Genomic DNA, 72,089 nt, shown 5'->3' on the forward strand with positions numbered 1-72,089 from the left:
GATGGACTTGACATTCTTGGGCCTGCTGCAAATTCTCCTGGGTTAAGTGCATGAGGGTGTGGAGTTTGGCATACAGGTCGATAACGTACTGAATTTCATTTTTAATTGTTGAAGGTCCCTCCTCCCAATTTTCACGCAGCACATCTAGAATGCCACATGGCTTACGCCCGTATAATAATTTGAATGGGGACAACCCCGTGGAGGCTTGTGGGACCTCTTGCACTGTGAATAACAGGGGCTCGAGCCATTTATCCCAGTTGCATGCGTCCTCGCTTACAAATTTTTTAATTATGTTTTTGAGGGTGTGATTGAACTGTTCGACTAAGCCATCCGTTTGTGGGTGATAAACGCTGGTGCAGATAGGCTTAATTCCCAGTAACCCATACAGTTCGCACAGTGTCCGTGACATAAATGTAGTACCTTGATCAGTCAGAATCTCTTTGAGGATTCCGACTTGGGAGATGATGCGGAAGAGCACTTCTGCAATACTACGTGCTGAGATATTGCAAAGAGGCACTGCTTCCGGATATTGCGTTGCATAGGCCACCAGAACTAAAATAAAGCAATATCCTCGTGTTGACCAATCTAATGGCCTGACGAGATCCATCCCAATTCTTTCGAACGGGGTCTCGATTAATGGCAGAGGGCACAAAGGCGCTTTTGGAATGGCCGCTGGATTTACTAACTGGCATTCGCGGCATGCCGTACACCACCTACGGACATCACCGCGAATCCCTGGCCAATAGAATCGGGCCATTATTCAGTCTAGTGTTTTATCCTGCCCCAAGTGTCCGGCCATGGGATTAAAGTGAGCCACCTGGAATACAAGTTCCCGGCGGGTCTTTGGGATTAAAAGCTGGGTTATCAGTTCTTTCGTCTGAGTGTCCTGTGTCACTCGGTATAACCTATCCTTCATAATGGAGAAATAGGGGAAGGACGGGGTGGCATTTGGCTGGAGCATTTGACCATCAATTACTCTCACTTGGTCAAACGCATGCCACAGAGTCTCGTCTTGCGACTGCTCTAATGGGAAATCCATGAGGGATTCCCCGAGACAGGGAGGAGGAGCCTGTTGCTCCTCACTCTGACGTGGTGATGACATAGACGGCTCTGTGACAGCTGCTCCCACCAATGCCACTCTGGGACCTCCCCCCGCTAAACTATGGTAGGCCCCACTCTTCACTTAATGAGTCATTAATTCCCCAAATCCCGGCCAATCAGTCCCCAAAATTATCGAGTGAGTAAGGCGAGGATTAACTGCCGCCTGTACTCTAAATTTCTCCCCTCAAAATAGAATGTGGACTGACACTAAAGGGTAGTTGTGAACATCCCCATGCACACACAACACCTTCACCAATTGTGATCTCCCCAATGCCTCATCTTGCACCAGGCTTTGGTGGATTGAGGTCTGATTACAGCCGGAGTCCACCAAAGCCTGATACGTATCCCCTTGGATACTCACCAATATGTGATATGCTCCGGCCCGATCGAGGGCGGTCTCTGGCACGTCGGGGATCCGGACCACCGCGCCCACCTCCATTGCTGAGCACTGATTCTGGAGGTGCCCCTGCTCCCCGCAGCGCCAGCATACCAACCCAGGCTCTCCGTCTGCACCGGTGTTCCGGAGTTCACTCACCTGAGGGGGGAAAGACACAGACACGGAAGTAGGAAACAGTAGGGCACCGCAGGGGCAGCGGGCCAGCTGGGGTGGAGCCAGCCCCTGCCTCCGTGGTGGGGGAACGGGGCAAGGACGAGGAACAGGGAGAGAGGGAAAGAGAGAAGAGAGGGGAGAAGAGGGGACATGCCATCCTGCTGTCGGAACAGCCACCATATGGTCCTCCACCAGCTCAATGGCCCGATCCAGCGACGCTGGGCGATGGCACTGGACCCACTCCGCAGTTCCTCCCGGAAGTCAAGCGACGAATTGTTCCAGCGCCACCAAGTCAATGATTCCCTCGGAGTCGTGGTTGTTGGCCCTCAGCCGCCGCTGGCAGGTGTCCCGGAGCTGCTGGCCAAATGTGAACGGCCGGCCGACCTCCTTCAAGTGCAGCGCGCGGAAGCACTGCTGCTGCTGTTCTGGTGTGCGCCACACATGTTGGAGGACGGCCCTGCGGAGGTGGGCGTAGACCAGCTGGCTGTTGGCGGGGAGCTGTAGCATGGCCATCTGCGCCTCGCCCGTTAGCAGGGAGAGGAGGCAAGCCACACGCTGCTCCACCAGCCAACCCCACACCGCTGATGCCTGCTCAAAAAGAGCAAGGAAGGCTTTGGGGTTGTCCTGCGGACCCATCTTCATTAGGGTGAGGTGGGGAGGGTCCACGCCGTGGTGACGGTGGACCCTGCCGACACGAGCAGGTGCCGGAAAGCCTGGTGATCTTCCTGCTGCGCCAGCACCAGGACTTCGAACCGTTGTTCTTGCTCCTTCCGGAGGGCGACCAGTGCCTAGTGCTGGCTCTGTTGGGCCATGGCGAGGGCATGGACCAGGTCCTTGAAGGGGGAGGACTCCATGGGGCTGTTCTCTTCCATACTCCGAGTCCCGGGTTTCGGCACCACTGTAGCAAGAGTTCTAGGTGGGTGGAGCACAGAAGCACGGCAGGCCAGAACTGAGTTCTCAAAAACTCTTTTATTTAGCTTTTCAGCTTTTATATTCACTCTCACACACGCACACACACAAACGTCCAGGTTGGGGGAGAGCTCCTTTCCTCTGCTCTCCCTCTCCTTTATAGGGCACGGTCACTGGGGAAGACACACAAACACAGGTTAATTCCCATCAGGTGAAGTGATTCTGCCACTTACCTTCCCTAACTCTGCCCACCATTCACAGACTGACGCTTGACCACGCCCCCGCTGCCACAATATTTTACCTCTGGTTGATATTATTCATAAACATTGTATTAGTTTCCACTGTTATGCTGATGACACACAGGTGTATGTTTCTGTAAAACCTGATGAGAGACACCAGCTTAATAGAATTGAGGAATGTGTAAAGGACATTAGACACTGGATGCTTATTAACTTCCTTCTGCTTCGCTCTGACAAGACTGAAGTACTTGTATTTGGACCACATGCAGATAGAAGTAAGTTTTCTGATTACATAGTGACTCTGGATGGCTTTTCTGTTTCTTCACGTGCAGCAGTAAAAGACCTCGGAGTGATTATTGACTCCAGTCTTTCATTCAAAACTCACATTGATAATGTTACCCAGATAGCTTTATTTCATCTCAGAAATATTGCTAAGATAAGAAATTTAATGTCACTACATGACGCGGAAAAACTAGTTCATGCTTTCGTTACCTCCAGGTTGGATTACTGTAATGCCTTACTGTCTGGATGTTCCAATAAATGCATAAACAAGCTCCAGTTAGTTCAAAATGCAGCAGCAAGACTCCTTACTAGAACTAGAAAATATGACGACATCACCCCTGTCTTATCCACACTGCACTGGCTCCCAATCAAATTTCGTATTGATTATAAAATACTACTATTGACCTTTAAAGCACTGAATGGTCTCATGCCACAGTACCTGAGTGAACTTCTGGTCATCTATGACCCACCACATCTACTTAGATCAAAAGGTGCAGGCTATCTGCTGGTACTTTGTATAGTGAAGGCTACATCAGGGGGCAGAGTCTTTTCTTATACTGTAAAGCCCCACAGTTATGGAGTTACATGTCAGCCCTGGGATTGAGATGCTGGCCTCTTCTGCTCCTCAGACCTGCCTGGTCCATCCTCGTGCCCTGTGTCTGGTTGGAGTCTCATCGCATTGCTCCTGTGGAGGGCGGCCCCATGTGGACAGTTGGGGGTCGCACCTGGAGGACGCTCTGGACTCTTGCAGTGGTGTTTTTGTGGCTGGGGACTGCAGTTGACTTGCTGACTTTGGGACTGCGGTCGCCGTGAATGGTTTTGCACTTGGGTTTCCGTTGGTGGGGGGTTTATAGCATTAACGAAGCTGACTTTGTTAGGACTGTTAATGTTATAGTCATGTTGTCTGTTGTTGCCTGGATGGGGATGGGTTCCCGTTTGAGTCTGGTTCCTCTCGAGGTTTCTTCCTCGTGTCGTCTGAGGGAGTTTTTCCTTGCCACCGTCGCCACAGGCGTGCTCATTGGGGATAGGTTGGGGATAAAATTAGCTCATATTTTAAGCCTTTCAAATTCTGTAAAGCTGCTTTGGGACAATGTTTATCGTTAAAAGCACTATACAAATAAACTTGACTTGACATATCCTCATACAAAAAAAAAAGTTAATCAAACTCATTTTAATTCTGAACTGGTTTCCCATTTTGACAAAGTGTATCTAGACAGCAGGAAAACACTGGGAGTGATGGCATCAGAGTGAAATATTGGGAAATATGTCATTCAGATCTGCGATATATTTCATATGTAAAATGAAAGTTTTTCAACATGAGAAGAAACTTCATATCTTCAAGACAACGAATGCTTTTCCTTTTATTATATAGACACATTCACAAACAAAAAGTACATAACTTTTTCAAAACAATTCATCAATTTCCTCACAAGTGACATATAGAGATTTATTTCAGGGTTTTGGTTCTCTATGTCCCGGCTGTAGCTCATATGAAAAATACGAGTATTTCACAGTAAAACGCTCCATCCATTATCTGTAGCCACTTATCCTGTGCAGGGTCACAAGCAAGCTGAAGCCTTTCCCAGCTGACTATGGGCAGGAGGTGGGGTACACCCTGGACAAGTTGCCAGGTCATCGCAGGGCTAACATATAGAGACAAACAACCATTCACACTCACACCTACAGTCAATTTAGAGCCACCAATTAGCCTAACCTGCATGTCTTTGGACTGTGGGAGAAACCAGAGCACCCAGAGGAAACCCACGCCGACACGGGGAGAACATGCAAACTCCACACAGAAAGGCCCCTGTCAGCTGCTGGGCTCAAACCCCGGACCTTCTTGCTGTGAGGTGACATTGCAAGCCACTACACCACTGTGTTGCCAGTAAAAACACTCATACCCATATAATATATGCAGATGTAGACAAATTTGTTGGTACCCTTTCATGAAAAAAAGAACCCACAATTGTCTCTGAAATAACTTGAAACTGAAAAGTTAATGGCATCCATCATTGTTTGTTCCAGGTTTAACACAAATTAGGCTTTGCTTTTGATTTTTGATTCAACTGAATATTTTACATCACAAAACAAATGAAAATGGCATGGACAAAAATGGTGGTACCCTTAACTTAATATTTTGTTGCATAACATTGAACACCAATCACTGATAGCAAGTGATCTCTGGAGCTCTCAGTGAGATTTCTGCAGCTGCCAACAGGTTTTTTGGCCCATTCTTCCTGAGCAAACTGCTCCAGCTGTCTCAGGTTTGAAGGGTGCCTTCTCCACACTGCATGTTTCAGCTCTTTTCAGAGATGTTCGATAGGATTCAGATCAAGGCTCATAGAAGGCCACTTCAGAATAATACAATGTTTTGTTCTTCACCATCCTTGGGTGCGCTTAGCTGGGTGTTTTGGGTCTTTATCCTGTTGGAGGACCCATGATCTGCGACTGAGACTGAGCTTTCTGACATGTTTTGCTCCAGAATGCCTTGATATCTTGAGATTTCATTGTACTCTGCACAGATTCGAGGCACCCCATGCCAAGTGCACCAAAGCAACCTTGAATCATAACTAAGTCTCCTCCATGGTTCAAAATGGTGGTGTGGTGTAGCACACGGCCTCTCCAGATGCAAAATGGTGCTTTTTTTGTGTCATTTTGTTCCTCTGCTTGACCCTGTATAGGACATGGACATTGGATCAACTGGTGTTCATGTCTACCATCACCAGACACTCCTTCAGTACAGATACCATGCAGAAAACATTATAAAAGATGATCTGCTGGAGAAGCTATGTGACCTTGGCCATCTATGAGGAGCAGGCCTCGAGTCCTCGGCCTCGTCTGAGGCCAGTGACACAGGGAGGAGTCATCAGAAGTGGTGTGAGAGGAGGCAGAAATGCGGCAAGTGTGGGGGTGTCTGTGCTAGGCTAACAGCTAACCTTGGCCAGCTGGCTCTCCCATCCATTCTATTCTCCAACATTTGCTCCCTGGAAAATAAACTAGACTGTATCTGACTCCAGTGGATGACCCAGCATGAGTTTAGAGACTGCTGCATCCTTGTTTTCATGAAGACGTGGCTCAACGACTGAGTTCCAGACACTGCCATTTAGCTGGATGGGCTAGCTTTGTTCTGAGCTAACAGAGATGCAGCTCTGTATGGTAAGACTGGCGGAGGTGGTTTGTGTATTTTCATCAACACATAATGGAATTTGGTGCTCGTCTCTGGTTATTGCGCATCATGAGTGGAGTGACTTAAATGTAGACCATTTTATTTATCATGGGAATTCACGTCTGCATTCATAATCAGAGTTTACATTCCCCCTGGTGCTAATGCTAGGAAGTGCTCTGTGTACTGTACAGCATTCTCAGCGAACTGTGGAATGCACACACAGATGGAATGTTTATTGTCTCCAGAGATTTCAACCATGCGACTCTCAGGTCAATGCTCCCTAAATATTATCAGTATGTAGACCTTGCAATGAGAGGGGTGAACACACAGATCTTGTTTACACAAACATTCCTGGCCTGTACTGGGTGGAGCCCCATGCCCACCTCCGATACTCAGACCACATCCCTGTTATGCTGATTCCAGCATACAGACTGCACATCAGATGCTCCAGACCAGTTCTAAAGCAGGTGAAAACTTGGCCAGAAGGAGCCATCTCTGCTCTCCAAGACTGTTTTGAGAGAACTGACTGGGACATGTTGAGGGTGGCTGCAAACAATGGTGACTGCACTAACTTCAAGGAGTACACAGCATCAGTGATGAGCTACATCAACAAGTGCATTGATGATGTTTCTGTCTCTAAGACCATCACCACTTGCCCCAACCAGAAGATGTGGATTACTGCAGAGGTGCGTGCAATACTGAAGATCTGAGATGCTGCTTTCAGAGCAGGTGACAGGGCGGCCCTAAGAGTAGCAAGGGCCAAACTGTCTTGGGCCATCAGGGCATCAAAGCATGCACATGCCCAGAGAATCCATAGCTACTTCCAGGACAGTGGTGCATGTGGCAGGGCATCCAGGCCATCACAGACTACAGGACAACACCACATGCCTGTGACAATGATGCCTCCCTTCCAGATGCACTGAACAGCTTCTAGGCACAGTTTGAGGTGCAGAACAGCATGGCAGCAAAGAAGACCATCCCTCCTCCCAACAACCAGGTGCTATGTCTGACCACAGCTGATGTGAGGAAAACTCCACACAGAGTCGACCCAAGGAAAGCTGCTGGTCCAGACAACATCCCCAGTAAAGTGCTTAGAGGATGTGGAGACCAGCTGGCAGATGTCCTCACTGACATCTTTAACATCTACCTGAGCAATGTCATCGTTCCAACATGCTTCAAGACCACTACTATCATCCCCATGCTGAAGAAGTCTTCAGTGTCCTGCCTCAATGATGACCATCCTTTTGCATGCACACCCATCATTATGAAGTGCTTTGAGAGGCTCATCATGAGGCACATAAAGACCCTCCTGCCTCCCTCACAGGACCCCCTGCAGTTCGCTTATCGCCATAACCAGTCAACAGATGACCCCATAGCCACCACCCTTCATCTGGCCCTTAGCCACCTGGACAAGAAGGACACATGCATACAAATGCTGTTCATATACTTCAGTTCAGCATTCAACACAATCATCCCTTGGCAGCTAATTGGAAAACTGAGCCTGCTGGGCCTGAACACCTCCCTCTGCAACTGGATCCTGGATTTCCTGACTGAGAGAACTCAGTCAGTTCAGATTGGGAGCAGAACCTCCAGCACCACCATAGTGAGCACTGGGGCCCCCCAGGGCTGTGTGCTCAGTCCACTGCTGTTCACTTTGCTGACTCATGACTGTGCAGCAACTCACGGCTCAAACCACATCAAGTTTGCTGATGATATGACTGTGGTGGGTCTCATCAGTAAGAACGATGAGTCAGGATACAGAGATGAGGTGCAATGGCTATGGGACTGGTGTAGAATCAACAATCTGTCTCTGAACATGGAGAAAACAAAAAAAGGATAGTTGTTGACTTCAGAAGAACCTTGAGTGACCAATCTCCACTGTACATCAATGGCTCACTCATGGAGAACGTCAAGAGCACCAAATTCCTTGGTGATCATCTGGCAGAAAACCTCACCTGGTCCCTCAACACCAGTTCCATAGCCAAGAAAGCCCAGCAGTGTCTCTATTTCTTATGGAGGCTGAGGAAAACCCATCTCCCATCTCCCATCACCCATCCTCACAACATTCTACATAGGAACTATTGAGAGCATTCTGAGCAGCTGGATCATGGACTGGTTTGGGAATTGTACTATCTTGGATTGCAAGACCCTATAGCAGATAGTGAGGACAGCTGAGATCATCATTGGAGTCTCTCTTCCCTCAATCACAGAGATTTACACCAAGTGCTGCATCCAGAAAGCCACCAGCATTGTGGCTGACCCCATACACCCCTCACACAATGTCTTCATCCTCCTGTTGTCTGGAAAAAAGTGCCGAAGCATTTGGGCCTTCATAGCCAGACTCTAACACTTTCTTTTCACATGCCATCAGACTCCTCAACTCTGAGGGACTGGATTGATTCTCATGGACTGTTGATTCTCATGGACTTATACTGCAGTCTTTGCACAGTGGACAATAATGCACTATTGCTTACAATGTTTACAATGTCTCTCACACACAAGATTTACATTTATTTATTCCCTTTTCATATACTACAATATGCACACTCAACTCTGCACTTTATATCGTTGTGCCATTTATTGTCTGTAGTGTTGCACTCATTGCACTCTTGCACTTTGTTGTATTGTAGATTGTAATCCTGTGATGCTTAATGTCGCACCATGGTCCTGGAGAAACATTGTTTCATTTTAACTGTGTACTGTACCAACTGTATATGGTTGAAATGATAAAAGAACCTTCACCATGTTTCACAGTAGGTATGGTGTTCTTTTCTTTGAAAGCTTCATCTTTTCTTCTGTGGACATGGAGCTGATGTGAGTTGCAATCAGCTTGAGTTTTGTCTCAGCTGTCCAAAGGACATGTTCCCAGAAGCATTGTGGTTTGTCAGTATGCATTTTAGTAAATTCCAGTCTGGCTTTTTTAAAATTTTCTTTCAACAATGCAGTCCTTCCATTGAGCCTGCTGTCACTTAAAATCTGACAGATAGTACAAACAGAAATGAATGTACCCTGACCTTGGAGTTCAACTTGTATCTCTTTAGATGTTGTCTTTGGCTTTTTTTTCTACCATTGGCACTATCCTTCACTATCCTTCTGTCCTGTGATGGATTTTCCTCTTGCAATCATGTCCAGGAAGGATGGCAACAGTCACATGGAACTTAAGCTCCTCGATAATATTTGCAACTGTAATCACAGGAACATCAAGGTGCTTGGAGATGATCTTATAGTCTTTGCCTTTAATGTATTTGTCTATAATTTTCTTTCTGATCCCCTCAAACAACTCTTTCTTTTGCTTTCTCTGGCCCATGTTCAACATGGTGCACATGATGATACTAAACGGCAGAGTGGTGACTTTTTTCTAGACTGAATGACTGATTACAAGATTGAAGATACCTGTGATACTAATTAAAGTTAAGCAATTAGTTTGAAATATCACTATAATCCAATTATTTATAATCTTTTCTGTAGGTACCAACAAATCTGTCAAGTCAAGTTTATTTTTATGGTGCTTTTAATAGACTGTTAGGACTGGGACTGTTTTGGCCTCTAGAGGCCGCTGTTATTTCCTTTTCTTGTCATGTTTGTTTTGGCCTCTAGAGGCCGCCACTGTTTCTGTGTTTTATGTTTGTTGTTTTCCATGTGTCTTGTGCCCTGCCTAGTCCTCATTAGTGTCACCTGTGTCCTATTTTAGTTTGTGTATTTATACCCCTGAGTTCAGTCCTCTTGTCACGGAGTCTTTGTGCTGTTATGTTTAGCTCCAGTTACCTCTGTTCTGTGTTCTTTGTCTTTTTGGTTTTGCACTTTGCTTTTCTTTTTGGACTTTGTATTTACTGTTTTATGGATCTTCTGAGCTTTGGTATTTTGCCTTTTCTTTTCTAATTTTTTGGCTTTTGTTTTTGACTTTGACCTTTTGGATATTTTATTTTTCCCTTCATCTTCTGAGCATTTTTTGGATTATATTTTTTTACTGTAAATATTGTAAATAAACCTTTTGATACTTTTTGTACTTCTGCCTCACGTCTCTGCATTTGAGTCATCCCCCTGGTGGCCTAGTGGGGGTTTGCTGGATTATCACACCAGCGAGCCAGGTTTGAATCCCAGCAAAACCCTAACAGAAGTCATTTTGATTATAGTCGACAGATTCTTGAAGGCCTGCTGCTTCATACCACTGTGCAAACTCCCTTCTGCTCTTGAAACAGCCAAACTTATTTTTAATCATGTCTTCCGAGTCTTTGGTCTCCCACAGGACATCGTCTCAGACTGAGGGCCCCAGTTCTCCTCCCGAGTGTGGCAAGGGTTCTGCAAGGTCATCGGAGCCACTGCCAGCCTCTCCTCTGGGTTTCACCCACAGTCCAATGGCCAGACGGAGAGGCTCAACCAGGACCTGGAAACCACCTTGCAAGGCCTGGCTATGGATAACCCGACATCGTGGAGCACCTGGCTGCCATGGGCAGAGTATGCCCACAACACCCTGCAGTCATCAGCCACCAAGCTGTCGCCATTCCAGTGCCAATTCGGGTTCCAGCCACCTCTGTTCCCGGACCAGGAGGAGGACGCGGGGGTGCCCTCGGTCAACCAATATGTGAGACGGTGTCGCAAGACCTGGAGCAAGGTCAGGAAGACCCTCATCCAGACCTCCAGAACCAACCAGACTCAGGCCAACCGCCATAGAAGACCTGCCCATGCTTTCCGCCCTGGGCAGTGGGTTTGGCTGTCCACTAAGGACCTTCCGCTGCGGGTGGAGAACCACAAGCTTGCTCCTCGCTACATTGGCCCCTTCAAGGTGGTGCGCAGGGTGAACCCTGTCTCCTACCGGCTCCAGTTGCCCTGGACTCTGAGGATCAACCCCACATTCCATGTTTCCCTGTTGCGGCCCGTACTGATGTCCACGTATGCCCCTGCCCCTAGGAAACCCCCCGCATCTTCCAGGGTCAGACTGTGTTCACCATGCATCGCCTGCTTGGCTCACGCCGGGTCCGCGGCAGGCTGCAATATCTAGTGGACTGGGAGGGCTATGGTCCTGAGGAGCGCTGCTGGGTTCCCGCTCGGGACGTCTTAGATAAAAAACTGTCGGGACTTCCATTCGGCCCATCCGGATTGCCCTGGGAATGTCAGGAGATGCTCCTGGGGGGGGGGTCCTGTTAGGACTGGGACTGTTTTGGCCTCTAGAGGCCGCTGTTATTTCCTTTTCTTGTCATGTTTGTTTTGGCCTCTAGAGGCCACCACTGTTTCTGTGTTTTATGTTTGTTGTTTTCCATGTGTCTTGTGCCCTGCCTAGTCCTCATTAGTGTCACCTGTGTCCTATTTTAGTTTGTGTATTTATACCCCTGAGTTCAGTCCTCTTGTCACGGAGTCTTTGTGCTGTTATGTTTAGCTCCAGTTACCTCTGTTCCGTGTTCTTTTGTCTTTTTGGTTTTGCACTTAACTTTTCTTTTTGGACTTTGTATTTACTGTTTTTTGGATCTTCTGAGCTTTGGTATTTTGCCTTTTCTTTTCTAATTTTTTGGCTTTTGTTTTTGACTTTTTTACCTTTTTGGATATTTTATTTTTCCCTTCATCTTCTGAGTTTTTTTGGATTATATTTTTTTGACTGTAAATATTGTAAATAAACCTTTTGATACTTTTTTCTACTTCCGCCTCACGCCTCTGCATTTGAGTCATCCCCCTGGTGGGGGTTTGCTGGATTAGCACACCAGCAAATCAGGTTCGAATCCCAGCAAAACCCTAACATAGACATTGTCGCAAAGCAGCTTTACAGACTTTTAATGACTTTAAACATGAGCTAATTTGATCCCTACTCTATCCCCAATGAGCAAGCCTGTGGCGACAGTGGCAAGGAAAAACTCCCTCAGACGATATGAGGAAGAAACCTCGAGAGAAACCAGACTCAAAAGGGAACCCATCCTCATTTGGGTGATAACAATGTGATTATAACATTTTTAATGTTAAGTTTGTTTTGTTGAAGTTATAAATTCTTCATTGATGGAAACTTGAGTGCAAAACTATTCATAACAACTGCAGTCCAAAAGTTAGCAAGTCAACTCTAGTCCTCAGCCATAAAAGCATTACTGTAAGTATCCAGAGCATCTTCCAAGTATGACTTTCAACTGTCCATATGGGGCAATCCTCCACGAGTGATGTGATGAGACTCCAGCCAGACATAGGGCATCAGGATGTATCAGGCAGGTCTGAGGAGCAGAAGCGGTCAGTATCTTGATCCCAGGACTGACATGTAACTCAGAGGGACAGACGGGGGGGAAGAGAGAGAAAACACAAGTTTTTAAGTATGCCCAATGTCACCTGATGAGGAGGAACAGTATACATTTTGCACTGGGCGCAAGCAGGGACACCGGCAAAGCTAACTATGACAGCATAACTAAAAGGGGAGAGCCAGAACATAACACAGACATGAGGGCACCCCGAGACATAAAGCAGCCAGCCACTACACCGTCAACAAACTCGAGTGAGCAAGTGAGTGCGGGACTGACAGCATCCATACATCCCAGCTTACCAAAACAATCTATGCCTGAGGACCCTCCAGATCTACTCTGTTATCTCAAATACTATTAAAAGGCTTGACTAAACAGATATATGTTTTCAGCCTAGACTTAAATGCTGTGTCTGATTCCTGAACACTACTTGGAAGGCTGTTCTATAACTGTGGGTCTTTGTAAGAAAAGGCTCTGCCCCCTGATGCAGCCTTCACAATATGAGGTACCAGCAGATATCCTGCCCCTTTTGATCTAAGTAGGTGTGGAGGGTCATAAAGGACCAGCATTTCGCTCAGGGACTGTGGCGTGAGACCATTCAGTGCTTTAAAGGTCAATAGTCATATTTTATAAACAATACAAAATTTGATTGGGAGCCAATGCAATGTGGATAAGATAGGGGTGATGTGGTCATATTTTTTAGTTCTAGTAAGGACTCTTGCTGCTGCATTTTGAACTAACTGGAGCTTGTTTATGCACTTACTGGAACATTCAGACAGTAAGGCATTACAATAATCCAACCTGGAGGTAACAAAAGCATGAACTAGTTTTTCTGCATTGTGTAGTGACATTAAATTTCTTATCTTAGCAATATTTCTGAGATGAAAGAAGGCTATGCGGGTAATATTATTGATATGAGTTTCAGATGAAAGACTGGGGTCAATAATCACCCCAAGGTCTTTTACTGCTGCATGTGAGGAAACAGAAAGGCCATCCAGAGTTACTATGTAATCAGAAAATCTACTTCTAGCTGCATGTGGTCCTAGTACAAGTACTTCAGTCTTGTCAGAGTTAAGCAGAAGGAAGTTAATAAGCATCCAGTGTCTAATGTCCTTTACACATTCCTCACTTCTATTAAGCTGGTGTCTCATCAGGTTTTGCAGAAACATACAACTGTGTGTCATCAGCATAACAGTGGAAACTAATACAATGTTTACGAATAATATCACCCAGAGGTTACATATATAAAGAAAAAAGCAGTGGGCCTATGTCAGAACCTTGTGGAACACCAACATTTACTTCAATATGTCTAGAAAATCACCATTTACATCAACATGCTGATAGCGATCAGTTAAATAAGAGCTGAGCCAGGAGAGGGCCATTCCCTTAGCTCCCACAACATTTTCCAGTCTATCCAAAAGAATGGAATGATCAGTGGTATCAAATGCTGCACTATGATCAAGCAACACAAGCAGTGAGACACAGCCCTGATCAGACACCAACAGTAGGTCATTTATTACTTTCACCAGTGCTGTCTCTATGCTATGATGAGGTCTAAATCCTGACTGATACATTTCATGGATGTTATTCCTATGTAAATATGAGCATAACTGCTGTGCCACAGCTTTCTCTAGGATCTTGGAAATAAAGGGGAGGTTTGATATTCTGTCCAGACAATTTTAGAATATTTTTGTAAAATAAAACCTTTATTTTCACACTTTTTTTTGCATTCTTCTATGACATATCAAAGGCATGCATGTATACATGAGGACATTGCTTTTAATGTCATTATTTTTCAGGAAGAATGGAGCATTGTTTCAATGAGTTTTAAGGGTACCAACAAATGCTCCTATTTACTTGAACAGGGAGAAATTCAAACAAGAACTGAATGAATAGTTTGGCATTTAAAACAGAACATTTGAAATAATATACTGGTTTGACAATAATTGTGTCAATAATTTGTGGTCTTTGTTTGGATTAACATCCAGAACAATTTTCTCCATAACAAGCAAGTCAAAGGCTTGAAAATGCCAATAGGAGTTTCTATGATCATGATGCTCAGCAGCCCAGAGAATAACCTGAATACTTACCAAATTACTACTTCCTACCTCCGGGATATGCACTAACCATCACTCTAGGGCAAAACAATGGTTTCTCACCCTATATAGTGCACTATGTTGTATTAAACATAAAGAGATTATTTAGCATTTGTCCTTGAGCTCAGCTCATTAGCTAGCTCCCTGGAAGCTGAGCTAATCTGGATTTTATGGTTTATTTCCATTGAAGCTGAAGTAAAAGATGCTATTAATGATCCATTCACATTATGTAAGCCATGGAGTGTGAAGAAATTGCAAGAAGGGCATGGGTAAGATGGAAAATACAAAAAAGTTAAAATAAATAATGTATAATGACTGTAGCCAGATGGGCGGCATGGTGGTGTAGTGGTTAGCGCTGTCACCTCACAGCAAGAAGGTCCGGGTTCGAGCCCCGTGGCCGGCGAGGGCCTTTCTGTGTGGAGTTTGCATGTTGTCTGTGTGGGTTTCCTCTGGGTGCTCCGGTTTCCCCCACAGTCCAAAGACATGCAGGTTAGGTTAACTGGTGACTCTAAATTGACCATAGGTGTGAATGGTTGTCTGTGTCTATGTGTCAGCTCTGTGATGACCTGGCGACTTGTCCAGGGTGTACCTCGCCTTTTGCCCGTAGTCAGCTGGGATAGGCTCCAGCTTGCCTGCGACCCTGTAGAACAGGATAAAGTGGCTAGAGATAATGAGAATGAGATGAGACTGTAGCCAGTGTTGGGGAGTAATGAGATACATGTAATGGCGTTATGTAATTTAATTACAAAATAAATGTAACAGTAATACATTACAGTTACTGGAGAAAAATGTGTAATTCAATTACAGTTACTTATGAAAATATTCAGAATTACAATTTGAATTACATCTGAATATTGTCAGTAAAACCTTGACAAAATATTAAATAATAATATTTTTACTGTTTCACACATTTTCCTTATAAACATCCTTCTTTGCCATTTCCCTCCACAGCTGATATTTTGATAGCCATTCTGGACCTTCTGATAGGCTCTCCTATCATGTCTACATTTGCAGCGCCATCATTTCTGTTACTTGCCTGTGCATGCAGCGACCTGAATTTCAGTTGCCAAACTACCAGAAATGTCACATAAAAATACATTCCACTGCTGGAAATTTAGAAAAGATTTCCGATATGTCACGGAAAAGGGCATAAAATTAACTGTGTAATGTAATGCTTGTTTGCCGGCTGTCAAGATGTTGTCCACATCGAAAATGTCCATGTTGAACCTCAAGAAACATCTAGAGGTAAGTGCTGCTTACTATAACTGCAAACAAAATATCAAATTAAGCAGGGAATTGCCAAGACTACCTTTACAGAGCCATACAGAGACTGTTCTGTATCTTAACTGTTCCACATGCTGATAGTGTGTCCAAATGAAAATGTATGCCTATTTTAGATCCATATTTTCATTTCACAACATTACGCTAGCTACTCTAGATAGCTATCCATAGCTGAGGAGATCTTTGAGCCATATATGCCACACTTCCCCTCCCATTTGCATTAAAATCTAATGTACTATTCTCATGCAATAGGCTACATATCGATATATTGTTAGTTAATTCATGTTGGGTCTGATGTTAGCACTCCTGACTTGCTATACAGTAGCTGTATGTCATTGAGAGTTTGCTAGCTAACAAACCCCTGAGCAATGCTAATAAACCCCCCTGGGTGCCTTGCCACTCTGCTAACCCCATGCTTTATATTGGCTTGAAGGCATGGTTTTAGGCTACTTCATAATTTGTGATTGAAAATTGACTTTAGCAGAGTAAGTGATGACATAATCAAATGAAATATCATATCCTAACGAAGAATAGACAGAAAATAAAATGTAACCACATATTTTCCCGAGTGTAAAGTGTAAATTCAATCGTGATCCGCCACCTAGTGGTCAAATGTCTGCTCCTTAATTTTGTGTAAATTATGACCACGATTTATTACTGCTGCTGCTGCTACTCCTAGGCTACTATTACTACTGCTACTACTACTACTACTACTACTACTACTAAATAATAATAGCATTAGTGTTAATATTAATGTTATGACTTGTTGTTTAAATTATTCTGTCCTGTTTTGTAATTAAGTGGAAGACAAGATTTCATGATGTAATACATTTTAATTAAATATTTATTTCTTCTTTTCAGAGGAGACATCCAAGCATTCTGCTGATGCACGATACATCGCATCAGTCTGATGTACAAGAAGATGAACTGGCAACCTCTACCCAAGTGACTTCTCAACCCCCTTTGAAGAAAGCAAGGATAGTGACAGGGTTCAGCGTGTCACAGGAATGTGTGAACAAACTGGTATTTGATTTTGTGGTTGATGATGTACAGTGCTTTTCAGTAGTGGAGCAGCCATCGTTCAGAAAGCTGGTTGAGGGTCTTAGTGGCAGGAGAAAACCAATGTGTCGAAAGACCCTGATGCAGCAGATTGATAGGGAGTTTGCAATTATGAAAGAATCTGTAATCTCCAAGCTTATTGATGTGGACACTGTCTGCACCACAGCAGACATTTGGTCAGCACAAAACCGTAGCTTCTTCGGAGTGACATGTCACTGGATTGACAAGGACAAGCTAGAGAGACATTCTGCAGCTTTGGCATGCACCCGCCTTAAAGGTCGACACACCTATGATACAGTTGCAACAAAACTAAACAAAATTCATGCGGAATACAAGAGTCAAACCAAAGTCAGAGGCACTGTGACTGACAACAGAAGCAACTTCGTAAAGGCATTCCATGAATTCAGTGTTAGTGAAGAAGGGACAGATGATTACAGTGATGGTGTGACATTTTCTGATGTCAGTAGTCTTCTTCAGGAAGAGGAAGATGAGCATTTTTTTCTTCCAACACCAGCACTGTGTGGCTCATACACTAAATCTGATAGCCACAAATGAGGTTCACAAAGCAGGAGGGAACAGTCAATCACGTAAACTATACAGAAGTGCAATGGCTAAGTGCTCATCTATCTGGACCAAAGCACATAGATCTTTATTGGCCGCAGAGGCAATTCAGGATATAGCCAAAATACAGTTCACTGTTCCATCAGTCACAAGATGGAACTCAGAATTCAGGGCCATTACAAAAGTTGTAGGGCTCTCGGAAGACCAGTTGAGGGACATCTGTGATAAGCTGGACGCTCCAATGTTTCACCCACAAGAGGCGGCATTCCTTAAAGAATACACTGAGGTTCTGCAGCCTTTAGCTGTTGCCATTGACATTCTCCAGGGCGAAAACAAATGTTACTTAGGATTTGTAGTCCCTACTTTGCTGAGCCTCAAGACAAAGTTGTCTGAAAAGCTACCTCATGTTACTTACACTGCGCACATCATCACAACTATCACTGAAGCTATAGAAGTGAGGTTTGGATCAGTATTAGCCAGTCATGAAGCACAGATGGCAACCACAACTCTGCCAAAGTTCCGTTTATGTTGGATCAGCCCTGAAAAGAGAGATGACATGAGAAGAATGCTGCTGCAGGAAGCTGTTGCTTTTGAACAACAACAAAGCCCAGTTTCATCAAGAGATGACGACAATGGAAGATCTGATGATTCAGATGATTTTTTTGTTTTCGAAAATGGCATCTGACAGCACAGCCCACAGTGAGGTGAGGGAATACTTGGAGGACTCAGACACCAGCATGAAATCTCTACAGGCATTTCCAATAATTAAGAAGCTTTTTGTGAAATACAATACTACACTCCCCTCCAGTGCACCTGTGGAGTGTCTTTTCAGTCAAGGAGGCAAAGTTTTGATGCCCTCCAGAAATAGAATGACTGATTATCACATGGAACAGGTCCTACTCCTACGCTACAATAGAAATCATTATCCTGATTTGGTCCATGATGACTAATGGAGGATATAGGGCACCTACCTTTACCACTCCATCGTCCAGTTTAATTTTTCTCCAGTTTTTGATTTTGATTTGCTCAGAAGCAAAATTTTTATGTTTTTGTCTTGCTAATGGGGCATAGTGTCCAAGTTTGATAGGGCACAAGCAGTCTGATTTACAGTGTCAAAAGTGATTTATTCTACAGTGTCAACAATTTTATTTGAAGTTTTATCATTGGCAAAGAGCTAAGACAGAGACACATCCCACAAGAATTAAGAGCAGCTTATTCAGTTCTGTCGCCTACAATGTTAAATGTTTTAAACGTTACAATTAAAAAATAAAAAGGTTGTGACTTTGTATCTGTATGTCAACTCAGATTGATTTTAGAGTAGAATGTGGCTTGAAGTCTGACCTTGTGGTGGTTATTATTATATTATCTTTATAAAAGATGTGATGTTAAGTGATGTTAATTCATGTATTAGAAGGGGTTCAGTAGACAGTGTTTAGTATTGTTTTGAGCTTAACACTGCCAGGTTTAAAAATTTGAAAATGGTTAACAGCACAAAATACTCATTCAAAAATTAGAAAAGTTATCAAAAAGTAATTGAAAAGTAATTAGTTACATTACTCAGATATAGTAATTGAAATACTTACACTACTATTACATTTTAAACAGGGTAACTTGTAACTGTAATGAATTACATTTCTAAAGTAACCTTCCCAACACTGAAGCAGATCTGTCAATATTTATGTATTTTGCACAGGAGCTACAAATTTTAGCACAAGTGCACTAGTATGAGTTAAGAAAAAAACTTCAGCATAAATGTATTCATTTATATGTTTAAAATCATTATTGATCTGTAAAGTTGCTTTGCGACAATGTCTGTTGTTAAAAGCACTATGCAAATAAAATTGACGAGACACCAAATGAGCTTTTCTATCCATCCATCCATTATCCATAACTGCTTATCCTGTGCAGGGTATCTCAGCTAACTATGGGTGAGAGGCAGGGTACACCCTGGATAAGTCACCAGATCATCACAGGGCTGACACATAGAGACAAACAACAATTCACACTGACATTCACACCTAAGGTCAATTTAGAGCCACTGTCGGCCACTGAGCTCGAACCCAGAACTTTCTTGTTGTGAGGTGGCAGTGCTAACCATGCTAGCTCTTAAAAGCTAAGGGCTTTTTTTATTTTATTTATTTATTTGCCATCATAAAAAAATGGCAGATGAGCCAATCAACATAATGAGTCTGGAATGATTGACAATACATTGGTGTCTTGGAATTGGTCTGATATAGAAGCCCCACCCCTTCTCTTAATCTCACATCAGTAATAATGAACTCACAGTGCTTGAAAGATGTGCTGATGCAGCATCCTCACTTTGTCATTGTAAATGAAAAATGTTTTGATTCCATTAACATGAAATAAAATTTCAGTAAAATAACTGAAATGAAATAATTATTTTTTAGCAAATAGCCCGGATCAGCTAACTACATTTTTTCCTTTTGTTTGTTTTCCAGCCAAAAGTGGTAAGAAACAGTTTTTGGCCAAGGCTGAAAACAGGTAAAGGTTTTGCTCTTTAATCACACACACACAAAAAAAGAAAAAAAAAGCACAGGTCTACAAAGAAGTGGTAATGATAATTTAACCAAAAAAAACAGTGTTTGCTCTCCTATACCAGTAGCATTCAGACATGTTCAAGCTATTGGGAACATTTCACACATTTTATAAGGGATCTTCATGGTTGGCATCCTTCCGTCTACAGGAGACGATGGTGTAGTGTCCAATGTTTTTATCTGCACCTTTGTGAGTGGCTGTGCAGTCCTATTCATGAATGACAGTCTCTACTGCATTTGCTGCAGATAAACAGTGATGCCTGTTGAGGCTGTCATTTTCTCTCCTTCCTTCTCGCTCTCTTGTGCTTAAGATTTTCATTCCTTGTCTCCTCTGCTCTCTGTACTCGCTTTCTGATGGCAAGGCACCAAGCTGCATGGTTATCTGCACATTGTTCCCAAGGTGGTGACATTGATGCTGCACAGCTTCATGTCTTTCTTGCAGACATCTTTGTAGCACAGGTGTGGTCATCCTGCCAGTTGTGAACCCTCTGCTATCTCGCTGTACATTTAGTCTTTGGGAATGTGGCCTGAGTCCATTCTCCTGATGTGGCCGAGTCAACGAAGATGCTTCTTGCTGAGAATTGCGAACATGCTGCTCATCTTGGTGTGTTCCAAGACCTCTACGTTGGGCACCTTGTCCTGCCATCGGATATGTAGGATGCATCTGAGGCACCTCAAGTGGAAGCTGTTGAGTTTCCTCTCATGGCTGGCATATGTGGTCCACACCTTGCTACTGTAGAGGAGTGTGCTTAGCATGCAGGCCTGGTAGATTCACAGTTTGGTCTTCTCAGTGAGGCTGGGGTTTTTCCAAACTCTCTGGTTCAGCTTAGCCATAACTGCTGCTGCCTTGGTGATCCTGTTGTTCATCTCTGCATCAAGGGAGAGTGACCTGGAAACAGTGGACCCGAGGTACGTGAAGCTCTCAACAACTTCCAGGCTGTGCCCATCGATGGCGATATTTAGAGGAGTGAATGTGCCTTGCGCCATGATGTTTGTCTTCTTCAGACTGATGGTTAATCCAATTTCCTTGCAGGCGTGAGACAGGCTACTGACAAGCTGCTGTGGGCTGCCTTCAGTGTGTGATGTCAAGGCTGCATTTTCAGCAAAGAGCATCTCACAGATGAGTACCTCTGTGACTTTAGTCTTGGTACAAAGGTGAGCGATATTGAAAAGCTTGCTGTTTGTGAATGTAGACTCCCTCACTGCAATCCTTGAAGGCATAGCAGAGGAGCATGGAGAAGATGATGCCAAAGAGCATTGGCACAAGGACACAGCCTTGCTTTACTCTACTGCTGACTGGGAAAGCCTCAGATATTGCACCATTGAAGCAAAATGTGCTGTGCATGTTTTCATGGAATGAAGGGACAACCGCGAGCAGTTGAGGAGGACAACCGATCTTCTGCAGTAGTCTGAAGAGTCTGCTCTGGCTGACCAGGTCAAACACCTTTGTCAAGTCGATGAAGGCAATGAAGAGTGACATTTGCTGCTCTTGACACTTCTCCTGCAGCTGTTGTAGTGTCCACAGTTGACCGGCCAGCTCGGAAGCCACACTGGGACTCTGGGTAGACATGGGAGGCTAAGGTCTGCAGGCACACCAGAGCAACATGGGCAAATGCCCCAACAATGCTAAGAAAGGAGATCCCCCTGTAGTTGTTGCAGTCGCTATGGTCTCCTTTCTTCTTGTACAATGTGACAATATTAGAGTCATGCATGTCCTGGGGGATGTGTCCCTGTTCCCAGCAGAAGCAGAGGAGTTCATGCAGGGGTTGGAGCAGTGCAGATTTCCCGCTCTTCAAGACTTCTGACAGGATGCCATCACTCCCTGGGGGCCTTCCCACTAGCAAGGTAGTCGATGGCTTTACTGAGCTCTTCTATGGTAGGTGGTATGTCTAGCTCCTCCATGACAGGCAAATCTGGGATGGTATCTAGGGCAGTGTCGGTGACAACATTCTTGGTTTTGTACAGCTCAAGGTAGTGCTCAACCCAGTGTTGCAACTGCTTCCCCTGGTCTGTGATAACTTCACCCATCTTGGACTTAAATGGGGTGGTCTTGGTAGTAGATGGGCCTGTCACCTGTCACATGTCATCTGAGGGAGTTTTTCCTTGCCACCGTCACCACAGGCTTGCTCATTGGGGATAGATTAGGGATAAAATTAGCTCATGTCTTAAGTCATTCAAATTCTGTAAAGTTGCTTTGGGACAATGTCTATTGTTAAAAGAGCTACACAAACAAACTTGACTTGACTTGACTAGTGTGATTGCTACATGACCTGGTTGGAAGAGGTGGACTCAGGCATGGTTCAGTTGGACTCAGGAACAGTACGCATCTGGTGTAATCACTAACCATGCCCAAGCATGGGACTCAAACTCTATGAGGTGCAGTTTTCAATTCATTCAAGTGTGTTCTGGACTGGTCTGCTTCTCACCTGGTTGATAAGCTTGAAATGTAAACCTGTAAATTTCTCCTTTGTCAGCTACCTCCTTAAAAATCTTCTTATGCATGCAAGCATGATTTACTGAAAATCACATAATTGATAAATCTGTATGGCATATGAAAGGACCATGTGTCACTGAGCCCAAAACAACTCTGAATAAGCTACCATGCTGCCCCTCTGTAAGAAATAGATTAACTAGCCACAGAATGGCCTGAATTTTTTTTGAGATATTACAGAAATAAACATATATCACACTGACCAAATTTCAGAAGGAACTAAATTTCACTGATTTTATGAAATCGAAAGGCTGTCTAGCTTTAGTGGATGACTAAGGGAATTTGGCATCTGTATTGTCTCATATTTGTTTCCCAGTTAATCAGGAAGTCATGGATAACAGCTTGAAAGTTCCTGCACACTCCAATCAAGTCAAACATATATCGTTTAAATGGGAAACATGCTTCAGTTACATGTTCATTATCATTTCCAGGGGTGCAAATAATAGTGACAGGTTTGTGTTTTGTTGAAAAATATTTTCTTTTTGTGTTTTTTTTTCTTTTAAATACATTAATTTCAATTAAAGTTTGTTTGTTTTTTTTCACCATGAGATGAAGTGACTTCACCAAAAGGTGGATTTTTTTTCAAACCCTTTTTACTAATCTTGACAAGGGGTGCCAATAATTGTGGAGGGCACTGCATGTGTGCCCCCCATTACAATATCAGTCTGAAGTCACAAATCACAATTTTGAGAGAAATGGAGAAATACATTGCGTGGGATAAAGTAGTCAAATTTTACATTTTGGTGTAATGTCTACACTCATGTTTTGAAATAAATTTACAGAAATCCATACCTTATGACCTTTAATTGGTTTTATTGGCATGATGTATTCAAATCCTAGTAGTAAAAGAACCAAAAAACACCCTTCAGACTTTGTACCATTGATTGTATATTTCTGAGGATAACCTTTCATGTCTGGTTTTGAAAGACAGTCGAGATTTTCCACTCACTAGATTCATTCATACTCATTTTGACATAATTTCAATGAGTAGCCAATAAAATTTTATTAAACAAACTCATCTTTCTGTTCACAAAATTTGTATCATTTTTTGTTGTGCACATAATCAGATACAAATTTTACAAATTTTTGTAAGATTTGTATCTGATTATGTGCACAGCATACTTCCTGTATGAACCTTGAGGAGAAATCACAAAGCTCTTAAACTTAAATTGCAACAATGGTTCAAAGTTGAGTGATTTACCGTAGTTGCAGGTTTCTTCACACAACCCTGGGAAGAGGGTACTACTGATTTTAATAACAACGAAGATGAATTTGGTGATGACTGACCCGAAAAAGACTGATTTTGGGTTTGTCATGGAAAACGTTGCCTGTTATGTAAATGCTGTTTCAAAGTCTTACAGAAGCCTAACATTACATCAGTATGTTTCTAGGCACTATGTGGACAAGAAATAGCATTGAGGGCACTTAAAGTCACTCACACTCAATTCCAAGACTTTGACAAAAAACTGACATGTAAGTAATATGTTCAGACACAGATAAGCCTTGCTTTTTCATGACCTTTTTATTTTTAATTGAACAAGCATGGGTTGTGATGCTGAGTGCCTACACTGTAAAAAATGTAACTTGCAAAATTGTTGAGTGAAAAAAGGATTCTAAGTTGAATGAACAAATTTCCCATCTAATTGTTCAAGTAACTAAAAAAAAAATAGTTGAGACGCCTTTCCTTCGCCACAAGTTCATAGGAATTGGAAAATTAAGTTAAGTGAACTTATATATTCAAGTGCTGATTGACACCCCTTAACCAATGCCACTGCGCATGCGTACTTCACAAGTTCGAAAGTTTCAATGGTCAGGTGGAGGGAGAAGTCCGTGGAAACTGACACGAGACATTGTATAGGAGTATAGACTAAGCTTTCCTCAACAGAGGCCAGGGAATTCCCTCCTTGTATGTCGGTATTTGTTTCTGTTTGTGTAATAATAGGCAAAGTGAAGTAGAACTTATGTGTTGAGAGGTTTGTGTTAACTAAAAAATGTAATGCACACTAAATCTCATCTCATCTCATTATCTCTAGCCGCTTTATCCTGTTCTACAGGGTTGCAGGCAAGCTGGAGCCTATCCCAGCTGACTACGGGCAAAAGGTGGGGTACACCCTGGACAAGTCGCCAGGTCATCACAGGGCTGACACATAGACACCCATTCACACCTACAGTCAATTTAGAGTCACCAGTTAACCTAACCTGCATGTCTTTGGGGGAAACCGGAGCACATGCAAACTCCACACAGAAAGGCCCTCGCCAGCCACGGGGCTCAAACCCAGACCTTCTTGCTGTGAGGCGACCGCGCTAACCATTACACCACACACTAAATCATTGTTAAAAAAAAATAGTCAAGCCAACTTAAAAATGTAACGCAACCTGCTGCCAAAGGATTTTGAGTAAACTCAACTTAGAACCATGATATGCCAACTCGCTCTTCTAAGTTAATTGGCATTATTATTTCAATTTATTTCAACTAAACAATTTGTTGGACTGAACTTCTAAAGGCAAGGCAAGTCAACTCAACATAAAGTACTCTTCTATGTGAACTTAAAAGAACACTTCGGGCCGTTGTGGCTCAGGTGGATAAGGCGCCATACCATAAATCTGGGGGCCTGGGTTTGATTCTGACCTAAGGTCATTTCTCAATCTGTCTCTCTCCCACTCATTTCCTGTCTCTACACTGTCCTATCCAATAAAGGTGGAAAAGGCCCCCAAAAAAGAATAATATTGGATAACAATGTTTTTTGTGCCAACTTGCTTTTCCAAGTTAATCGGAATGATTATTTCAATTTATTTCAACATCACAATTTGAATGCACTGAACTTGCTAAATAAAGTAAGGTCAACATAAAATACTCATCTGTGTCAACTTCAAAGAGCAAGTCAGCACAACTATTTGGCCCAGAGTTGAGTTTACTCAAAATCCTTTGGCAGCAGGTTGCGTTACATTTTTAAGTTGGCTTGACTAATTTTTTTTTTTTTACAGTGTATGGCTATCCTAATATCCTAATAACTTTTGTTATTCTATCCACATTCACTGGGTATGAACAATTGTGTGCTCTAATTGGCTACTCTACTACTAGGATATCAGCTCATATACCGTGAGTAGAGAAAAACAAAATGGTCACTTTATCAAGTATTTAAAAGAAACAGAAAGACCTAAGGGCGGCACGGTGGTGTAGTGGTTAGCACTGTCGCCTAAAGCAAGAAGGTCCGGGTTCGAGCCCCATGGCCGGCGAGGGCCTTTCTGTGCAGAGTTTGCATGTTCTCCCCGTGTCCGTGTGGGTTCCCTCTGGGTGCTCTGGTTTCCCCCACAGTCCAAAGACATGCAGGTTAGGTTAACTGGTGACTCTAAATTGACTGTAGGTGTGAGAGTGAATGGTTGTCTGTGTCTATGTGTCAGCCCTGTTATGACCTGGCAACTTGTCCAGGGTGTACCCCGCCTTTCGCCCATAGTCAGCTGGGATAGGCTCCAGCTTGCCTGCGACCCTGTAGAACAGGATAAAGCAGCTAGAGATAATGAGATGAGAAAGAGCTAAAAGAATATAGTCTCCCCAATAGCTCCTGTTCCACACTCCAGCCCAGTTGGTGGCGGTAATGCACCTTTAAGTTGATTTGCTAACTGCCAAAAAACCCTTAAGAAGTAGAAAATAGCAGAGTATGTTACTGAACCCATAGATTTACATAGAAGACTAGATGCCTCGTCCCTGTTGCCCGTCAACGAAGTCAAACGTCCGCACATGGCGGCCATCTTACCTCAGACAGCTGGCTTACCCATTACATTGTGTTGGTAGCAATATGTACTTTTCAGATGACCGTAACTTCCTCAAATTTCAATCGATATTCAAACGGTTTGGTTTATTATATAAAAAAAAACGGAAGTATGTATTTATGATATTAATGATGAATAATCATTTTATGTTTTAAAAAAAATATGCATAGCTTGGCGAAAATATTTCAGTATACTACAGACTGTAAGACAGGATGCATGCTGAAATTCCTATGCTGTGAGAAGCCTAACACTGCATACTTATGGATAACTGCAGCCTTAGGACAAATAACCATACAATTTATTTCCAATTTTTAGTGAAAATATTTTTACGTGATAGGGCCGTAGGGGAAGCTAAAGTTAAATAAACAGCTTACTCACTTCTGAAACTTCAGAAATACTTCATCCACCTCAAAAACCTAATGCACTCACATCATAGCATAATAACAAATGCACTGCCCGAGTAAGTAATAGTATAAAACAGTGACAGCGACTCACGGTAGTTTGTGACAAAAAAAGCATTTAATTAATCACATGTGGTTATACTTCCAAGGATAAAAATATATCTTTACATTTACAAAAAGAACATTCAAAGCTGATTATCATGTCAAAGTCAATATATGTTAGCACAGAAGATTGAAATTTCATTTGACTAGGCTCCAATGTGCAGTTAAAATAAAACTAAACATACTGATATAAACATCTACAATTAAAACACACACAGACACACACATCATCTTGTCATCAAAGTCAGTACTTTGATTTCCTGTAAATCATAATGTGAGTGCTGTGCTGTGCTTGCGTAAGTCTTCATACCCCTTGTCTGTGGTAAGATGGCCGCCCTGTGCGGACGTTCTGGAATACGCGGTGAGGAATCTAGTCTTCTATGTAAATCTATGACTGAACCAACCAAGGATGAAATAAAAACTCTACTCAAAAACAAAACCCCGAAAATTACAAAAAAGCAACAAATTATGGAATCAAAGTATTTCATGATAAGAACATCTCATCTCATTCATCTCTAGCCGCTTTATCCTATTCTACAGGGTCGTAGGCAAGCTGGAGCCTATCCCAGCTGACTACAGGCGAAAGGCGGGGTACACCCTGGACAAGTCGCCAGGTCATCACAGGGCTGGCACATAGACACAGACAACCATTCACATTCACGTTCAATTTAGAGTCACCAGTTAACCTAACCTGCATGTCTTTGGACTGTGGGGGAAACCGGAGCACCCGGAGGAAACCCACGCGGACAACATGCAAACTCCGCACAGAAAGGCCCTCGCCGGCCACGGGGCTCAAACCCGGACCTTCTTGCTGTGAGGCGACAGCGCTAACCACTACACCACCGTGCCACCCTGATAAGAACATATCTTTTATTATTTTTCAATAATTATTATTCTAGCATTTTTTATAAAAAGTGACTGTCATTTCACCAGTTTGTTTACATTCTTAGCAGAAATTATTTTGTCTGATATTTTGTATAAAGAATTAATTTATCGAATTTGCAAAAAATAAACATAAAAATGCTCTTTTTCTCAAAATCCAATGAATGTGGATAGAATAAATCAGTTATTCCACTCAGTCTCGTCGTATATGGCCAATAGCCAACTCAGTGCTACACGCCTCGTGGGCTATCAGCTCATGTACGATTCAATTTATTTATATATGTATGTGTGTGTGTGTGTGTTTTGTACAGCTCAATGAACTCCTCTTTTTTCCAGCTGCACATGCTAGAAACACATCTGAGCCTTTGAACCTGAGTCTTACAAGGATATAATGTGTTCTGAACCAGATGTGCTGCCTCCAGATGGGTCAGGATGAAGAGGACAAGGACGAAGTCAAACTAATGGATAATGGTAATGAATGCAGAAGTGGATATGGCCATGGCAGAGGGGATGAAGTACATGGGGGTCTTTTGTTATACATGAATTATAGACAAAATTTTCAATTGATTTTAGAGTTTTGGAACTTTTGAACTGGAGACTGAGGAGGGGGAATACATGAAGGATACAAGGGGAAAAGTCCTGTTTAAAAAATCTACATTTTGTAAATGTTAATAACGTTCCTACAGTGAAAAAAAAATTCTTGTGTATATCTGTGAAGGTATTCATTTTAATATATATATATATATATATATATATATATATATATATATATATATATATATATATATATATATTTTTTTTTTTTTTTTTTAAATGTGTTGCTAATGAGTTTATGTAATAAATTCTATAATCAGATTTCTCCATATTGTAATGAAATGGCAGCTCTGGAAGTCCAGAGCAATTACTCCGAGGTTTCATTTCTCACTGCACTGCCACATGGATTACAGTCAATGTCTTAAAAGCAGTGACACTAATTAAAGCCGAACTGAGGGATTCAATACTCAGTTATGGCTGAAAGAATGACAAAGTGATTTATGAGTTTTCCCCTTAGCATTCTGATAGCGCCATGTAATACAACACCTGATAAATTCTAGCAGCTAGCTTGTCTCCATCCTTTACAAAATAAAGACATAGTTTTGTGTTTCTATGTTTCATGGAATGTAATCTTGTTGTGAACATTGTGTGGTGAAACTGAAACCTTTTTGAAATGAATACATTATTGCAAACAGTCTTGTCAGGCTCATTACAGTTTGCTCTGTTTCTACTGAATCACACATTGCAATAGACTGATGTAGATCATTTATTAGAGCATAAACTTATTAACTACTTGTCCTGAATGCATTGCATGTGTCACAAAGACTCTCACTGGTGTTTAATCACTGATCTGGAGTAACATTATCAACTAATAGTGTGCGGCAGAGGAAACCTCCTCCTGCTGGGTGAAGTCACAGATTGGGCAGGAAGCAGAGTTGACAGGCCTGTGTAACAAACCAGCACTACAAACAAGTCAGAAGTACCAACTTGTAGTTGGTTATATTTACAGGATACCCTTATCCAGATCAATGTACGTTTTCACAATTGAGAGTGATTGGTCTTGCTCAAGGGCCGAGCAGTAGCACCTTGGTGGAGATGGGATTTGAGTTCACAACCTTCTAAGCAAAATTACAATGTTTTACCCACTGAGCTACCACTGTCTTAGAGGTACTTGAGTTAGGCATGTCATGATGTATCATGTGGCGATAAATGGTGATACAGATTTATGATTATTTGAATTGATGAAATAGAAAATGAATCACGATAATCAGGCTGCGTAATCTTCATTTTTCTTAGTTGTAATTGCATTGTTGAGACAGCAGAGGGGACAATAATGTCAAATAGAAGGAACACTTGAAGTGACCACTGTACAAATAGATTTAACAAGAAATCAGAGCTCTCTTTTTACAGACTACTGAAAGCTAAAGGAAAGAAGCAAATAGAGGAAGTACAAATGTTCATAAATGTTTAAGAAAAAAAACTTATTTGTTATTAACTTTTCATTTTTAATTAAATGAATATTTTAGTTAATCTGCGATTATATTTTACTCCAACCTTTACAAATGTGGGTAAATAATTAATTGTTGGTTATTATAAAAATTATTATGAGAATATTTAAGTTGATAAACAATAGGATTTTTTTTCTAAAATACAGTAGGGGAAAGGGTGGCACGGTGGTGTAGTGGTTAGCGCCGTCGCCTCACAGCAAGAAGGTCCGGGTTTGAGCCCCGTGGCCGGCGAGGGCCTTTCTGTGTGGAGTTTGCATGTTCTCCCTGTGTCCGCGTGGGTTTCCCCCACAGTCCAAAGACATGCAGGTTAGGTTAACTGGTGACTCTAAATTGACCGTAGGTGTGAATGGTTGTCTATGTGTCAGCCCTGTGATGACCTGGCGACTTGTCCAGGGTGTACCCCACTTTTTGCCCGTAGTCAGCTGGGATAGGCTCCAGCTTGCCTGCGAACCTGTAGAACAGGATAAAGCGGCTACAGATAATGAGGTGAGACAGTAGGGGAAACTTGAATTGTGAAACGGGTGAATCGTTACATACTTAGAGTTCTGACGTGTTTTATTCCTCATTTATAATTGTTTAAAAATAATAATAATAATAATAATTTATTACATTTATATAGCAGAATATATGTGCACTCTGTAGTGCTTTACAATTAAAAAAATGCAAACAATTATGATATTTAAATTCTAAAATCACTACAGAATTTTTTTTTAAATCATTAATTTTCAATCAACAAGCAGAATCTTAGAAGCATAAGCTGATTTAAATAAAAAGGCTTTTAATTGTTTCTTGAAATTGTTAAGCCAAGATGGAAGGAAGCCAAGAAGCCTTTATTTGTCACACATACGCTCAAGCATAGATTTAAGCACACAGTGGAATTTTACCCATCTGAAGCAGTGAACACACACTTGCACACACAAGTGAGCAATGAACACACACACATACCCAGAGCAGTGGGCAGCTATGCTACAGCGCCAGGGAAGCAGTTGTGGGTTAGGTGCCCTTGCTCAAGGGCACTTCAGCCCAACCTCAGGCCATGGCTGCCCCATGTTAACCTAACCTGCATGTCTTTGAACTGTGGGGGAAACCGGAGCACCCAGAGGAAACCCACACAGACAGGGGGAGAACATGCAAACTCCACACAGAAAGGCCCCCATTGGCCACTAGGCTCGAACCCAGAACCTTCTGGCTGTGAGGTAAGAGTGCTAACCACTACACCACCATGCCAAATTGTTTCTTGAAATTGTTAATGTTTACACATGAGAGACATTGTTCTACAATCAAACATTGTACTGATTTTCAATGTATTGAAAACATTGAAATTGAAAACTTTGTTCTCTCTGCAAGGTATTCCATAACTTGGGACCTGCATAGGCTAGTGTTCTTCCACCAAATGAACTTCCCTTGATACTAGGAACTGCCAAATCATTGTTGTTGTCTGCTCCACTTCTCTTTAGGGGCCTCTTTGTTATAAGTTCTTCAAGACCATTCAGAAACTTGCAATTGCTGCAATGAATCAGAACTCGGTCAAATCCAAATTAATTCTCAAAACAAAGAAGTCAAAACTCACATCCATACTGGAGTGTGGATAACAAACCAGGACAACCAAGTGACAACAGACATCATTACATCATGTGTCATGCATGATTTCTTCATTAGTGGTAGAAAAAGTAAATAATAGTAATAATAAAAAGTAAAGATGTGGAAATAACTGCAGTGGTTATGGTAATGATGGCTCTAGTGTTCAGATTAAAGAGATGAGAGCTGAGTGTTGTCTGAATTCATGGATATCAGATCTGAGAATGTGTGACTGCTGTGTATTATGAACATTCATTACTGTGATTTTTTTTTCAGAACTAGTGTGAAATGTTCTGCTGTATGGTAACATGCACAAACATACACATGCAGAAAATATAACCAAGCATTGTGTAATGTGAACTTTGTCACTCAGAAGCACAGTGCAGATCCTGCAAGCTTGTTGCACCATCAGTTAGTTAACCTGTGACCTTTTTTCCCCCTTCAACATGATCTTGTTGCTCAGTAACAATACTGTACACAGTACCAGTGAATGTTGACTAGTTGGAATTGAAAAGAAATGAAGCTGAGCCATACTGACTCGATTTTCAGAGCCACTGCAGTAATTTTTGAAGTTTTTTGTTGTTGTTGTTTTTTTTTTAGGCATTAATGTATAAAACTACACATCATTTGACAATCATTCGGGGGAAGCAGGGGTGAGAGCCCCTGTCAAGGGGTGTCAGGGAGAGCAAGATTTTTGCCACAAAACAATTTCAGTGAATCTATTGTTTTTGTTATTAATAGCATTTCAATATTCAACCACAAGAGGGGAAGGTAGCAATCTGGTTAGCAAGCCCTGTCATCTATCTCTGTTGGCTATGGCTATAACTGACTGCTCACTAAAGACTGTCTTTGATTCAAGCCCACTGTTAGAGTTTTGGCTGATAACCAAGGCAGAGTATACTGAACTGTCAAAGCTAGCAGTTGATGCACCATGTGTCTTTAGTTTTTGACTCTGTAAAACAACAAAACCACAAATCAACATGTTGTGCTTTCAAACAGGCTCAAGCATCATGCTGAAGAAGGTAAGTTGTGTATCCTCGCTTCCAAGCAAAGGAGCTAAAGCGCATCTATGTGCGTTTGTACATATCATGTTAATTGTATTGTTTGAGTGTGTCAAGGGTGTTACTTGCACGTGGTTGCCACTGATCTCTAAATATCTGGAGACCTCACTGTCCAATCCGCGCTGTAGAGATGAGTGAAGCCATCTGGCCACCATATTACCATGCACATCGCAAGTATTTGGTTTCTGTGTTAAAGCGTCGTATCTGATCAAATTTGTCCCAAGAAAAGTATCTCCTGACTTTTTTTTTCTTTCATTCCCTCCTTTTATTTTCTCACCTTTACCCACATCCCTTACTATACAGATCTTTATAGAACTCCCACTTTTTTTTCCAGTTTAGTCTCTGATCAGGGCGGCATGGTGGTGTAGTGGTTAGTGCTGTTGCCTCACAACAAGAAGGTCCGGGTTCGAGGCCCGTGGCCGGCGAGGGCCTTTCTGTGTGGAGTTTGCATGTTGTCCGCGTGGGTTTCCTCTGGGTGCTCCGGTTTCCCCCACAGTCCAAAGACATGCAGGTTAGGTTAACTGGTGACTCTAAAGTGAGTGTGAATGGTTGTCTGTGTCTATGTGTCAGCCCTGTGATAACCTGGTGACTTGTCCAGGGTGTACCCCGCCTTTTGCCCGTAGTCAGCTGGGATAGGCTCCAGCTTGCCTGTGACCCTGTAGAAGGATAAAGCGGCTAGAGATAATGAGATGAGTCTCTGATCATTTTTGTGAATGGCTCTTTTACTACTGTAATTATTTTTACAGAGATTTTTTTTTCTTCTCTGACACAGTGTATCTTTTTCTTTTGTATATTCCTTCATCCTTTCTCTTTCGGGCAGTTGTTGAAATTGGATTATTTTCTCAAGTTATTTGCCTTCATTCTCACAGTCATGTCTTAACAGTATTTATTGGTCACGTAATTCACATCACACATGAATCGATCCTGATAGAGTTCAATAACTTTTACATTATTCGTCAGTGCTCACACTAATATCTCACATGTTGTTTTCTTTAACACACATTGGCTTTTTTATACTACTGAATTGTTTGTTATATTGATCTTATTTTTGTTTGATATAGTTATAAATAGATATTGCCTGACATTATTTAGGGTTTCTTGAAATTTATGTCAAAAATGTTTAAAGTTTTGGAAATATTAATTTGTATGGAAATATTTTCTAATAAATGGAGTATTAGAGTAATTTATTGTTTTGTTATAAGTATGCAGTAAATTGTCATTCATTTAGGACTTTATAATAATAATAATAATAATAATAATATGATTGATTGATTGATTGATTGATTGATTGATTGATTGATTGATTGATTGATTATACATAATTTGTAACAATAGCTAGGGGTTGGTATCAATCTGTTTCTAAATAGTTAATTTCTAATATCAAAGTTATCCATTGGTGAAAATACAGTTGTGGTCAGAAGATTATATACAGTGACATGAATGTCATCTTGGATATGAATGTCATGGCAAGATTTGGGCTTTCAGTAATTTCTTTGAACTGTTCTTTTTCTGTGGCAGAATGATTGTACAGCATACATCTTTAATTAAAAAAAGAAAAAAAACACTAGGATTTGGTGCACAAGTTTTAATTTTATTTGGGTTTTCTGAAATCAACACAGGGTCAAAATTATACATACAGGGTCAAAAATATAGACACAGCACACTTAATATTTGGGTACAATGTCTTTTCACAAGATTCACCTTGACCAAACATTTTTGTTTACCATGAACAAGCTTCTGGCAGAATTCTGGTTGGATATTTCATAACTCTTAATGGTAGAATTGGTAGAGTTCATTTTTTTTTTTTTCTTGGCATGGACTCGACTTATAAGCACGGCCCATACATTTTCAATAGGGCTGAAGTCAGGACTTGTTTTAAGCTTAATGTTAGCCTGCTTTATCCTCCACAACCAGCTCTGATACGTGTTTGGGTTAATTGTCCTGTTGTAACTCCCATTTTGTGTTCAAGTTTCTGATGGTTTATGCTGAAGAATTCTGAGGTAGTCCTCCTTCTTCATTATTCCATCCACTTTGTGCAATGAACCAGTTCCACTGGCAGCAAAACAGCCCCAGAGCATGATGATCCTACCACCACCAGCTGGTACAGTGTCCCTCTGTACATGGTGGTCATTGTGGCCAAACAACTCAATCTTTGTCTCATCTGGCCATACAGCTATCCTCCAGAAGGCTTTTACTTTGTCTGTGTGGTCAGCTTCAAACTTTAGTTTAGCTTGAAGGTGTCAATTTCGGAGCAGGGGGTTATTTTTTGGATAGCAGCCTCTTAGTCCATGGTGATCTGAACTGTAGACAGTGATCCATCAGATTCCAGTTCATGGCAGGGCTGTGCCATGGTGATTCCCAGGTTGTTCCTGACCATCCAAAACAATTTCCTTTCAGCTGAGGGTGACATTTTGGGTTTTCGTGAAGCAAAGTGGCTTTGCAAAGTGACTACAGCTCACAATAACTTGGATACAATTGTTTGAACTGATCATGGAATTTGCAGTTGTTTAGAAATGGGTCTGAGACATTGTGGAGTTGTGTATATCTGCGATACTCTTTCTCAGATCTGCACCAAGTTCCTTTGGACTTTCCCATTTTACTGTGTGTTGGTCAATCCAATGAGTGCTGTAAACAAACCCTTTTTATGAAGGCACAGAGAAGCTACCAGCTGTAGTCAATCATGATCACTAACAGGAAGTTAAGAGGCCTTGGCAAGATAAGAGACGTTTTGGAAGATTCAGCACCTCTGAATTAATAATCTAAGTGAGTGTTTGTACATTTTTGACCCTGTATGTATAATTGTGACCCTGTGTTGATTTCAGAAAACCCAAAGAAAATTAAAACTTATGCATCAAATTCTAGTGTTTTTTTTTTTTTTATTAAAAATTTTGGCTGTACAATCATTCGTCCACAGAAAAAGAACAGTTCAAAGAAATTACTGAAAGCCCAAATATGCCATGACATTCATATCCAGGATGACATTCATGTCACTGTATGTAATCTTCTGACCACAACTGTAACTCTGCTCCATCCATTATTTGCATGATTAGTTTCATTTCATTTTTCATTCCTTGTAAGAGAATGAATTTGTTTGTTTTTATTGCTGATCTGGAACAGTATATGAGGGTTCACATGCCACCAGGCAATGACTTTACTTTTGTGGACTTTGACCCACATGTGACCACTATGGAAACCAGAATTGTTCTGTCATGTTTTAATGCAGGGGTTCTCAACCTTTTCTGCTTTGAAGCCCACCTATTCATACTTGTAATGAGTTGGGGCCCATCAAAAAAGGTCCCCAATTATTTTGGCTCATCTATTCTATTAGAATCTATTAATCTATTGTAAAGTGTATTAATGGGATACAACATCACTCCCTGTCACAGATGGGAGTCCAGAAATTAAATAAATGCAATAAAAACAAACTGTTTTTAATTGTAGGTTTTGTATTTAAAACTGTATGGATGTGCCAAAAACCAGCATAAAACCACGCATGCAAGGCATTCTCAATCAAAAGGGATTAATGATCCAAAAGTGGAGTCTGATCAATTAACACAAGAACTTAATGCCATGTTTGTATACAGCAAACAAGCAAGTTATTAAAGTCAAGAAGTACAATCAAAAGAAGTGGATATAGAAACCACTCAGTGAATAGATCCTTACACATTAAAAAAGAAGGATTTTTCCTGTGAAAGAAAATTTTACTCGCTAAATTTGACATTAGTTGAATAAATTTTGATCCTACTGTAGCCAGAACTAAATACAAAGACAATAGTTATGCATACTATTAATAAACTTAATGTGAAGATATTCATCCATCCATTATCTGTAGCCACTTATCCTGTGCAGGGTTGCAGGCAAACTGGAGCCTATCCCAGCTGACTATGGGCAAGAGGTGGGGTACACCCTGGACAAGTTGCCAGGTCATCACAGGGCTGACACATAGAGACAAGCAACCATGCACACTCACATTCACAACTACGGTCAATTTAGAGTCACCAATTAGCTTAACCTGCATGTTTTTGGACTACGGGGGAAACTGGAGCACCCGGAGGAAACCCACGCAGACACAGGGAGGATGTGCAAACTCTTAATATGAAGATAATTAACAGATAATAAACAGATTTTAAGGGTTTTTTTTAAGATTGTGCATATTTTTAGTATTTTGTATTTGTAATTATTTGTATCTGTACATGCACGACTCCAGCTTTCCTGATCCATTTATCATGTTTAAATAAAGTTATTAATTCATTCATTATGAGCTGGAAAATTATTCATCCTTTGAGTTCCTGACACCTCAAACTACCTGGTGCTGCAGACATCGTTCTACATGGACAAACAGATGAAAACCTGGATGAGCATGGAGGTGTACAACTTCTTATGGGTTAAAGATCTGGGTTAAAGATCTGAGGATCAGGACACTACTGTTAGGAGTGGGACTGTTTTGGCCTCTAGAGGCCACTGTTATTTCCTTATCCTGTCTTGTTTGCTTTGGCCTCTAGAGGCCGCCACTGTTCCTGTGTTTTGTGTTTGTGTTGATTGTCTGTTTGTCCTCATTAGTGTCACCTATTTCCCATTTAGTTTTGTGTATATATATATATACTCCCTCAGTTTGATCCCTAGTCACGGAGTCTTTGTGCTACCTATGGTTTGTTTCCTCTTTCCCGTGTACCTTGCTTATGCTCTTGTATTTTTTGGTATTTTGTTTTCTTTGGATTTGTTCTACCCTTTTGGATCTTCTGAGTGTTTTGCATTTTGCCTTTTCTTTTCTTTTCTTTTCTTTTCTTTTCTTTGGACTTTGTACTACCTTTTTGGATCTTCTGAGTGTTTTGCATTTGGCCTCTTCTTTTCTCATTTTTTGGACTTTGAACCTTTGGATTATACTTTTTGTTTTTTGCCCTGGCTTGTATATAGTGCATATATTGTAAATAAACTGTTTTTTGATACTCTACTTTTGCCTCACGCCTCTGCACTTGAGTCATTCCCCTGGTGGCCTAGTGGGGGTTTGCTAGATCACTACACCAGCGATCTGGGTTCGATTCCCAGCAAAACCCTAACAGAAAGACTCCGTCATGACTGACTCAGCAGAGGCATCTTCAATGGTCTACCTGGCTAACCTTCAGGGAATTATGGCTTCTTTAACACACTTTGGAGCTACCATGGACACTCATGGACGAACACTTGCAAGCCAACGTGAGGCCCTTGCTTGCCATGAGGTACTTCTTCAGCAAATTGGGAAAACGCTGGCACAGCTGACTCCTCTGCCTGCATCTCCTGATCTGGCTCCTGCTCCACCATCTGCTCCTGCTCCAGTGCCTTCCTTCACCTCGCTAACCCAGCCTTCCTGCACCACAGAGGTATGACGGCGAATGCCGGGAGTTCCTTAACCAGTGCCAACTCACCTTTGAGCTCCAGCTTACCACCTACACTATGGATCGCCTTTGTGATAACCTTGTTAGCTGGTAAGGCTTGGGCCACGGCCATCTGGCAGAGACAGGGACCCGAGTGCTCTGATTTCAAGCTGTTTACTGAAGAGATGCTTCGTGTCTTCGATCAGGCGGACATCAGTACAGACGCAGCCAGAAAGCTCATGTCCATCCGGCAAGGAGGAAGCGTCGCAGACTACGCCATCGCGTTCCGGATGCTCGCAGCAGTCAGCAGATGGAACAAGGCTGCCCTGGTTTCAGCCTTTCACCATGGTTTGTCTGACCCCATCAAAGATGGCCTGGCCTCTATTGGATGCCAAAGTGACCTCGAAACCCTGATCTCACATGCTATTAGTCTTGACAACAAGATTAGAGAGCGCCGCCGAGTCCTGAGCTTCCCCGGCCTCACTGCCTCAACCTGGAGCCCGTCTACCTCCTCCAGTGACTGTCCAGAGCCCATGCAAGTTGGCCATACTCATCTCTCCACAGCTGAAAGGGAGCGCAGAAGAAGGGACAAGTGCTGCATCTACTGTGGCAAGCCTGGCCATTTCCGAGCATCATGTCCCGAGCTCTCGGGAAAAGGACTGCCCCGTCCAGCCGAGGGAGGGTTGTGACGGGGCCTACCCTCTCTCCCTAACTCCCTGGCCGAGGAGTCTACATCCTGGTCTCCATCTCCTGGGGTGAGTCCATCCACTCTTGTCAGGCCTTGTTAGACTCCGGGGTGGCGGGAAACTTTATGAATATCCACTTCGCCCAAAGTATCAATGTCCCTACTGCTCCTCTTGAAATCCTGCTGTCTGTGTCTGCCCTTGATGGCCAAGCTTTAGGTGACAGAAGAGTCACCCAAGTTACTTCTCCAGTCTTTCTCCAGTCTCAAGCTCACAAAGAAGACATATCCCTGCATCTGATTCATTCACCAGAGTTCCCGGTGATTCTATGCCTTCCTTGGCTTACCCACCACAACCCTCGTATAGACTGGGTAACAAGCCAGGTTGTGGAATGGGGTCCTGCATGCCATACCTCTTGTCTGCTTTCTAACTCTCCTGTGTCTCCTGTCGAGCCTCCTGATCTCACCGAGTTATCTCAAGTTCCCACAGAATACTGGGATTTGAAAGAAGTATTTAGCAAAAGCAGGGGCGCTGTTCTTCCTCCGCACCATGCCTATGACTGTGCCATCGACTTGCTCCCTGGGACTACCCCTCCTCAGGGCAGACTGTTCTCCCTCTCTCAGCCAGAATGCAAGGCCATGGAGGAATACCTCAAGGATGCCCTGGTCTTTGGGTTCATTCGACCCTCCACCTCACCTGCTGGTGCCGGCTTCTTCTTTGTCAGCAAGAAGGATGGGGGGCTCCGACCATGTATTGACTACAGGGGCCTGAACAAAATCACTGTGCGCAACCGCTATCCCCTTCCGCTGATGTCCACAGCATTCGACCTGCTCCAAGGCGCCACTGTCTTCACCAAGTTGGACTTACGGAATGCATACCACCTCATCTGTATCCGACAGGGAGACGAGTGGAAGACTGCCTTTAACACCCCATCAGGGCACTACGAGTACCAGGTTATGCCCTTCGGACTCACCAATGCACCAGCTGTTTTTCAGGCCCTCATCAACGATGTCTTGAGGGACATGATCAATCAGCACGTTTTCGTCTACCTCGATGACATCTTAATATTTTCGAAGACCTTCCAGGAGCACCGCCACCATGTCCGTCAGGTTCTCCAGAGGCTGCTACGGAACAATCTGTTTGCGAAGGCCCAGAAATGAGAGTTTCATGTCCCCGAGGTCTCCTTCCTGGGATTTATTATATGGACGGGACAACTCCAAATGGACCCAGCCAAGATCCTGGCTGTCCGGGACTGGCCCACTCCCAAGTCCGTCAAGGAGGTGCAACGGTTCTTAGGATTCGCTAACTTTTACCGCAAGTTCGTCAGGAACTTCAGTTCCGTAGCAGCACCCATGTCAGATCTCACCAAAAGGACTGGTGGATCTTATGTCTGGTCTCCTCAGGCAGAAAAGGCGTTTAAAGACCTCAAGCACTGCTTCTGCACAGCACCCATTCTGGTCCTCCACTTCTCAACCATTCATCGTTGAGGTGGACGCCTCGGACAGTGGTGTCGGAGCGGTTCTCTCTCAACGCTCGGAGGGGAAGTTGCACCCCTGCGCATACTTCTCCCACCGCCTGAGCCCTGCGGAGTCCCAGTATGATGTGGGGGACCGAGAACTGCTAGTGGTCAAACTGGCCCTTGAGGAGTGGAGGCACTGGCTGGAGGGAGCGCAACATCCATTCCTGGTGTGGACGGACCACAAGAACCTGGAGTACCTTCAGCAAGCCAAGAGACTGAACCCACGACAGGCTAGGTGGGCCCTGTTTTTCAGTCGTTTTAACTTCACCCTATCATACCGCCCCGGCTCTAAGAACACTAAGCCTGACGCGCTTTCCAGGCTGTTCTCTGCCACCAACAGGGAGAATGAAGTTGGGCCTATCATCCCTGTGTCCCGGATTGTGGCCCCTGTCTGCTGGGGTGTCGAGGAGATCGTCCGACGGGCTCAATGCCAGGACCCCGGTCCTGGGACGGGGCCACCGGGCCTCTTGTACATCCCTTGTCAAGCCCGGGCCAAGGTTCTCCAGTGGGGTCACTCATCCCCTCTCACCGCCCACCCGGGAGCTCGGAGGACCCTGGACTTCTTGAAAAGACGCTTCTGGTGACCAAGCATGGATAAGGAAGTGAGGTCATTCGTCCTGTCCTGTGATGTTTGCACCAGAACCAAGAACCCACGACAGCGTCCCCAGGGCCTCCTGCATCCCCTGCCCATTGCCCGGCGTCCCTGGTCCCATGTGGCAGTCGACTTCATCACGGGTCTTCCTGACTCACAAGGTAACACTGTCATGTTGGTCATTGTCGACAGATTCTCGAAGGCCTGCCACTTCATACCACTGTGCAAACTCCCTTCTGCTCTGGAAACAGCCAAACTTATTTTTAATCATGTCTTCCGAGTTTTTGGTCTCCCACAGGACACTGTCTCAGACCGGGGGCCCCAGTTCTCCTCCCGAGTGTGGCATGGCTTCTGCAAGCTCATCGGGGCCACTGCCAGCCTCTCCTCTGGGTTCCACCCCCAGTCCAATGGCCAGATGGAGAGGCTCAACCAGGACCTGGAAACCACCCTGCAAGGCCTGGTGATGGATAACCTGACATCATGGAGCACCTGGCTGCCATGGGCAGAGTATGCCCACAACACCCTGCAGTCATCAGCCACTAAGCTGTCGCCGTTCCAGTGCCAATTTGGGTTCCAGCCACCTCTGTTTCCGGACCAGGAGGAGGACGCTGGGGTGCCCTCGGTCAACCAATATGTGAGACGGTGTCGTAAGACCTGGAGCAAGGTCAGGAGGACCCTCATCCAGACTTCCAGGTCAAACCAGACTCAAGCCAACCGCCATAGAAGGCCTGCCCACGTTTTCCGCCCTGGGCAGTGGGTTTGGCTGTCCGCCAAGGACCTTCTGCTGTGGGTGGAGAATCACAAGCTTGCTCCTCACTACGTTGGTCCCTTCAAAGTTGTGCGCAGGGTGAACCCTGTCTCCTACCGGCTCCAGTTACCATGGACGCTAAGGATCAACCCCACATTCCATGTTTCCCTGTTGCGGCCCGTACTGTCGTCCATGTATGCCCCTGCCCCTAGGAATCCCCCGCCCTCCCGCATCCTCCAGGGTCAGACTGTGTTCACTGTGCGCCGCCTGCTTGACTCCAGCCGGGTCCGCGGTGGGCTCCAATATTTAGTGGACTGGGAGGGCTATGGCCCTGAGGAGCGCTGCTGGGTCCCCGCTTGGGATGTATTAGATAAAGAACTTTGTTGGGACTTCCATTCGGCCCATCCGGATTGCCCTGGGAACGTCAGGAGACGCTCCTTGGGGGGGGGTCCTGTTAGGACTGGGACTGTTTTGGCCTCTAGAGGCCGCTGTTATTTCCTTATCTTGTCTTGTTTGTTTTGGCCTCTAGAGGCCGCCACTGTTCCTGTGTTTTGTGTTGATTGCCTGTTTGTCCTCATTAGTGTCACCTGTTTCCCAGTTAGTTTTGTGTATACAGTATATACTCCCTCAGTTTGATCCCTAGTCACGGAGTCTTTGTGCTACCTATGGTTTGTTTCCTCTTTCCCATGTACTTTGCTTATGCTTTTGTATTTTTTGGTATTTTGTTTTCTTTGGATTTGTTCTACCCTTTTGGATCTTCTGAGCATTTTGCAATTTGTTTTTTCTTTTATTTTCTTTGGACTTTGTACTACCTTTTTGGATCTTCTTAGTGTTTTGCATTTGGCCTCTTCTTTTCTCATTTTTTGGACTTTGAACCTTTGGATTATACTTTTTGTTTTTTGCCCTGGCTTGTATATAGTGCATATATTGTAAATAAACTGTTTTTTGATACTCTACTTTTGCCTCACGCCTCTGCACTTGAGTCATTCCCCTGGTGGCCTAGTGGGGTTTGCTGGATCACTACACCAGCGATTCGGGTTTGATTCCCAGCAATAATATGGCAGCCGGATGGCTTCACTCTGACTTGCCAATGAGCTCTCCAGATATTTTATGTAGAGATCAGTGGTGGTTGCTCATTGGGTTTTGGTTTGGGTGGGTCAGGGCATAAAGTCAAATGTAGATGGGAGGGTGATGTAGATGGGGTAAATTATGTCGATGAAATGGCATGTCAAAAGTTGAAAACCGCTGCATTAGACTATGGAGATAAGGAGTACATCGTGTAACAATCCATAATAAATTAGATGTAATTGAATAGGATGGAGAAATAAAATGAATGTTTCTGCCTAACTGTAAATATCTGTGATGAGTAGAAGGACTTTGTTTGGGGTTACTGAAATTAACAGATAAATGGATGCTGTTTATTTATGTGTTTTGTATAGCTGTTGGTTCATCACTGTCTCTCATGAATAACTAAAAATTAAAAAAAAATGTAATTCCAAGATCACAAAATAAAATATGAACCAACCAGCAAAAAGACAACCAAAACAAAAATACTTTTTTCGTACCTTCTTGGACTCCAGATTATTTAGAATGAGATAATGGGTATATATATATATATATATATATATATATATATATATATATATATATATATATATATATATATATATAACTTTTTATATGGTGCTGCTGAATTGTGGATTCTAATTGGTCAGGAGGAGTTGATAGATTTTCTATAACAGCATCTCTGACTGTAGTGTGGATTCAAATCACAGTTTATATTAACATTTTCACATTCACATAACTGCACAAGTTGTTACCATAGTAAACTCCTGTGGGAGGAGTCTCCAGTGTCAATGATTTGTCAGAATCTGAGGTAAAGTCAGGTTTTCTGACATGGAAATGTCTTCAGGACAGAGGCTCCATCATCAGGTAACAACAGTTTTATATTCACTGGATATGAGCAATTGCACACTCTGATTGGCTACTCTACTACTAGGATATCAGCTCATATACTGTGAGTAGAGAAAAACAAAATGGCAGAGCGTGTTGCTGAACTAACTGAGGACAAAATAAAAACTACTCGAAAACAACCCCCCCCAAAAGCAACAAAACATGGAATGAAAGTATTTGATGGTAAGACCTTTTTTTCAACAATTATTATTATAGCATTTTTCACAAATTGCTACTGTCATTTGGCTGGTTTGTTTACATTCTAAGTGGAAATGATTTTGATGGATGTTTTGGATAAAGTTTTTATTTATCAAATTTGCAAAAAAAATGCTGTGTTTTTCAAAATCCAGTGAATGTGGATGTAATAAAACAATTATTCCACTCAATCTCGTCATACATGGCTTATAGCCAACTCAGTGCTACGCGCCTTGTCAGCTATCAGCTCATGTACAGCTCGATTTCATGGAATAATTGTTAAATAGCTACTACAGTATAACTCAAGTGATAACAGGAAGTAACTTGCTTCATGGATGTTATGTTCCATAATCTTAAATGTAACTCAAAATGGATAAAAGTTATGATGTTTGTTGAATGAAAATTGTAATTGTTGGCAAATTGCTGTGGTGTAATAAAAGCAATAAAGCAATTAATAATAATAATAATTATTATTATTATTATTATTTATTTATTTATATGTGCATTCCATAACAATCACAATGTCCTTACAATAATATAAGGATGTTAATACAATTAAGGATGTTGTTACAGGAAAATAATCAACTATCAGGCTTTTAATAGTAGTACCGCTTGCTTAATCACTGATTATTTTACTCTGACAGCATGCCTGTGTGTGTTTTCCTTATGACCATTTTTCTTCCTTTTAAACAAAAGCCTGGATCTTTTGCACTGAGCTCTTTAGTGTCACTATGGATCCAGAGACTCTACCAGAGGCATAAAACACATACACACTCCAGATTGGGGTCGCTGACTGTTACCAGGGAAACAAAACTGTGGCTGGCTTTCACGGGAGGAAGTGTGAAACTTTCATGAAGCCAGTTGCATTAAAACCAAATTATTATCAACACAACTTTAAAGCAACTTGAGACTTCACCTCAGGGTGATTCAGCATCGCCTTGGGGTGTTTCAGCATCGATTAGCAACATGCGCCATTAATTGGCAGCTTTATATTCTTTTAAAGTTTATTCCTCTACGAGGTTCACACTGCTCTGACAGAAAAAGAAACTTTTTTTAGATTCATTTTGTGAAATGAGGAGAGAAAGGATGCATCAGTTTGTTGTTTTTGGTTGTAGTTCAAATGTGTGCTTACTTGTGAGGACAAACATTCTTGTTTTTTTATCCACAGTGTTGAAGATATGAAATTTTTCATAGAGAAATAAATGTAGCTGTTTCTTTCTTGCCAAGCACAATCACAAAACTGTCATGGTTTTCAAACAGCTTGTCTTCTTTAATGCTGCTATTGAATGTTTATTGTGTTTTCTGGTTCTGCAGTGTTAACAATGATTACATAAATTACATTCAAAGTTCAAACACTTCAATGCCTGATGCACAAGCTTTCTTCTACAATGAATTTATGACCTGCATTCATGCCAGAGAAAGACGAGTCGCTCATGTTGCTTGCAGTGTATTGTCCAACCAGCAGTTTTAGTTTAATAGCTAAAATAAATATAATATACTACATCACACAATTTACAACAGTATCTGATGTACTTTTGCAGAACAGCAGCTCAAGCTTTACTAGCAATGTCTACTATAGCTACAGTATATAAATTTCATTGAACTTGTTAAACATAAACTGAATGTGTTAATCAGTGTGAAAATCAGGTGTTTGGAATATAGTGGCAACGGGGGCGTGACAAAGCAGCAGTTTATGAATGGAGGGCGGGGTTGGGGAAGGTAAGTGGCTAAGTCATTACACCTGGTGTTAATTAATGTGTGTGTTTGTTTGTTTGTTGCAGGGATGGAGCATAAAAGGAGGGGGAGAGCAGAGAAGAGTCTCTCCCTGACCACAACGCATACGACAGTATGAGTGAGTGAATGCAGCTGAAAAGCTAAAATAAGGAAAATAAAGTGCGTGTGAACATCAACTCTCTCCTGTCGTGCTTCTGTGCTCCACCCACATCAGGAAGGGTTACAGTGGTGCCGAATCCCGGGATGCACAGAAGCATGGCAGGCGAGAGTTAATGTTCACATACACACTTTATTTTCCTTATTTTAGCTTTTCAGCTGCACTCACTCACTCACTCATACCATCTCACACACACACACATGCGTTGTGGTCGGGGAGAGACTCTTCTCTGCTCTCCCCTTCCTTTTATGCTCCATTCCTGCAACAAAAACGCACACACACATTAATTGACACCAGGTGTAATGACTTGGCCACTTACCTTCCCCAACCCCACCCTCCATTCACAAACTGCCGCTTGGCCATGCCCCGTTGCCATAAAAAATCTCCTTCTCACCCCCGGCAGGGGGTGGTATCCATGTCATCCTCAAGCTCGGGTCCTCTACCAGAGGCCTGGGAGTTTGAGGGTTCTGCGCAGTATCTTCGATGTTCCTAGTACTGCACTCTTTTGGACTGAGGCTTCAGATGTTGTTCCTGGGATTTGCTGGAGCCACTCTCCCAGTTTGGGGGTTACTGCCCCAAGTGCCCCCACTACCACGGGGACCACGCAACCCTTGACCTTCCACATCCGTTCCAGCTGCTCTTTCAACCCTTGATACTTCTCAAGTTTCTCATGTTCCTTCTTCTTGATGTTGGCATCAGCTGGGATCGCCACATCTATCACCACCACCCTCTTCTGCTCTTTGTCCACCACCACTATGTCCGGTTGGTTAGCCAGGATCTGTTTGTCAGTCTGGAAGCTGAAGTCCCACAGAACCTTGGCCCTGTTGTTCTCAGCCACCTTCTGTGGTATGGCCCATTGGGACTTGGGTACTTCTATTCCATACTGGTTGCAGATGTTCCTGTATACTATCCCAGCCACTTGGTTGTGCCTCTCCATGTACGCTGAAAAGCATCTTACACCCTGCTACTATGTGCTGGACTGTTTCAGGGGCTTCTTTGCACAGTCTGCATCTTGGGTCTGATCTACTCTGGTAGATCCTGGCCTCTATGGCTCTTGTGCTTATGGCCTGTTCTTGTGCTGCCATGATTAGTGCCTCTGTGCTGTCTGTCAGTCCTGCATTATCCAGCCACTGGTAGGATTTCTTGATATCAGCCACTTCCTCTATCTGATGGTGGTACATGCCATGTAGGGGTTTGTCTCTCCAGGTTGTCTGTTCCTCCTCCTCCTCTGCACTCTCATCAGGGTTCTGCTGCCTGAGACATTCACTTAGCAGTTCATCCTTTGGGGCCATCTTTCTGATGTATTCTCGGATTTTCGATGTTTCATCCTGGACCGTGGTCTTGACGCTGACTAGCCCTCGGCCTCCCTCTTTCCGCTTAGTGTATAGTCTCAGGGTGCTGGACTTGGGGTGGAACCCTCCATGCATGGTGAGGAGCTTTCTAGTCTTGATATCTGTGGCTTCTATCTCCTCCTTTGGCCAGTTTATGATACCAGCGGGGTATCTGATGACTGGTAGTGCATACATGTTGATGGCTCGGACCTTGTTCTTACCATTCAGCTGACTTTTCAGGACCTGCCTTACTCTCTGGAGGTATTTGGCTGTGGTTGACTTCCTTGTGGCCTCTTCATGGTTTCCATTAGCCTGTGGAATGCCAAGGTACTTGTAGCTGTCTTGGATATCACCTATGTTGCCCTCTGGTAGGTCAATCCCCTCAGTCCGGATCATCTTGCCTCTCTTTGAGACCATCCGGCCACACTTGTCCAATCCGAATGACATCCCTATGTCATCGCTGTAGATCCGGGTGGTGTGGATCAGCGAGTCTATTTCTCGCTCGTTGCTGGCATACAGCTTGATGTCATCCATGTAGAGCAGGTGGCTGATTGTTGCCCCACTACGGAATCGATACCCGTAGCCGCTCTTCGTGATGATCCGAATGAGGGGGTTCAGGCCTATGCAGAACAGCAGTGGTGATAGCGCATCTCCTTGGTATATGCCGCACTTGATGTTGACTTGGGCAATGGGTTTTGAGTTGGCCTCTAGGGTTGTCTTCCACATTTCCATTGAGTTCTGGATGAAGGTCTTTAGGTTCCTGTTGATCTTATACAGTTCCAGACATTCCAGTGTCCATGTGTGTGGCATTGAGTCGTAGGCTTTCTTGTAGTCAATCCAGGCAGTGCACAGGTTGGTCTGTCTCTTCTTACAGTCTCGGGCGACTGTTCTATCGACCAGTAGCTGGTGCTTGGCTCCTCTGGTGTTACTGCCAATTCCTTTCTGTGCGTCGCTCATGTATTGAGCCACATGCTTACTCATTTTTGCCGCAATGATGCCTGACAGGGCCTTCCATGTTGTGCAGAGACAGGTAATTGGCCGGTAGTTGGATGGGATGGGTCCCTTCTGGGGGTCCTTCATGATTAGGACTGTCCTGCCTTGGGTTAGCCATTCTGGGTGGGTTCCATCCCTCAGCAGCTGGTTCATCTGTGCTGCTAGGCGTTCATGGAGTGCAGTTAGCTTCTTCAGCCAGTACGTATGGATCATATCGGGGCCTGGTGCTGTCCAGCTCTTCATCTTTGACACTCTTTCTTGGACGTCTGCCATTGAGATGGTTACTGGTTCTTGTTCTGGGAGGTTGCTGTGGTCAGCTCTTAGGTCCACTAACCATTGGGCATCGGTGTTGTGTGATGCCTTTCTTTCCCATATGTCTTTCCAGTATTTTTCCGGGTCTGACCGGTTGTTGTTCCCCTGCCACTAAGAGTACACCTTGGCTGGTTTAGTGGAGAACAGCTTGTTTATTCTCCTGGCCTCTCCCTCCTTGGTGTATCTCTTCAACCGGGTGGCCAGAGTTGTTAGTTGCTGTTTGGCAGTTTCGAGTGCCTCTGGTATGGAGATTGAGTTGTACTTCCTGGGTGCCCCTTTATTCACCATGTTCCCTTTCTGTAGTTCAGCTAGCTGGCTAACTTCTCTCCATGCTGCCTTTATCTTGGCCTCTAATCGTCTCTTCCATGGTGGATACTGTTTGTTATGTCCCAAGCCCACCTTGTGATTCCATGATTACTGTTGCTGTACTGTGTATCAGCTTGTTGGTCTCAGTGATGGTTCTTGTGGAGATTGTCTTCAGAGCAGCATTCACATCTACTAGTAGATCTTCTGAAGGTACTTGGCAACTCAGCTTCGGTATTCGTCGGGGGCTCCAGGTTTCCAGTTGGGTCACGATCAGGTCAGCAGCTCTTGTGTTGAGGCTGTTAGTTGTTGGGGCTTGGTACCCAATCTCTGGTTGTGGGGATGATGACATCTCCCTGCTGACCTGGCTCCCCCTTGCCATAGCATCGTTGTTGTATTTCATTAATCTCTAGTTGTGATAGTAGATTTCGAGTCTCCATCGATGTCTTGTTCCAGTTGCCCATTTCTCATCAGTTTGCCCTGGTTCCCTAGCAACTGACGCAGACCTTGTTGACCTGGGCAACTATCAGTTACCCGGACTCTATCAGTTATGTCTTCACTCATTCCTGAGGTAGGCTGATATATCATGAGGGGTTTTTTGCCTAAGAACCCTTACTGGTTGATGTTTTGCCCCGACCGGGATTTGAACCCCGATCTCCTGCATCGTAGTCAGTGAGCGTTACCACTGTACTATCCAGCTGATATATAATGGATTCATGGGTAGAGAGAGAGATTCATTGAGATAGGTGGATGGATTCATCCAAACTGACAGATGAATTCATACAAATAGATGGATGAATGGAAATAGAAGGATTCCTATGGATGGATGGAGGGGATTCATTCAGACAGATGGACAGATTCAGATGGAGGGATTCACACAGATGGATAGATGGGTAGATTCATACATATAGATGGAGGGATGGATTCATGCATATGATAGATGGATGGATGGGATTGATTCATACAGATGGACAGATTCAGATGGAGGGATGGATTGATTCACACAGATGGATAGATGGGTAGATTCATACATATAGATGGAGGGATGGATTCATACAGATGGATATATGGAGGGCTGGATTCATACAGATGGACAGATTCATATGGATGGAGGGATGGATTGATTCATAGAGATGGATAGATTCATACATCTGGATAGATGGATGGATTCATACATATGGATAGATGGAGGGATGGATTTATATAGATTGACAGATTCATACAGATGGATGGATTGATTAATACATATGGATGGATGGAGGGATGGATTCATACAGATGGATAGATGGACGGATTCATATGGATGGATGGATGGATGGAGGGATGGATTCATACATATGGTTAGATGGAGGGATGGATTCATACAGATGGATGGATACATACAGATGAGTGGATGGATTCATAGATGGATTTATAGAACAAAAGGAGGTAAGGGCTTTCCTCCAAGTGTGTTGTGCCACCCTGCGATGGAGAAACATGAAGTTGGCTGGCTTCACATGGCTCAGAGGAAGCACATTATAGACTTCACTCTTCCTTAGTTATTCACTGTCATGTGATGGAGGAGAGCTAACTGGAGAGTAGGAGTTACTCATGACTAAATTATGGAGAAAATCAGGGAACTTTTCAAAAATAGAAAGAAAATGAATGGTTGCCTGTTGCTGTGTCTCTTGCTAGTCTGAATGCAGGTTTAATTTGCACTCTCTCACCAATACTGCAGCAGCCTTCATGTGAAACAGAAACAGTGACAAACATCATGAAAACACTGGCATGAGCTCTATCTGTATGAGACTAAATTTACTGGGATGCTGAACTAATTTCCCATTTCACTGATTTTATTTCGGTCCTGATTGGCCATGCCTGTGTTTTTCTCCTCCCTCCTTGGAGAGTATTACAGGCTGACATGTCTATTGTTTTTATCCAAACTTGGTGCTGATAAATTGAGTCCTGTTTGGATACATGTCTGTGATTTTCTATACAGATGTTGTCTCATGTTGGTGGGGGGTTTGACTGCTGCTACTTGCTGTATTTAGTCTCGTTGCACACAAAACTCATTGCTTCCCCCCAGATCTTAAACAATTTCCAAAGTATGAAATGAAAAAGGAATGATCCTTGTATATTTTTCATTTGTTTTACTGTGATTACATAGTTGCTAGAACTTTGTTTCCCTCCAACTTGAACTAAGAGCCATAATCTTTTCTCTATTCTGTGCTCAGATGCTGTGTTATATATGAAGCGTTTAAGTCATCATATGATCATATGACTACATGAGTCAAACATCCAGGTTCACAGAAAAGACATCTCCCTAGATAAAAGATTCATTGCAGACATCTCCCTGATCAGTGAATCCAATGAATCTGATCTGAATATGGCTGTGGTCTTTATTTAAAGGTAGACTGTCAGATTTTTCAAGTTTAGGTCACAAAAATAATTTTCCCTGACACCCAATTACAGGTATTATTATCTTTTTTTTTAGTGGACCGAAAGCTACTCAATTCAAATCACAGACTTCCAATTTTATTATTATTTTTATTATTATTATTATTTTTAAATAGAACAATTAATTAATTTAAGGCCACGTGGCCCTAAATTCTCTGCTATTTGTTCATGCTTCACCCTGACCCAAATCAAGGTGCTATGTCATGCATCATGTGGTGGGCTTTTCCCATTCATGCAAGGCATTGTGGGATACAAATTTGAAACAGGAGAGAACAATGGAGGACGTGAGTGTGCGAATGAAATGTGGAAGACCGACTACAGTAATGAAAAGCGAGAAGAAAAGACGTTATGTTGCAAAGGAAAGGAAATGCAGGACCAAACTAATAAATATTGGTGGTAAGTGAGCACCTCGGTGTGATCAGCTGTTCGTTTAGCAACAGAATGATGTAACGGTCAGTGCATGGTCAAAGGTAAACCTGTAGATGACAGTAATGCAACACTGGATGCCAGCTGCTGTAAAACCCAAAAGAAGAAGGAAAAGAAGAGGCAGCAAGTAAACCTGCACACACCGGACTTTCTCTGTCTGCTTGACTGCATGACGCAAGCAATTTCATGCACATTGTTTGCTAGAGAATCCCTCCATCCATCATCTGTAGCCACTTATTATTTAAGTCTAGGCTGAAAACATATCTGTTTAGTCAAGCCTTTTGTTAATGGTGTTTATGAGGTAAAGGTGTAGATCTCGAGGGTCCTCAGACATAGAGTGTTTTGGTAAACTGGGATGTATGGATGCTGTCAGTCCCCACTCGCTTGCTCACTTGAGTTTGTTGACGGTGTAGTGGCTGGCTGCTTTATGTCCCGGGGCTCCCTCATGCCTGTGTTACCTTCTGGCTCTCTCCTTTTAGTTATGCTGTCATAGTTAGTTGCCGGAGTCCCTGCTTGTACTCGGTGCAATATATATACTGCTCCTATTTATTCAGGTGACATTGGGCATACCTAACAACCTGCGTTTTCTTCCCCCCCCCAAATCTGTCCCTCTGAGTTACATGGAGTCAACAGGAAATCTTTTGGTGGAGAGGGTGGAGACCTCGACTGGCTATGGTAGCCTGCAGGGAATTGGCCGTCAGACTTCTGTCGCATGTCCCAGAACCGGTGAAATGTAACTGAATTGTCTTGGCCAGCCCTAAGGGTCCCATCTGCATCTCATCATTGCTGAGGAGTGTGCTCCCATCACCCAATCAAGCATCCAGCCAGAGCAGGTCATGATATATTTTTTACCATATTAACATGCCATTGTTGTGTGTTATGCCTGATGTCAAGACTCTTGTCTCTGTGAGCCTACCACACAGACTTAATACTTGTCATTTTTAGGGCATACCTAACATGTGTTTTCTTTCTCTCTCTCTTCCCCCCCCCCCAATCTGTCCCTCTGAGTTACATGTTGGTCCTGGGATTGAGATGCTGGCCTCTTCTGCCCCTCGGGCCTGCTTGGTCCATCCTGGTGCCCTGTGTCTGGTCAGAGTTTTATCGCATTGCTCCTGTGAAGGACGGCCCCATGAGGATAGTTGAGGGTTATACCTGGAGGATGCTCTGGACTCTTACAGTAATGCTTTTATGGCTGAGGACTACAGTTGTCTTGCTAACTTTAGGACTGCAGTTATCATGAACAGTTTTGCACTCAAGTTTCCATCAATGAAGAGCTATAACATCAACGAAACTGTCCTCATGTTAAAACTGTTAATATTATAGTCAGGCTGTCTGTTGTTGCCCAAATGAGGATGGGTTCCCTTTTGAGTCTGGTTCCTCTCGAGGTTTCTTCCTCATGTCGTCTGAGGGAGTTTTTCCTTGCCACCGTCACCACAGGCTTGCTCATTGGGGATAGATTAGGGATAAAATTAGCTCATGTTTTAAGTCGTTAAAATTCTGTAAAGCCGCTTTGCGACAATGTTTATTGTTAAAAGCGCTATACAAATAAACTTGACTTGACTTGACTTATCCTGTACAGGGTCACAGGGAATCTGGAGCCTATCCCAGCTGACTATGGGTGAGAGGCGGGGTACACCCTAAACAAGTCACCAGGTCATCGCAGGGCTGACACATAGAAACAAAGAACCATTCACATCTACAGTCAAGTTAGAGCCACCAATTAGCTTAGCCTGCATGTCTTTGGACTGTGGGGGGAAACTGGAGGAAACCCATGCAGACATGGGGAGAACATGCAAACTTCACACAGAAAGGCTCTTGTTGGCTGCTGGGCTCAAACCCAGGACACTACACCACCATGTCGCCCTGCTAGGGCCCCCCCTCAAATGAAATAACTTCCCAGCCACAGAATGGTCTATGTTTTATTTTTATAGATATTACAGAAATAAACATATCACATAAAAACTGTGTGAACAACAATCATGTGAAGTACCATCTTAAATATGTGATCGTCAGTCAGAAGACCTTGCCTGGACTGAACTGAATTTTACAAGCTGAACAAATTTGGATTCAGTGCAGCTCTGAATCTTTTCTCAAAGAAAAGCCTGTCAAATTTCAGGCTAATGAAGGGGAAATTTAAAGATTTTTTTTTTCGCAGGCTTCATTAAAAATGAAACATGAAGTGCTTTGTAGTTCTAATGAGCTGAAAGACTGTCAGAAGGAAGTGAGCTAATCCTTGAGTGATGGCGTGGATGTGGATCAGTGTAACTTGAAAGAGCGAAGCTTAAAGAATGAAAGAATTGGGTGTTGAGTTGTTGGATGTATTCTGGGTTGCTCTCTCTCTCTCAGAGGAAAATCTTGGAAACAAAGCAGATTTGATTCTGTGATGGAGAGAAATGCATCTGCCTCAGATCCTGGAATTCAGTCATTTTGAGCAAAAAAAAAAAATGTTTGTTTATAAACTTTTCCTACTTTTAAGCTCCAGACATGACCATCTAATTCTCAGTATCAAACAGTCTATGACAGTGACTTACATTTGTAAAATCAGAGACATGAAATTTGCTGAATCTGTCATTCAATTGGTTTCAGGCCATGCAACCAACATAACCATGTTTAAAGGTGGCATATTACACCCCTTTTCCACAAGTTGACACAAGTTCCCTGAGGCCTTAAAGTCAAACTAAGCCCCAAAATAAACACCACTTACTGATCATTGCAAGTGCTCTGATGTGCTCTCCACATGTTTAAATTAAATATAAAATTTTATTATAACAATTTATCCATTTTAAATGTTTTATGATATCGTTAAAACTAGGCTTATCTGGGCACAGCCATTTGTGCTGAAACCAGAAATCTGCCTATGATGTAACCAGGACACAAGTACACCATTTACCTTCATTACAAAGAATCATCAAATAAAGGCTTCTAATTTAAAAAAAATCCCCAGGTGCCACTGCTCTCTCTCTCTCTCTCTAAATATATATATATATATATATATATATATATATATATATATATATATATATATATATGTGTGTGTGTGTATATATATAATCTCATTATCTCTAGCTGCTTTATCCTGTTCTACAGGGTCGCAGGCAAGCTGGAGCATATATATATATATATATATATATATATATATATATATATATATATACACACACACACACATATGAGGGTAAGTCAAAAAGTTCTAAGACAGATGTTATAATTTCAAAAGAAATTCAAAAGAATTCAAAAAAGGAATACAAAGAAGTAATTCTCCGATGGAAGCATCTCTTGCAGAATTGTTTAGACTTAAATGGAGGATATGTAGAAGAAATAGCTTTGTTATTTTCATAAAGATTTTTTTTTTCATTTGTCTTAGGACTTTTTGACTTACCCTCATATATATATATATATATATATATATATATATATATATATATATATATATATATATATATATATATCGTAAGTTACGAAGGTAACTATGGATCTGTGAGACCGAGGGATGACCGTCACTACGGTCTAAAAAAAAGGAATGATCACCTTCATTCTGCCTATCACCGAGACCATATGTCAACAAAGTCATGTCCATGACCTCCGGAAGCAGAACGACTCGCGTTATAAATAGCAGAGATTGCTACCAGTTCAGTCTCCTACCTTGACCGCCTCCGGATGGTCCAAGCAACAAGGATCGTGACGGTCATCCCTCGGTCTCACAGATCCATAGTTACCTTTGTAACTTACGATCTGTTTTGACCTCTCTCTGACCGTCACTACGGTCTAAAAAAAAGGGATGACACATACCAAAAGAGTCACGAGGAACCCAGAATTAACCATTAGAACCTTGCTCAGTCACGGACATGAGGGCGGCATCGCTGACCGGAGCTGGGTGAGTTACATCCACCCTGTAAAATCTGGTAAAAGTGCATGGCATAGCCCATGAAGCCGCTGCACAGATATCGCCTGCTGACACACCCCTAAGGGCAGCCCAAGATGTAGCTACACTTCTAGTAGAGTGAGCCCTCATACCCGAAGGTATCCTCTGAGTCCTGTAAGCATGGGAAATAACCTCCACCAGCCAATGAGACAGCCTCTGTTTGGAAAGCGGCAGCCCGCGCTTCGCTGCCCCATAACAGACAAAAAGTTGAGAGTGCGTTCTCCTCAAGGACTGTGTACAGGCCAGATACGCCCTCAAGGCCCTGACTGGGCACAAAGTGAGCAATTTGTCCTACTCTGCCTGCGAGGCAGTGGAAGGCTGGAATTGGGACACCTCCAGAAATTGGTTGATGGACTGCTGATTAAGAACCTTTGACAGAAAACCTGGATTTGGCCAAAGTGACATGCCAGTGCCTCCTGCCTGCCACCTTAGACAGTGGTTGCTAATGGAGAGACCACACAGCTCTCTGACCTGCTTTGCTGAACAGAGTGCCAAGAGAAAAGCAGTCTTAAGGGACAAAGATCACAAATCTGCATCTGAAATAGACTCATATGGACCTTCAGTGAGTGATGTTAAGACTGTGGGCAGATCCCAGCTCGGCGCCCGCAAGGTATGACCTGGATGCAACCGGCGGGCTCCCTTCAAGAACTGGCCAATCAAAGGATGCCTACCCAGGGGTCTGTTATCTGCACCTTGGTGAAAGGCTGAAATGGCCGAAGCATAGACCTTTATTGTATTGACTGTCCTGCCTTGATCCAAATGGGACTGCAAGAAGCGTAAAACATGTGGCACAGGGCAAGCTGCTGGCTCAAGACCCATGCCGGCACACCAATCTGAAAAGATCCTCCATCTGAGTGTATAGCAAGCTCTAGTAGATGGAGCCCTGGTGTTATTGAGTGTTTCTTGAACAGATTCGTCTAGCTGCTCAGTGATGGACTCTGCAGGGGCCAAACCCATAGACATAAGGTAGAGGTCTGCACGGGACAGAATTTTCAGTCCCGCTCCCACCTGCTCCTGCATTGTGCAGTCCTGCTCCCACCCGCTCCCGCAAAGAATTATGATTTTCAGTCCCACTCCCGCCTGCGCCTGCCATATTTTATCCCGCTCCCACCCGCAAATCCCGCATGATGCAGACGTTCGCATTATTTCTCATGAAAGTTCTTGTCATTGGCTTGGGGAATTAAACATGCTGAGCTTAGCTGAGCTCTCCACTGACCGATCCTTCACCTAGTGCACGTAGCGAGGGTGCATGCTGCCAGGCGGCATGTGCAGCTGAGGCTTTACAGAGATACCCAACACACCTACCAAAATATACAGTGGATATTAAGCATATTGTACATTGCACATAGCTTATATGTCACTCCTCACATTTACATTCTAGGAAATACAAGTAGGCCTATAAGAAATTAATATAATTTAAAGACACAGCGTGATGGTGCCCCGCCCCCTACTTTGAGTGGATTTGAGCATAAATATCTACAGCTCACATTCAGGGGTGCGTTTCCCAAACAACCAACCAAGTTAGCATTAAACCAATATGGTACGATGCAAGTTTGAAGTTTGTAAGTTATTACATCCAAAAAACGACTGTTTCCCAAAGCTGTAGTACCAACTTGGTCTGAACCAAGTTGATTTGACCCAACACAGTTCAAACCACGATGTTTTCAGATGTGTTCGGATGGTCTTGTTTATTGTCAGAATTCAGAGAAACAACCCGAAGTTGGCTGACAGTGCGAACGGCATTTCACCATTAAATGACCGTTAAGCCAAATTTGGTGCGTCCATAATCTTCCCCTGATGCTTGCAACTTGGTGTAGATGTTCATTTAGACTAATATAAAATTGCAATACCCCTCATTTGGAAATCACGTGTAAACAAAAGGCATCTCCTTAAATTAAAGCATCATATACTAGTTTTGGCTATAAGGCTATTTGCCCTGATTAAAAACAGCTAAGCAAACTGCTGTGAGATGGCACAGATAACGTTATGTAGATCTACATGTTGTGTATTTATAGGTGGCATTGTTAGGTTTATTGTAAGTTTATTGTTTAGACTCTGACATTCTGCTGACACATTCCAAGTTGAGCGCTGCATGCGCTCATGATTGACAGCTCTCGCTTTGATTGACAGCTCTCGCTTTGCGCACTCGCACTCCCACTTCTGAGAATGAACAGGTGAATGAGCATTCTCTTTGCGCACTCGCACTCCCACTTTCTTTTTAAAGCAGCACTTACTTCTGAAGCACTGTGAGCTTCACTAGAGGAGCTCTGCTTCTGCCATGATCGGAGATCTCAAACACAGAAGAGCGGAAAGGAATCGGAAACATACGCGAGATTAGACCACATCCGCAAATTTAGGCATCTTAAAATGTTTTTATTAATGCCAAATAAAATATCCAGCACAAATTATATATGATAGACATAAATTAATAATTTATAAATTTTATTTTAAACACGTTTTTAGTTAGCGGGACTGCAGCTTATCACTTCTCCCGCCCGCTCCCGCATTGTGCACTCCCCCTCCCGCTCGCACCCGCAATGAGCTTTCAAAATTTGTCCCGTGCCGCACTGCTTTGCGTCGGGTCCCGCGGGACTCCTGCGGGAGTGCAGGGCTCTTACGTCGTAAGGCACCTGGGTTCAGATACCAGATCCGCCCATCCACCTGTGACAGAAGATCCGCTCTGCATGGTAACTGCCATGGCTGACCCTGCAGCAGCCAGAGCAGGTCCGGGAACCAAGGCCTCAATGGCCACCATGGAGCAACCAGTAGGACTGAGTGTTGGCCCTCTCCGATCCTCCAGAGGACCTGAGCTATGAGAGGGAGTGGAGGAAAAGCATACAGCAAGCTTGTTGGCCATTCTGTGACAGAGCATCCAGGCCCAGACTGCCCCCCTGCCTCATAAGGGAGTACCATTCCGGGCAGTGTGTTGTCTCTGCTGATGCAAAGAGATCCACTTGTGCAACACCGTACCGCATCCAGATCTGGCTGATGACATCCGTGTTCAGTCTCCATTCTCCCGGGAGTGGCCCCGTCCTGGAGAGAATGTCGGCTGCTCTGTTCTCCACACTTGGGATGTGTACTGCCCTCAGTGAAGAGAATCGTGGCCATGCCCATGTCAGCAACTCCTCTGCCAACTGAAGGCACCACCGGGACCTCGTGCCCCCTTGGTGATTCACATGATACACCGCCGCGGTGCTGTCTGTTCTCACAAGAACATGTTGGTATTGCAACACCGGCAGGAATCTTTGAAGAGTGAGATGGATTGCCTTCAGTTCGAGGACATTTATGTGCTCCAACATCCATGGGGGTTGTCACATGCCCCTCACTGACCATCCTTCCCAGACAGCTCCCCAGCCTGTCAGGGACACATCCGTTGAGATGACCTGTCTCCTTTGGGCAAGGCCCCCCAGTGGGACACCTCGGAGCAGAAACTCCCGGTCCCTCCAAAGACCTAGAGCTTGGATGCAAGCCTGAGACACACGCAGCCTCACCTGCCTTTCATCTTTTGGCTGGAGATGGAAAGCGTTGAACCAGCACTGCAGGGGGCATGTCCTCAGCAGGCCAAGAGGAATTACTGCTGCTGCTGCTGCGGCCATCAAACCCAGCCGCTTCTGGACTCTGTGAGCCATAACAAGACTGCCCAAGCGGAAATACTTCAGCATTTCGATAAAGCTGTCCACTCTCTGTGGAGTGAGAGATGCAGTCATGCTGACTGAGTCGAGGAAGATGCCAAGGAATTCCACCTGTTTGCGGGGTTGCAGGTTGCTTTTCTTGTGGTTGACAGTGAAGCCCAAGGATTGGATGTGGGCCAGAACTGTGTCTGTGTTGCGCACTACCTGCTCTTGAGAGGGGGCACAGATGAGCCAATCGTCCAGGTAGGGTAGGATTTTTAGACCTTGAGCCTGGAGGGGGGACAGCACGGCTGACACCACGCGAGTAAAAACCCTTGGGGCCAGGGAAAGGCCAAAAGGAAGGACCTGGAACTGGAACACCCTGCCCTGGAAGGCGAAGAGCAGGAAGGGCCTGTGTTCTGGGCAGATTGGGACATGGAAATACGCGTCCTTTAGGTCCAGAGATGTGAACCACTCCCCCTGCCAGATGGACTGCATCACTCCTCTTGTGTGGATCATCCTGAAAGGCAGCACCTTGAGATATCGGTTCACGGGCCTGAGGTCATGAATAGGCTGATGACTGCTGTCGTTTTTGGCAACAATAAAATACTTGGAGTAGAACCCAGTAAGCTGTGCACTGGGCGGTACTTCTGAGATGGCCCCTTTTAGAAGTAACTCTTGGACCTCCTTGATGAGTATGGACATCAAAGCCAGGTCTTTTACGGATGTTACCCTGACCCCTGGAAACGTAGGGGGTCACCATCGAAATTGCAATCGGTAGCCGTGAGCCATCGTAGCCACAACCCAAGGGTCTGGCACAATCCCCTCCCAGGAGGTCTGTGACAGCTGGGGAGGACAATTGATGGGTGACCCAAGACTCCTATGCAGGACTGCTGCCACAGCCTGCACCCCTGCCTGTGCCCTGCTGCAGTTCTCTTCTTCCCCTGGATTGGGGATTTGGGGCCGTACTTCAATCGGGTGCATGAAATCGCCAGTCCCGTGGGGCCACCAGGTCATTGCCCACTGGCAGAGGCCGGGTGGGCTGCTGCAGCCTATACCTACCCATAGGCGCCCGGCTGGCAGTTGAAGCCGATTTATGGCACACATGCTGGACAGCTTCCCTAGATGCCGTGGTGCATTCAGCGTGATCAAGCACTTCCTGGGATCCTGGGTGAAAGACATGCCCAGGTGCCACGGGGAGGCTCAGCAGTTCCTGCTTGATGGCTTCCGGCAGGGAGGTTTGCACCAGCCAAACCTGTCTGTGGCACAGCACTGCAGAGGCCATAGTGTCCCCCACATCTTGTGTCAGCTGGGAGTGGGAAGAAAGAGCTGCGTCCACCAGGGCCCTGGCGTCCTGATCATCTGGGCTCAGTGTCTTTCGTAGAGCCGCCAGGGTGATGGCTAGAGCATTACCCATTTGGGCTGCTCATGCCGATGCATTAAAAGAGCGAGTGGCCAGGTGGTCCATCTTGGCGCATTCCTTACGAGGGCAACGTGGATTGGGGGATACGCAGGCAAAGCCCAGGGACGTCAATGCGACCATTGATGGCTCAACTGGTGGCATGTCCCCCAGTCCGGTCTCAACCGAGTAACCAGCTGTTGCCAGCTGGCGGCAGCCTGCATGAAACCGGGGGCGTTGCGATGACTTATCCCATGTTGACTTGAGCATTGCTGCGTAAACATCCACCACAGGTATAGGAGGTGGTGGGGTAGCGCAAGAGACGCCCTCCCAAACTCCTCCCAAAGGAGCCGGGGCCGGTGCAGGCACCTGAAGGCCCAGGACCTTGGCAGCGCTCGGCACCCATGACACCAGGGAGCTGACAGGGGCCTCTTCCGTCCCCGTGGAGCCGTCAGCTGGTTCTGCAGAGCCAGAATGCAGGTCTCCCCCGAGGTTGTCCCCACCTGTTGTGTTGTCTGTCACTGTGTGGGGAGCGTAGAGGGATAGCACATCCACATCGCCCCACCCATCCTCCTCACCATCGCTCTCAGGTCTGGATGAGAGGGTACCCCCCTGGCCCAGGGGCAGGGAAGTAGATGACAAGCCCTGTTGACCTTCCAGCCTGTCCATCCTCTGTGACAGAGCCTGAAGAACCAAGAGGATCTGGAGTGACTCTGCGTTACCACTTTCTGTCACCATAGCTGAGGCAGGGTGTTTAGCAGGCCTGGGCGCCTGTCTTTGGGCAGGCCTGTGGGGGGACTCCCGCTGCTGGTCACGTGAATGCTTGTGTTTGTGCTTATGCTTACTGGAGGGGGACGGCTGGTCGGGGGAGTGTTGCCTCTCTCTCCACCTCTCGCGCACATGGCCGCCCACCTGGCTGGCCTGGCGCTGTCTTTCCCCCCTGGAGAGGCCGCAGGTCGCACTGCAGGGGTTGTCCATGTCCTCCAGCACGTGGGCAGCTCCAAGGCACATTGGACACTCCCTGTGCCCATCTCTGGAACTCATTGAGTCCCCCGCAAATCCTGCAGTAGTGGGAAGCCATTATAGCCACACAGAGGCCTAGGCGGTCTGAAGTCTCGAGCCCTCCTTAAGTAGTCCACCAAGGTATTATGGTGGCCTGCACCAGCGCGTGAACACACTTAATGGGTGCACACTAGCCCCACCGGCTGCGAACAGCGGTATAGGGTATGCCACAGTATCACAATGGTGGCCTGCACCAGCATGCAAATGCACTTAGCGGGTGCACACTAGCCCCACCAGCTGCGAACAGGTGTATAGGACGTGGCAGAGAAGGGCGTTGCCAAAGAGTGCACCTGGATGCACCTGGATGCACCTGATGGAAACATAAAAAACACAGTACACAGTATTATGATGGCCCGCACGAATGCAGTTAGTGGGTGCATACTAGCCCCACCCGCTGCAGACAGTGGTATAGGGTGTGACACGGGAACACTGCCGAGGCCTGCACAGTGTGCAAATGCACCTAGCAGGCTACCCCAGTGAACAACAACAAAAAACAAGCATAACACAATAGCAGGTGTACACCAAAACATAGTATGAAACTCAAATAAGAAATCCATTTACCGTGGAGATATAGGACAATTCAAAACAAATATAGCACTAGGGTGGCCTGTAACAGCAGTTTGACGGGCTCACACGATTTCCGGCTGTGACAACAGCAGTAAAAAACACAGAACATCGGTATTACGGCGGCCCACACCAGTGCGCGAACACGCTTAGTGGGCTTGCACTAAGCCCACGGCTGCGAACAGTGGTATAGGCACACAGTGGTAACAAACTCAGATTACCCAGAAATCTAGCGCATATAATGTAAACAAAAGGATACCTGAAAAAAAAAACAAGCTTACAGCCTACCGGCAAATTAAGCTAAGCACATAGCTCAGAAATACACAAACCACAACAATTCTCGGGGACACAAGGCACCCATACTGTGCAGGTAATGAATTAGTGGAATGTGAAGTGAAGAAATCAGGATTTCTTACCTCACGGGTCTCCTACCTACGGTCTCGTACGAGGCGATCAAGGTGAGAGACTGAACCGGGAGCAATCTCTGCTATTTATAACGCAAGTCGTTCTGCTTCTGGAGGTCATGGACATGACTTTGTTGACATATGGTCTCAGTGATAGGCAGAATGAAGGTGACGATTCCTTTTTTTTAGACCGTAGTGACGGTCAGAGCGAGGTCAAAACATATATATATATATATATATATATATATATATATATACACACACACACACACACACACACACACAGTATACACACACATTTACACAGTTGTGGTCAGAAGTTTACATACAGTGACATGAATATGTCACTTGGATATGAATGTCATGGTATATTTGGGCTTTCAGTAATTTCTTTGAACTTTTCTTTTTTCTGTGGCAGAATGATTGTACAGTATACATCTTTAAAAAAACCCTCGAATTTGGTGCACAAGTTTTACTTTTCCTTGGGTTTTCTGAAATCAACACAGGGTCACAATTATACATACAGGGTCAAAAATTTACATACGCTCACTTCGATTATTAATTCAGAGGTGATGAAACTTCCAAAATGTCTCTTATCTTGCCAAGGCCGAGGTCTCTTAACTTCCTGTTAGTGATCATGATTGACTACAGCTGGTAGCTTCTCTGTGCCTTCATAAAAAGAGTTTGTTTACAGCACTCATTGGATTGACCAACACACAGTAAAATGAGAAAGTCCAAGGAGCTCAGTGCAGATCTGAGAAAGAGGATTGCAGATATACACAACTCCAGAATGTCTCTTGGAGCCATTTCTAAACAACTGCAAATTCCAAGATCAGTTCAAACAATTGTATCCAAGTTATTGTGAGGTGTAGTCACTTTGTCAAGCCACTTTGCTTCATGAAAACCCAAACTGTCACCCTCAGCTGAAAGGAAATTGTTTTGGATGGTCAGGAACAACCTGGGAACCACCATGGCACAGCCCTGCCATGAACTGGAAGCTGATGGATCACTGTCTACAATTCAGATCACCATGGACTAAGAGGCCGCTATCCAAGAAATAACCCCCTGCTCCAAAATTGACAGCTTCAAGCTAAACTAAAGTTTGAAGCTGACCACACAGACAAAGAAAAAGCCTTCTGGAGGATAGCTGTATGGTCAGATGAGACAAAGATTGAGTTGTTTGGCCACAATGACCACTATGGGACACTGTACCAGCTGTTGGTGGTAGGATTATCATGCTCTGGGGCTGTTTTGCTGCCAGTGGGACTGGTTCATTGCACAAAGTGGTAATGAAGAAGGAGGACTACCTCAGAATTCTTCAGCATAAACCATCAGAAACTTGAACATGACTTGGGAGTTACAACAGGACAATGAACCCAAACACTCATCAGAGCTGGTTGTGGAAAATAAAGCAGGCTAATATTAACCTTAAAACAAGCCCTGAATTCAACCCTCTTGAAAATATATGGACCATGCTTATAAATCAAGTCCATGCCAAGAAAAAAAAAAATTGAACTCTACCAATTCTACCATTAAGAGTTGTGAAATTTCCAACCAGAATTCTGCCAGAAGCTTGTTCATGGTAAACAAAATTTTTTGGTCAAGGTGAATATCGTGAAAAAACGTTGTACCCAAATATTAGTTGTGCTGTATGTCTATTTTTGACCCTGTATGTATAATTTTGACCCTGTGTTGATTTCAGAAAACCCAAAGAAATTAAAACTTGTGCACCAAGTTCTAGTGTTTGTTTTTTTTAAGATGTATGCTGCACATTCTGCCACAGAAAAAGAACAGTTCAAAGAAATTACTTAACGCCCAAATATTGCCATGACATTCATATCCAAGATGACATTCATGTCACAGTATGTAAACTTCTGACCACAACTGTGTGTGTGTATATATATATATATATATATATATATATATATATATATATATATATATATATATATGTGTGTGTGTGTGTGTGTGTGTGTGTGTGTTTGTTTTTATTGCTTCAGATGGGTTGAATACAGATAAAGAACTTTACTGTGCCGTAATGTTTATGCAACAAATAAAGGCTTCTAATTCTTAAAGAAAAAAATTCCCCAGGTGCCACTGTTGTCTCTCTCTCTCTCTCTCTCTGTGTGTTTTTGTTTTCACTGCTTCAGTTGGGTTGAATATAGAGAAAGAACTTCACTATGCTGTAATGAATATGCAACAAATAAGGCTTCTAATTCTAAAAATCTAATCAGAAATTTTCCGTAATCTTGTTATTTTTACTGGCAACAGAATCTGCAAATCAACAGTCTTCACTTTAAATCTCACTTGGCGAGATAATGTATACGTAGTACTGGCACGGATACTAGAAAAACAATGTCTGTTGCCATTGCAACATGATTATTGCCCTCCAAAAAAGATTGCTTTTTTCAGTGAATAAAAACAAACAAAAGCATGTCACATAAAAATAAATGGAAAATTGTAATTTTTTTGAGAAAAAAGAAAGAAAGAAAAACTGAGTAGCTGGCAATGGAGTTTATTGGCAGCAAAATGCTCCCAAAGGTTGGGTATGAGTTTGTGTGTGTGTGTGTGTGTGTGTGTGTGTGTGTGTGCGTGTGTGTGTGTGTTCATTCACTCCTTCAGTGAACACACTTTTTTTATAGCCAAACGCTTTACACTTGGCATTGTCAGTGTTGTATGCAACAATTTAGAAACAACATATCCACTAGATCTCAGCCTCAGTAAGTCATGTAGCATGTAAGTGATGTCACAATCTCAGATTCACAATCTCGCATAATTTGTACTCAGAGCACAATATTTGAACCTTGGACAGAGTAAGAGGTCAGTGCCCGGGGCATTGTTTTTCTTTTAAAATTAAATCTGTACACAGTATACAGGTACAAATATAAACAAGTGAACATTCGAACATCTCTTGTATGGATATTATCTGTCAGTATAAAGGAGTTTATTTTTTGGCTTTTGTTCATCTTTCATGAAAGATGAATTTCATTAATTATTAATTAGACAAATGCACAGTTTTGGTGCATAACATGATGGCATGCACCTTAACATGTTTTTGACATGACACGTGTAATTATTTTCAATAAAGTTTGGACAGTCAGTGATTTTATGACCCACTGTTTATTCATAACATTGATTTCAGCTCATGCATTCATTTTGGGCAAACTGACAAACACCTGATAACTGATACTTGAAATTCTTCATATTTAATTAGGTCAGATGCTTTGAGAGGCTTTAATTATCCAATTTTCCACCTGGGGAGAAAATTCAGTGAGTTTACGAAGATCTGTGAAACAGGGTCAATATAAACAAACTGCCACATCACCTCATTGAATATTGACAAAGAGATAAAGACTGGTTCTGGGGCATCCAGTGTAGTGGCTTCTGAGGAAAGAGCTAAGACTGAATCAGCAGGTATACAGTGGTGCTTGAAAGTTTGTGAACCTTTTAGAATTTTCTATATTTCTGAATAAATATGACCTAAAACATCATCAGATTTTCACACAAGTCTTAAAGTAGATAAAGAGAACCCGGTTAAACAAATGACACAAAAATATTATACTTGGTCATTTATTTATTGAGGAAAATGATCCAATATTACATATCTGTGAGTGGCAAAAGTAAGTGAACCTCTAGGATAAGCAGTTAATTTGAAGGTGAAATAAGAGTCAGGTGTTTTCAATCAATGGGAAGACAATCAGGTGTGAGTGGGCACCCTGTTTTATTTAAAGAACAGGGATCTATCAAAGTCTGATATTCACAACACATGTTTGTGGAAGTGTATCATGGCATGAACAAAGGAGATTTCTGAGGACCTCAGAAAAAACGTTGTTGATGCTCATCAGGCTGGCAAAGGTTACAAAACCATCTCTAAAGAGTTTGGACTCCACCAATCCACAGTCAAACAGACTGTGTACAAATGGAGGAAATACAAAACCATTGTTACCCTCCCCAGGAGTGGTCAACCAACAAAGATCACTCCAAGAACAAGGCGTGTAATAGTCGGTGAGGTCACAAAGGACCCCGGGGTAACTTTTACGCAACTGAAGGCCTCTCTCACATTGGCTAATGTTGATGTTTATGAGTCCACCATCAGGAAAACACTGAACAACAATGGTGTGCATGGCAGGGTTGCAAGGAGAAAGCCACTGCTCTCCAAAAAGAACATTACTGCTCGTCTGCAGTTTGCTAAAGATCACGTGGACAAGCCAGAAGGCTATTGGAAAAATGTTTTGTGGATGGATAAGACCAAAATAAAACTTTTTGGTTTAAATGAGAAGTGTTATGTTTGGAGAAAGGAAAACACTGCATTCCAGCATAAGAACCTTATCCCATCTTTGAAATATGGTGGTGGTTAGTATCATGGTTTGTGCCTGTTTTGCTGTATCTGGGCCAGGATGGCTTGCTATCATTGATGGAACAATTAATTCTGAATTATACCAGCAAATTCTAAAGGAAAATGTCAGGACATCTGTCCATGAACTGAATCTCAAGAGAAGGTGGGTCATGCAGCAAGACATTGACCCTAAGCACACAAGTCATTCTACCAAAGAATGGTTAAAGAAGAATAAAGTTAATGTTTTGGAATGGCCAAGTCAATGTCCTGACCTTAATCCAATCAAAATGTTGTGGAAAGACCTGAAGCGAGCAGTTCATGTGAGGAAACCCACCATAATCCCAGAGTTGAAGCTGTTCTGTACAGAGGAATGGGCTAAAATTCCTCCAAGCTGGTGTGCAGGACTGATCAAGAGTTACTGGAAACATTTAGTCGCAGTTATTGCTGCACCAGATACTGAAAGCAAAGGTTCACATATAGTTAGTTTTTTCTTTTTTATCAGACATCTAGTTTTTAGGTTTGTTTACCTGACATGTTTCGACGTACGACTGTCGTCTTCCTCAGAGTGTCACCGGATGTTATTGGTGACGCATCTTTTATCAGTTGATGTTTCCGAAGGCGTGGCCTTCCTGTCTGGTTTGACAGGTCGGTCACGCCTTCTACTGTCTGTTTGTCCCCTGCAAGATGGCACTCCAGGTATGGGAGAGCATGTATGCTCCCTCATCCCGGTTGATGGTCCTCGGACTTCGCTTACGGATCTCCATGGCCTCTCTGATCCAGCGCTGATGTTTATTATCTTCTGTGCGGATGACTCTGGCATTCCCCCAGTCCATAATATGATTTTCCCTTTTGCAGTGATCTGTTATGGCTGACTTATAATTTTCCTGTTGTGCCTTTTCTTTTATTGTTCGGGTCTGTCTTTTAGCTGTCTCCTTTTCGCACTCTTTCTTATGTTCATTTTTCCTTGTGTTGAAACTCCTTCCTGTCTCCCCGATGTAAGTTTTATTGCAGAATTGGCATGGAATCTCATATATGGTGTTGCATCTGTTGTCCGGATGTATTCTGTCTTTGGGATGAACCAGGATCTGACGGAGTGTTGTGTATGGTTTGACAGGTGTGTTAATGTTGTGTTTCCTCATTGCTCTTTGAACGTGTTCCATTATTCCCCTGATGTATGGTAATGTCACTAATCCCCTGTTTTCTTGTTTGTTGGTTTGTTTTTTCTCTTTCTTCTGTGTTTTATTGTTCTTAACCTGTTCCGCCCCTTTGGATATTGCCTATTGTGGATATTGACATGCCTTCAATGCGTGTTGTATATGTTGTTGCTCCTGTTCTTTGTCCTGTGGATCTGTAATTATTGCTGCACATTCATGTAATGTTCTGACTACTGATATTTTGTGCATTATGGGGTGTTCGGAAGTCCAGTTTAAATATTAGTTGGTGTGTGTAGGTTTTCTGTGTACTTTTATTTTGATGTCCCCATCTTCTGTGTGATGTATTTTTAAGTCCAAAAATGTTATTGACTGCTCTGTTTCCTCTTCATGTGTGAATTTTATATTACCGGTATTGTCTATGGTGTTGAGATGGTCGGTAAGTTGTTGAGTGTGTCCCCTCTTCACTTTTTCCAGTATGTCATCCACGTAACGTTTCCAGAGTGTTGGCCTGTATTCTGCTGGTATTGTAGTAAGTACTTTCTGCTCCAGATCTTCCATGAAAAAGCCGCACATGATGGCTGATAGCGGGTCTCCCATGGCAAAACCTTCCTTTTGTCTGTAAATTGTATTCCTGAACTGAAAGTATGTGGATGTGGCGATGAATTGAAGGAGCTGAGTGATGTCTTGTACAGTGAGGTTTGTGCATTTCTTGAGCGTCCTATCTGTTTTTAATTTTTCTTGTACTACCTGTATGGTGGCTTCCGTGGGTGTTCTGGTGAAAAGAGATATGACGTTGTGTGATATGAAAAATTCGTCTTGCTGCATTTTGATGTTTTTTAGTTCTTCTGCCAGTTGTTTTGAGTTTTTGCAGTGTTGGTCTGTGAGTCCTAGTAATGGTTTAATTATTTCGGTGAGTGCTTTTGATAGGTTGTATGTCACTGAACCAATGCTATCTACTATGGGGCGTAATGGTGTTCCTGGTTTGTGTATCTTTGGTGTGCCATAAATCCTGGGGATGACATTGGCTGTGGGTACTAAATGATTGTATGCCTGTTTATCTATTTTATTTTCATTGAGTAGCAGTTTGAGTAGTGCTTTAAGTTTCTTTTTCTTGTCTTCGGTTGGGTCTTTTCTTAATATCTCAAATGTGTTGTCACTGAGTAATTCAGTCATTTTCTGTTCATATTCATCAGTGTCCATAATAACTGTTGTCCTGCCTTTATCTGCTGGGAGAATTGTGATGTCATTATTTTTTGCTAATGTTCTCATAGCTTTAGCTTCCTGTTTTGTGATGTTACTGGGTGGTGGTTTGGCCGTTTTCAATATACCAGCTATTGCGGTTCTTAGTGCTGTTTTTTGTCCCTGATCCTGTATTTTCTCACATGCTAATTCAGTTGCCAGAATGAATTCATCGTGTGGTATGTTGTTCGGTGTGACAGCGTAGTTGAGTCCTTTTGCTAATCTACTGCGTTCTGCTTGTGAGAGTTTGTACCTTGATATGTTATGAATCCATTTTTCGTTGATGTGTGCGTGCTCCGGTTCTGCCTTCTTTTTCTGTGCGATGAGTCTGTCCAGTATTCGGATTTGTCGGGTTTTTGTCTTGGTGAATTCCTGCTCGTGTATGTCTGCCAAGTGTCCATGTATTGCTATTTCCATGTCCTTGTTCTGGGGAAACCGGCGTTTGAAAGTTTCCATCTCCCTATGTAATTCGCTATTGATATTATTAAGTTTGTCAGTTGTGCACCGTATCCGTTGTTTTACCAGAGTCATCTGTACTTTCCTGATCATCTTCTCCGTGTGTCTGGTTGGAATCGAGTTCTTGATATTCAGGCTGGCTGGTACGACTTCTTCATCTTGGCAGCGCAGATTGAATCTCAGGTGGTTTCTGTAGCATGCCCGTTTTCGTGTCAATCTTTCTAGGCGGCGAAACTCCTTGATGCTTTTATCTCCGTAACTTATTCTTAATCTTTCAATTACGTTCATTATGTCATATATTAAATATAGTTAGTTTTTTCTTTTTTTTTATCAGACATCTAGTTTTTAGGTTTGTTTACCTGACATGTTTCGACGTACGACTGTCGTCTTCCTCAGAGTGTCACCGGATGACCAATAACATCCGGTGACACTCTGAGGAAGACGACAGTCGTACGTCGAAACATGTCAGGTAAACAAACCTAAAAACTAGATGTCTGATAAAAAAGAAAAAAACTAACTATATTTAATATATGACATAATGAACGTAAGTGAAAGAAAAAGAAAAGGTTCACATACTTTTGCCCCTCACAGGTATGTAATATTGGATAATTTTCCTCAATAAATAAATGACCAAGTATAATATTTTTGTCTCATTTCTTTAACTGGGTTCTCTTTATCTACTTTTAGGCCTTGTGTGAAAATCTGATGATGTTTTTGGTCATTTTTATGTACAAATATAGAAAATTCTAAAGGGTTCACAAACTTTCAAGCATCACCGTAAGTGTGTGTGTGTGTGTGTGTGTGCATATACACGTGTGTCAGAATGATAAATACAGGTTTTTACTCCGAAGAGGGAATCGATAAAAGGTTCCAGTCTGGAATGTGACACCTCGGTTGTGGACTTTTGTCCCTGAAGACTTGTTTCAAGAGAAGAGACATACAAGATGATAAACTAGCCATCAAATTCTGAGGCTTTGGGCTTTGTGTAAATAAAACACACTGTAGAAGGGACTTGCAGCAGCTTCATATGTGTCCAATTGCACTTTATTTTCCACGCTGATGTTACGGTTCCAGTTCATTCGATGCACCAATTTAGTACCATAAGTAATAAACTGGAAACCTGGTGTATATTGCTCTTTAGTTGTACATGATCTCACCAATATACTTCACACCAGATTATCGAACTTTGTAAATATCTTGGGCAACTGAAACCCTGCTTCATGAGAGTCGGAAATAATTTGGGTCTGCAGACAGCTGGCATCTAGTACGTGATTTACAAAGACTGAATGTCAAAATGACATTATGTTCAAAACGTTCATTCATTTACTTTGCACTGTTTGTGGTGGTCTGGTTGTACTGAGAAGGTGACATGCAAAATAGTGACCGAGTTAGTAACTTAAATCCTAAAGTTATGTCAATATTTACATTTGGAGAGTTCAGCATATTTCGAGTTCATTTATTTTAGGTTTAAATTAACAAAATAGCTTACACGTTCATTGTTCAGCAGGGCATAAAATAGCAGTTGATCCACCATTTCATTTATTACTATCATGTTCTGGCTGTTACACATATACACATTGATCAAACCACAGGATACTAAATTGAGGTCATGAAATTGTAGCAGGATGTAGGGTATTTCATCATGAATTATTGTAAGTCTGTTTATCATATCATATTGTCAATCTAAATTGACATTTTCATTCATTCATGATGAAATCGTAGGGGATTTCATCATGAATTAATTAATAAAATTAATAAAAAAAAAAACAGAGGCTGCACACCTACGGTGCTCGGGCTCTAAAAACATACCCATGGTTTGAAGGATAAACTGACCAAGCACTATTGGCTATGCTTACAACATACCTCCCAATTTCTCAACTTCTGATTTTAAATTACTGAAACTGAAGTGGTTGCATGCACCGCATAGCTAGTGTATGTAATTACACCTCATATTGTCAATTAAAATTGTACATTTTAATTACATTAACAATGTTTCTTGTAATTATGTAATGTTTTACGATACTTTGACTTTATTTTAAAGTTTTATTTTGTTTTAAAAATTGCAGAAAGATAGAATACATGCCTGGTGTGTGTTGTGTGTGTATATACTTGTGTGTATATATATATATATATATATATATATATATATATATATATATATATATGCACCACATTTTGACCATATATTGAAATCACTGTGCTGCTTATGTATGTAAAAAATAGAACATTGTGCCTTGCAGTTGTAGAAAAATAATCAACCACAGATTGGCGTGATGATGCACAGTTGCTGTTATTACACTGACATTTTCCTCGAAAAGCATAGCATGAAGTGTTTTATTCTTCTTCTACCGCAGCAATTTGCCAATGATTGCAATTTTTAATTTATTAATAAACAATGTGTGGCAGCAGGGTGTGTGGTCAACTGTTGGTTTGTGAATGGAGGGAAGGTGAGTAACATCAAGTATGATCACTTTGCCACTTGACGCTTGACCATGCCCCTGGTGCCACACAACACTCCCTGTTTTTGTTTCCATTTATAGTCGTAGAACATTCTTGAGGTCCCTTGTTTCCTGTTTTCAATTAGAATATAGCAGTTATTGTGGGGGGAAAACACATTGTGATGTCATAGAGAAAAGATGAAGTGTAAGCTTTAGCTTCTTTACTAAAGATGTCAAATTTACTGACTGCTCCGAAGTACTGACACTGGAGACTTGTTGAATAAATGTCTACTTACAGAAAACTTCACCATATAAATAAATTACACACTTCTCTTATAGCATAACATGGTTTGATAGTTTATTTATTACTTGCCTACTTGATTATGTCCTTGAGAATGAGCGGTTACTATAGAAACAATCATGTATAAGAATGCA

Source organism: Neoarius graeffei, chromosome 9 (genome assembly GCF_027579695.1).
Source record: "Neoarius graeffei isolate fNeoGra1 chromosome 9, fNeoGra1.pri, whole genome shotgun sequence".
NCBI classification, from domain to species: Eukaryota; Metazoa; Chordata; class Actinopteri; order Siluriformes; family Ariidae; genus Neoarius; species Neoarius graeffei.